Genomic DNA, 72,089 nt, shown 5'->3' on the forward strand with positions numbered 1-72,089 from the left:
ATATGCTGTGGTTTTTTAGCTTGAGGTTTTGTTGGACCCCTAACAGTAGGAGTAAAGGGTGTCTTTGCCTCTTTTGCCTGCAGGTGGGATCATTTTCATCCCACTGGGTTGTCTCATCCAGCCTGAATTTGAAGGTTTGTGCCTAGTCTAATTGCATCTTGCTAAGCCAGTTTTAGATGATATCCCTGGGATGCCTACTTTTTTTTTGGCTGAAGGGGAAACAGAAGAGGAATGGATCTGGGGATTAGGGTAAGTGAGAGGGTGTGGGAGAAGGGGAGGAAGAAGCGTTTGCAGTTAGAATGTATTCTATTGTATGAAAGGGAAAGAAAAGAGAATAAACAAAAAGAAAATTATAGTGAAAACACACTACTATTTTATTTGGAAAAGGTCAATTTTTCTGTTTCAGATATAATATCTGAAAATATAAATTTAAGACACAAATGAAAACAAGTAAAAAGGAATCATTAAGTTGGTAAGCGGTGCAAAAATGCCAAGGAAACTGCCAGAATGAAATGCATTTAGATGCTAATAAGCACACTAGAAAAATTTATGAAAAGAATACAGAAAACAAACAAATGAATAATAAAAAAAACAACTATGTGCTAAAATATTTTTCCTAAGGTAGAATGACTGGATTGTTTCTAAATTTAGAAGGAGAAAACAGAGAGCAAAATTCTGGAAGTAGGCAGTCAAAATAGAGTGTGACAGATGAATTCAGTGAGGAAAGGTCTCTGTGGGATTCTGATATCTAGAAGACAGTTGATCATAGGAGCTGTCCTTTTACGTTATATCACCTTTACTTCTTCCATGACAAGGTCTCGTTCTGTAGCTCAGACTGGCTTTGACCTTCTGACAATCCTTTTGGCCTCAGATTGTAACCCTGTGTTACGAATACAAGTATGAGCCTCCATGTCCAGTTTTAAAGATGCTTTTGAAAACTGATTATTGATATGCAGTAAACAAACAAAAATCCAGTATCTAATTTTCTTGTTATAAGCTCATCTCATTTCAAGATTGACCCCTTAGTAAAAATCTGTAAGAAGTTTTATTTTTAGGCCTGAAACATCACTGTTTAAATTTTCAACCATTTACTGAATTGCAGCTTTGCTTATTTAACTATGTCTATTCCACTGGTTACTTCTGTTCTCTATTTTTCAATCAGCATCCATATATTCCTCTGATTTTTTTAATCTACTTTGTTATCTCAGGCTAAAAATCTCCATTTGCTGACTTTTGTTTATATATTTCAATTGTTCTGTGTACCAGAACACTTCACACCCGAGATCTTGATTTCCAAGATCCTTGCTTTCTGAAAGGTATTTAGTTTCTATGTGTTCTTGTGAAAGATAGTGTGCCCTCAACTTTGGCTATACATTCTTCAGCTTTTAATTACATTCAGGCAAACTCAGTGGAAGTAACCTGGGCACCAGCCCCAAGCACCATTTTCCCCATCCCGAAGAGCCCTGTGTGACACCAGACCAGCGTTTAGCTTGGAGATCTTTCAGCTTGCTCCTGATCTGCCTGGCCCACCTGTGTCACAGAAAGCAAGCCCAGCAGACCAATCACCAGGCCTGAAAACACCAGGGTCAACTAGATAGCTAGAGGCCAGCATAAAACCTCAAGCAACAGTGGGATCCAAGATGTCGACACTGAGAGGATACTGTGTTTGATGTGCTGAACTGCACAACAACCAACAGACTGAACTCTGGACCCTAAAACAACAATAATTTTGTCTCTCAGGTGAGAGGAAACCCCACAGAGTGGAAAGCAATCAGGTCCATTCTCAGGTCACCTAGATAAACCCTGGAAGAGTTCCTGGATTACTTGATTTGTAGCTCTTTAACTTCTTGAGTTCTTTATATAAACTGGATATTAGGCCTCTGTCAGATATAGGGAGGGTAAAGATCCTTTCCCAATCTGTAGGCTATCGTTTTGTTCTGAAGATAGTTTCCTTTGCTTTACAGAAGCTTTTCAGTTTCATGAGGTTCCATTTATTGATTGTTGCTCTTAGAGCCTGTGCTGTTGTTGTTCTGTTCAGGAAGTTGTCTCCTGTGCCAATGAGTTCCAGGCTCTTACCCACTTTTTTTTCTAACAGGTTTAGTGTGTCTAGTTTTATATTGAGGTCTTTGATCCACTTGGACTTTAGTTTTGTGCAGGGTGATAAGTATGGATCTATTTGCATTTTTCTACATGTAGACATCCAGTCAGACCAGCACCATTAATGAAGATGCTGCCTTTTTTCCATTGTATGATTTTGCTTTCTTTGTAAAAAATCAGGTGTCCATAAGTGTCTGGGTTTCAATTTGGCAGTTTCTCAGGAATAGTGCTTCCTCAAGATCCAGCTATACCACTTGTAGGCATACATCCAAAATATGCTGAAGTATATAACATAGACATTTGCTTAACCATGTTCATAACAGCTTTATTCATAATAGCCAGAGTCTAGAAACAACCCAGATGTTCCTCAATGGAGGAATGGATACAGAAATTGTGGTACATTTACACAATGGAATAATATTTGGCAATTAAAACAAGAAGTCATTAATTTTGCAGGCAAATTATAAGATCTAGAAAAGATCATCCTGAGTGAGGTAACCCAGAAGCCACACATGTGTTTCTCAGAAAGACACACAGGGTATGTACTCACTTTTAAGTGGATATTAGACATAGAATGTAAGATTTACATGCTAAAATATGTACACCTAAAGAAGCTAATCAAGAAGGAGGACCTTGGATAAGATTCCTCACTCAGGCAAATGGGGCAGACATTGGAAGAGGGAGAAAACAGGAAACAGGACAGGAGCTTACCACAAAGGGCCTCTGAAAGACTCTATTCAACAGAATGTGAAAGCAGATGCTGAGGCTCATAGCCAAACTTTAGGCAGAGTGCAGGGAATCTTATGAAAGAAGAGAGAGATAGAAAGACCTAGAGGGGACATGACTTTAAGAAAGAGAGCAACAGAACTAAAAACCTGGACCCAGGGGACTTTTCTGAGACTGATACTCTAGCCAAAGACCATGCATGGAGATAACCTAGAACCCCTGAACAGATATAGCCCATGGAAGCACAGTCTCCAAGTGGGGGTTCTAGTAAGGGGAACAGGGACTGTCTCTGACATGAATTCAGTGGCTGGCACTTTGATCATCAACCCTTGAAAGGAAAGCAGCCTTACCAGGCAACAGAAAGAGACAGTGCAGCCAGTCCTGAAGAGACCTTATAGGCCCTCTGAAGAGTAAGAGGAGGACCTTCCCCATCAGTGGACTTGGAGATGGGCACGGGAGGAGATGAGAGATGGAGGGTGGAATTAGGAGGGAATGAGAGAGGAGACTACTACTGGGATACCATGTAAATAAACTATAATTAATATTAAAATTAAAAACTAAAAAATTAAATGTTAAATCTCTAAAATTCCTGATACAAACCATCCAGGAAATCCAAGAGAACATGAAAAAACAAAACCCAAGAATAATAATAATAGAGGAAAAAGAAGGTTTCTTTCTCCAAGGCCCAGAAAATATTTTCAACAAACTCATAGAAGAAAATTTCCCTAATTTAAAGAAGATGCATATAAGCATATAAGAGGCCTACAGAACACTTAATAAATTAAACCAGAAAAGAAGACAAGAAACAAAATTCAGGGCCAAGGCAATGCAGCTAGTCCTGATGGAACCTGATAGGCTAGTGCTAGACAGAAAGGGAGGAGGGCCACCAGTGGACCAGGGGAGGGGCATAGGAGGAGAAGAGGGAGGGAGGGAGAGATGGGGAGGAGAAAAGGGAGAGGGCTACAGCTGGGGTACAAAGTAAATAAATTGTAATGAATTATGAATAAAAAATTTAAAACAAAGCAAAAATCAACTCAGGGCCATATGACACCACTAGAAACCAACAGTCCTAACACAGCAAGCCCTGGAGATAACTATCACACCAGAAGTACAAGAAAAAGATCTTAAATCTGAGGTTATGGAAATGAGGCTTAAAGAAGGAAAATAAAACTCTCAAAGTGCCACAGGAAAATACCATCAGACCAATGAATGAAATGACCAAATCCCTTAAAAGCATTAAAGAAATACTGGAAACTACAATCAAACAAGGAAATGAATAAAATTGTTGAAGACATAAAAATTCAACTAGAAAAAATAAAGAATACACAGTCTGATTTCTGACATGAACTCAATGGCAGGCTCTTTGACTTCCCCATCCCCCAAGGGAGGAGCAGTCCTGCTAGGCCACAGAGGAGGACTTTGAAGCCTGTCCTGAAGATACCTGATAAAAAAAGGGAGGAGGTCCCCTGGAAAGTGCCGGGGAGGAGATGAGGTGTGGATGGTGGGATTGGGAGGGAATGAGGGAGTGGGATACAGCTGAGATACAGAGTTAATAAAATGTAACTAATAATAAAAAAAATTAAATTAAATTAAAAAAAGAATACACAGTCTGACACAATTCTGGAGATGGAAAACTTAGGGAAGAGTACAGAAACTACAGATACAAGCATCACCAACACAATACAACAGATGGAAGAAAGAATCTCGTGGGTAGAAGATTCATACTCCTGAAGCAATGAAGACATCAGTTATAGAAAAACTGTTAAATCTAAAAAGCCTCTGATAGATACCATCCAAGAAATCTGAGATACCATGAAAAGACCAAACCTAAAAATAATATGTACAGAAGAAGACTCCTAGCTCCAAGACCTAGGAAACATTTTCAACATTTCAACAAAATCATACATGATAACCTCCACAATCTAAAGAAAGAAAGGCCTATAAATCTACAAGAAGCTTACAGAACACCAAATAGATTGGACCAGAAAAGAAAATTATTATCAAAGCACTAAATGTACAGAACCAAGAGAGAATATTAAAAGCTGCAAATGAAAAATGCAAAGTCACATATAAAGGCAAACCTATAAAAATTACACCTGAGTTTTCATCAGAAACTCTAAAAGACAGTAGGGCCTGGACATATATCTAAAAAACACTAAGGGACCACAGATGTCAGCTCCAACTACTATACTCAGCAAAACCATTGAGGGAGAAAACAAGATATTCCATGACAAAAACTAATTGAAATAGTGCCTACTACAAATCCAGCCCTACAGAAGATACCAGAAGGAAAACTCCAACCCAAGAACACCAACTACACCCAGGAAAACTTAGGTAATAAATAACTGCATATCAGCAAAACCAAAAGAAAGGAATCACACACTCATACTCTAATACCATCAACATCAAAATAACAGGAAGTAACAACCACAGGTCATTAATATTTCCCAACATCAATTTCAGCAACTTCGTAATAAAAAAGATACACCTTAAGATAATGGATACAAAAACTGGATCCATCTTTTTGCTGCATACAAGAAACACACATCAGCAATAAAGATAGGCATTACCTCCACTTTTGAAAGTCATTTAAGGTTCTTAAATTATTTTTTCCCTTTTTTTTTTAAACATGGAGTTAGTCACTTGGCATGGAGCACGTCTCGCCCCTGGGGGCAATGGTCTCCTGAACCTACTCAGACCTCGGACACCACCACTGCTAGTTCTAGAACTGACGCAGGATGTTTCAACGAGAGGGTTAAGGCTTCTCATAATATTTCCTATAAGCCCATACCTGTTTGTCTATATCCCCAATTTTTATTCATTATTAGCCAGATAGAGCCAAGTAATTGTGGTAATGATACTTGCTTTTTTGCCCAATGCTGGAATGCTAGTAAATTTAGGTATGCCCTGGTTACTTGCATGCCTCACTGGGTGCCTGTGCCCGTTGATGCCCCTCACGCTATGACTCTCTTCAGACAGAAAAGGTATCTTGGAACTACAGCCACCATTGTCACTATCATCTCATTGGTGGATGTTGGAGCTACCACCGGGCATTAGCCATGAGTCATACTGGGCAGACTGCTCAGACCCTGAATAATCATTTAGCCAATGTAGCTCATGCCTTAGTTGTACATAAAGGAATTAATTCTCAACTAAAAGGAAGCTTGATGGTGTTCAATCAGAGGATTGACCTCGTGCAGGAGCAAATTGATACCCTATGGCAAATCGCTCAACTTGGCTGTCAATGAAAATATGCTGGACTTTGAGTCACTGGCATATAACATGAGAATTTTTCCTGTGCTGCAAATCTGTCTAAACAATTGTCTAGCTATATTTTAGGTAATTGGACTGGAGAATTCGATACTACGATGGAGCAGCTGAGAGTGGCCATTGTCACAGTAAATTCTACCGGAGTGGACGCAGGACTAGCCACAGGATTATCAACATGGATTGCTGCAGCCATGAATCATCTGAAGGAATGGGCGGGCATGGGAGCATTAGCAGGCCTTCTGGTGTTGGTCTCCTTGGTTTGCCTGTGGTATATATGCAAGATTAGAGTCTCACAACAGTGTGATGCAGCCATGATCATTCAGGCCTTTACAGCCATTGAAGCAGGACATTCACCCCAAGCATGGTTGGCTACCATAAAAAGCTAAAATGTTATGCTCAGGATGCGAGGCTAAGCACTGCACTCAGGGTCAGCCGCTTTGGACCCAGAGAAGAGCATGTCTGATTGCATGCGGGTTGATACCCCAGGTCCCGCCTCTGAGAAAAAGGTATCGGACGGGTCTGATGCTCTTTGGGTGGATGACACCTAAATGAACATCGGTACAAAGTCCCAATTTATTTCTAATATCAGAGATCAGACCTCTACTCTTGCCTGATGCGTCTAAAACAAAAAGGGGGAACTGTAGAGAGCTGCGGAATGCTGTGCCTTAAAGATGGAGCTGGTTTCCGCCTTCCACCTTCCTGATGGTGAGTGCTCTCTGTCACGAACAATTCCACATTTGGCTAAGGCTGAGGATCTGGCTTGCTTCCATGTATGTGGACCTATCTGCATTGCCCACGTGGCATGCCTGGGTTGGCTACCCAGAGGCTATTTAAGCTGTGGGCTGGCTTTCCCCAGGGTCCGAGGATTGTTCAAGGTTCCTGAATAAACTGCATTGAAAAAAAAAAGATAGGCATTACCTCAGAGTAAAGGACTGGAAAAAGATTTTCCAAGCAAATGGACCCAAGAAGCAAGCTGTAGTAGCCATTCTAGTATCTACTAAAATAGACTTTCAACAAAAATTAACCAAAAGAGATGGGAAAGGACATTTCATACTCACCAAGAAAAAAATTCACCCAGATAAGGTGTCAATACTGAACATATGCCCCAACTGCGTGGGCACCCACATTCATTAACAATCATTACTAAAGCTTAAATCATACATCAAACCCCACATGTTAATAATGGGAGATGTTAACACCACACTCTCTCCAAGGGGCAGATTATCAAGACAGAAACTAAATGGGAAAATATTGAAACTAACAGAATTAATGAATCAAATAGACCTAACAGATATCTGCAGAACATTTCACACAAACACAAAAGAATTTACTTTCTTCTCAGCACCTCATGAAACTGTCTCCAAAACTGATCATATGCTTGATCACAAAGCAAGCCTCAGTGGATGTAAGAAAATTGAAATAATCCCTTGCATCTTATCAGACCACTATGGATTAGAGTTGGAACTCAGCAACAGCACAATATACCCAAACTTATGGGACTCAATGAAAGCAGTACTAAGAGGAAATTCATAGCACTAAGCACTTACATAAAGCAATTGAAAAGATCTCATACTAGTAACTTAGCAGCACACCTGAAAAGCTCTAGAACAGAAAGAAGCAAAAGCATCAAAGAGGAGTAGGTGGCAGGAAATGATCAAGCTCAGGACTGAAATCAATAAATTGGAAAAAAAAGAACAATTCAAAAAATGAATGAAACCAAGACATGGTTCTTTGAGAAAATCAACAAGATGGACAGACCCTTAGACATACTAACTAAAGGGAAAAGGGAAAGAGAGTGAGACTAGGAGTAAAGAAGGGGTGGGGCTACATCAATGATGTAAACTGAATAAAAATTAAAGAAAAAGAAATACATTGTTTTCTCTCCACCCACTTTGTAGTTCAGGTAGTTTCTCTTCTTCACTTCTGGTTTTATTCCATGATGGTATGATAGGATGAATTATCTATCTTGTGGATTTTCCTTTCTCTTTGGTATTCATTGACACTAGGTTTGTGAGCTTTGATATGGTCAATTCTTGGAGTAGGTTTTATATGCCTCTGACAAGATTGTGTTTTCCAAATCTGTTGGTGGAATGTTCTATAAATGTGTGTGTGTGTTAATTACACTTGTTCCAGAGTGGTTTTTTTTTTTTTAGCTCTAAAATTCCTTCATCTATTTTCAGTTTTTAAGATATATCTTAATATGGGAGTGGAGAATTAAAGTTTTTTTACTATTTTTGTGTCAGGACCATTGTGGTCTTTTATGCCTCATAGTTGTGTAAAATTAGGGGCTCAAATATTCTATGGGCTAATAGGATGTTCATAATTGTTATATGTTACAGATGAATCATTCTCTTTTTAAATATGTGGTGTGTCTCCTTTATCTTCTAATTAGTTTAATTAGTTTTGATATGACTATTTTATTAGCATAGTGGTTTATTTTCTTTCTTTTGACACTGAATTTTGTCAGATACATGTGTTTCTTGGAGGCAATATAATGTTGGTTCTTCTTTTTCAGTCAAGCTGATTAGTCTACAACTTTTTAGTTTTAGTTTTAGGTTTTGTCTTTATTTTTGGTTTTGTGTGTGTTGTATAAAAGTATAAAATATGATTGATAGTGAAATACGAAACCCTAAGGGAAATTCCATTGCTTCAGATTTTCCTGTCTTACTTTACAAAATATAACTCTGACATACAGAGTTTAAGATTGCTCAAGTGTTTGAGGGGCTTCCTTAAACCAGTTGTACAATGTTTTTGTTTGTTAATTAATTATAATAAATTGGTTTATGAATATAAATAAAAATAAACATAAAATATTATTTACACAAATAAGCTTATCTGCAAACCATGGATGCTAGTTTAGAATGGGTTGGCCTGCTTGGCCATTTCAGTCTGAGTGCACTGACATACTTTATTCAAGTCAAGCTTTTGAAAACCATCATAAACTCCAGATCCAATTATTCTAGGACACTAAATGTAATAAGACAAGGTGTGATTGCACAACATGGAAACCTAAGCACTAACACTGATATCAAGGGATCCCCTCCGGACACCAGTGTATTCTAGCCCATTGGGTGCTGCAGCATATGTATCTATTTAGATCTACTTCTGTCTTCTTTCAGAATGAATGCTCTCCCAGCCCACATGTAACCATTCTGCCGAGCTATCTGTAGCAAGTTGAAGAATGTTTGTTACTATGTGTGTTACATGATACTATGTCTTTTCACGTTTATTTTCTTTATTCTACATATCCTCTTAAAAATCCATTCTAAAAATTGTATCTTTACTTAAAAACAAATTATTTATTCTTTTCTTTCCTTTTTTTGTTTGTTTGTATGATGAAGTAACACTTCATATCTCATGCCTGCTATTAATGTATTGTACCACTAACCTACTGCTCCAATCTCTCAACATTTTTGTTACAATCAAATGGTTTCATTACCATGAAATTTTAAGTTCTATTTATAAACAGTTTTTATGTGCTTTAAGTGAGGAATTTTCACAAGTATTTCTCTTTCCAGTCATTAGTACCTGAGCTGAGAAATTAGAACTTCATAGTACAAGAATAAAAAATTAAATAAATATAAAGATTAACGATTCTAAGTGTCGTCCTTCTTACTTCAAAGTCTGAAATCATGCAACTATTTCATCATTTCTTTGAATTGAAAAAAGGGGGAAACTTCTTAAAATTATATGCTATACTTTAAAGTTTTAGAAAAGTTAGACTGAGCACTAGAGAAGGGTGTGGAAGAAGATTGGAAGTCACTGATGTGTAGCACAGGATGATGCTGATATATTACTAACAGTGAAGCCTTTGACATTTCAAAATGTTTTTATAATCAAATGCACACCTACCATGAAAACCATCTACAAAATAGTCTAGTCAAGAACTTCTAAGATCTACTTGAAAGGAACAAACTTTAATATTCAAATTCTCTCTTGGAAGATTTCTGTTATCAAGAATTATATATAGGAAACAGATTTTATTAATTAACTACATGCTATTTGAAGATATCATTATTTGACACCTATTCTATGATTCATGTAGTTATGGGTACCTACTGAAAACAGACACTATGACTGAGTTTGCAAATGTAAAGAATAGCCTGTAGAGTTAGCTGAACTGAATTTAAATGAAAAAGGTATACTCAAAAAAGCTATACAGAATAAATTTAGTAAGAAAAGAAGTAATATATTTTACTAAACTTCATATACTGTATATATATACAGTATATATGTATACATATATAGGTACACAACATACATATATGTACATATGTATATGTATATAAATACACATTTCTTCAGAGAAGGGAAGTCAATCTATGGAAGGTAATTTGATTGAAATTGGTCAAGTCACTACAGTAAAAAGTTGTAGCAAATATCCAGCTTGGAAATTGTTTGCAGTTTAAAGTAAATATTGAATGTCTCCTTGAGCTATTCCAAACTAAACTAGGAAAAATGTTATGTAAATTTTAAAGTGCACGGCTTGTTAGAACTTCAACTTTATAACTAGCCAAAAGTTAGTAATAAAAGTGATGAGTATCTTTATATTTCATAGCTGCACCCCTAATGTTACACATTTTGAGGTTTGTCGTATTACTAATTGTGAAATGACTTTAATCTAAATATAAGAAAAAGAAATACCATTTGGTATAAACTATTTGAAAGGTAAAACCATGTCCAATTATAGTCAAATAGCATTAAGTTAAGAAAAATAAGAGTCTGGAGATTCCAATATTGTCTGGACATTTTTCCTTATCTTTAGTTGGAGTGAAGAAACAGACATAATTTTTTGCATTAATTCCAAATTAAAACAGTTCAGGTATTGTACACATCAACTCCAATTAATTGTACACTTGCCTGTTTTTATAGAATAATATTTAAGATTCTTTAAGTAATTTAATGAATGAGACTTTAATTTCAACAGTAGGCATTTATGTAAACCTTTTTGTTCTATCTCTGAACTTAATATTGAGTATAAAGTTTAATCACTTAGCAAAATTAAGTTTAGTAAGTGGATAGTACACTCTTATTAACCTTGCAAAAATTTACAGTCATGATAGTGTACATAATTTTTCTATTTTATGTAGTGCACACATATATAAAAATGATAGATCCTATGTTTTCCTGAGGAAATATACATACAAGAAATTTTTCTTGAATGGAGTTTACAATTCTAAACTATACTATTCACTCTAAAGGTGTAAATAATTGAACTTCATAGTATAATTGTAGTTTGTTTGAATTCATTTAAATATCCAGGAGTAGAGCCAAGATTTTAAAGCTGATTTAATGCCTACAAAATCAATTTACTTTCTAATGCACTCTGGAGGCTTTGTATACAATATAGTGGCTAAATAACCATGTCTATTAATAACATGATAGATAAATTTAAAAGATGGACAGATGGCTCACAGCAAAATTCTCTCATAACTTTTTTTAGGGAGTAAGATTTATAATGTTTAAATGATTGTGGAATAATGGAAACATTTTATTGATGTATATAGAAGGTTAAAATATTGTATAGTAGTGAGCAGACTCATGATAGACTTTCTGTTTTATGAAATGTAGGTAGATTTATGTCAATAATGACATTTTTCCTCCTAGTCTTTACAATACAGGCCTTTGTAACTTTCTCATATAAATACTAGCACTCACAAAAATAAATTTAAATGTTAATTTTAGTTGAGAAGATTAAAGTGATAAATCCACAATTCTGCTTTTGTGGTTACTGTGCATGATTTTCTATCAAAAACAGTCTGTGTTGAAGTGGAGAAAAACTTAATCAAACGTTACTTGAGGATCTATGAAGGCTTCAGGAATAGATTAACAGTGAAATTGGAGGACTGAATAAATTATAAAGCAGCCGCTACATTAGTGATTGTCTTGCTTTGGGCCTTCTGTGTACCATGAAGGCCTAAATAAAACAAAAGTGAATAAAATGAAGGAAATTTTTCCTTCTGTCTGTCTACTGAGTTTAGAAAAAAATCCCATTTGGACTTATATTCACAAGGACCCAGAGCTTCTCTATGATGTAGGTGAAGTGGTCATATAAGGTTGAGTTTGCTCTTGGCCTCTCACTCTCCTCATTCACTCTTCCTGATTGATTGTGAATCTCTTGAATATGCCTGCCTCCATAATCACGTGGAATTATTGGTTTTATTTTTATGGAAATCTTTGTTAATTAAATAGGAAAATTTAACTATGCCCGAATCTTTCTTTTTTTATATTTGCATTACTAAAACAAATTTTATTTTATTTTTTTAATTTAATTTTTTTATTTTATTTTTTTCATTAGTTACATTTTGTTAATTCCGTATCCCAGCTGTATCCCTCATTCCCTCCCCAATCCCACCCTCCCTCCCTCATCTCCTCCCTGCCCCTTTCCAAGTCCACTGATAGGGGAGGACCTCCTCCCCTTTCATATGACTTTCTTTTGTCAGGTATTTTCAGGACTGGCTGCAAAGTCCTCCTCTGTGGGCCTAACAGTACTGCTCCTCCCTTGGAAGGTGGGGAGGTCAAAGAGCCAGTCATTGAGTTCCTGTTAGAAATAGTCCTTGTTTCCTTTACTATGGGAAACCAATTGATTACTGAGCTATCACGGGTCACATCCGAGCAGAGGTTCTAGGTTTTATCCTCTCATGGTCTTTAGTTGAGTGTCCATCTCAGAAAAGACCCTGTGCCCAGATACGTTTGGTCCTTGTGGAGCTCCTATCCTTTCCACATCAAACTCCCCTTCTTTCATATGATTCCCTGCACTCTGCCGAGGGTTTGGTTATGAGTCTTAGTATCTACTTTGGAACACTGCTAGGTAGAGTCTTTCAGATGCTTTCTGCTGTAGACTCCTGTCATACGTTCAATGCATATCCCATTTGTCTTTCCAAATGAGGATTGATCATCATTCCGTGTGTCTGCTTTCTTGATTATCTTCTTTAGGTGTATAGATTTTATTATGTTTATCATATCCCTAAAACAAATTTTTAATCAGGATTCCTGCTTAGATGATCAACCCTCATTCAGAAAGACAAATGGGATGGACATTGGAAGGAGAAAACAGGAAATAGCACAGAAGCCTACCACAGAGGGCCTCTGAAAGAGTCTATCCAGAAGGGTATCAAAGCAGATGCTGAGGATCATAACCAAACTTTGTGAAGAGTACAGGGAATCCTATGAAAGAAGGGGGAGATAGCTGGAGGGGACAGCAGCTCCACAAGGAGAGCAAGAGAACCAAATAATCTGGGCCTTGAGGTCTTTTATGAGACTGATATTCCAACCCAAGACCATGCATGGAGAAAACTTAGAACCCCTGCATAAATGTAGTCCATGGCAGCTCAGTGTCAAAGTGGGTACCCTAGTAAGGAAAACAGGGACTGTCTGTGAAATAAACTCTGTGGTTGGCTCTTTGATTACTGCCCCCTGAGTGGGAAGCATCTTTGTCAGGCCACAGAGGAGGACAATGCAGCCAGCTGTGATGAGACCAGATAGGCTGGGGTCAGATGGAAGGAAAAGAGGACACGAAAAGGGTCATGGGAGGAAATGAGGGAGGGAGAGTGAAATTGGGAGGGAGTGAGGGAGGAGGCTACAGCTGGGATACAAAGTAAATAAACTGTAATTAATATAAAAAAGAAAAGTTAAAATTTAAAAAAAAGTTTGACAGTCTATAGTGAGAATTGTGTAAGTTTGGTTTCTTTAATCTTTTGTACTCACAAAACAAAGGCTACACAAGAGAAACCCTGTCTCAAAAAAAAAAAATAAATAAAACACACTGATCTTTCTCATCATGTTCAGGAGCTTTATGAGTTTTATGGGTAACTTGAATAAGATGTCTTTTATATCCCTTTTTTGATAAAATGAAGCTTGTTTTTGTTTTGGGTGTGCCATGTGACATTCTCTGAAGACTGTAGTTGGAGTTTGGGGCTATATGCATGATAAATATCATAGCCTATATGATATACATATATATGGCATCTATAGATATGCATGTGTGTTGAAGATGGTGGTAACGAGTGTATTCATTTGTAATGAGTGATGAGTGATGAGATTGTGTCATGTGTTAGTAACATGAGCTGATGGTGGGTGACAGGGATAAATTAGTGAGGATAACAAACATGTAAGGTCACAGTGAAAGAGTGGGAAGCAAAGAATGGATAAGGAAACCCTACCAGAGACAGATATGTACAGGAATTTTAATCCAGTAACATGGATGCTCTGGCAAAGGATCACATTGAAAGACCTTCTAGATTTATGTGATATGACTGCAATGAAGACACTCTCAGGATTGCAGTATGATCTGGCTGAAATACAGACATAACTTTGTATACATCTTTAATCCTAAACAATGAAGCTAAGGTTAGTTTATAGAAGGAAGCAGCCATGTGTGAAAGTGACATATGATTCATAGGCAGACAAAGTGATGAATCAGAGAAAGATTTGAGAGAGTAAGTCAGAGATAGGATATGCCCAACTTTTATGAAAACAGAACAGGAAGGAGAGGCTGCTAAGGGCATTTCAGGAAGATAGAAAAAAGTTTTTACCAAGACTTTTTTACTGGGACAGATTTACAATGACGGTTTACAGAGATAACCAGCTAGACAGAGGTGAAGACAGAAAAAAACAGAGAATGAAAAGGAGCCAGAAGGTTAAAACATATTGCCAGAATTAGTTTGAGGCCAGGCAAAACAATTCAGGTCAGAATCCAAGAGAAGCCAGTTTGAATCAACCAGCTTAGAGAGGACTTTAGGTCAGAACAGTTGAGTTGAACCATCCAGTGAGAGGTCAGAAAGAGCTATAAAGGCTTGGGAATGGCTCTCATCTCATCCCCCACATCTGAGGAAATAAAAACTGCATTTTACAGATATACCACAACTACTAGTCAGATCTCTGTAGGGGGTAAGTAACATCCTGAACAAAAGACTTTCAGAGAGAATGTGTATTGTTTGACATGAGTCTATCCTGTTAAGGGACAATCATGTGTCAGACCCATGAGAGATTGGAAAAACCTTCCATGGTAGTCAAAGTCCTTCTCTGCTCTGAGAATGAATATTGGCAGTGCATGTGAGAATGAGTGTTTGTGAACAATTGATCAATATATGAAAAACTGGCATCTACCACATTCTTTTTTTTTTTTTTTCGGTATTTACAGCCTGAGACTTCACTCAGGCTCCTCCCCCAACCAAACACAGCTATTCTGTACATTTGTCGTGTGTCTGTCCTTTCTTCATTCTCTTCTTTTAGCTAGGCCAAGGCACCATGCACCAAAAGGGGGTTCCCTTTTGGATTTTTTGATATTTAGGTTCAATATTTCCAATCATTGCAAGCTATCTTGATTTCTTTTGGTTACCCTCCAGAACTTGACAGTAAGACTGTATTGTTGAAGATACCACCTACTTTGGCGATAGAAAATGGGTAAATCTATCCGGTATGAACCTGAAGTCTCATACCTTCTGTATTCCACTTACAGTATTGAAAGGTGCTGTGAACAGTACCACAAGAGAAAAATATTAATCAATTATATCATGTACGAGTTGTATGACCTTGTCTGACAATACATGACCACTGTTGTGAAATTTGCCTGAAGATCTTGGGGGTAGCTGACCAATTTATGATTGTATTTAAGTCCAAGTCCATAAGATGAAGCCCATATCCTATACCATGTGAGGGATAAAAACTCATGTCTAGACAGGTCATACATAGGCGTAGGTTAGAAACTACCATTATTAATCTAAAATAGAATAATACCAATTTGTTGTTTTGACCATAAGGTAGTGTACCACTTATGTCTCATCAGACAAGCTTCTATTTGCCGTAGATGGTGATTAATGCAGAAATCCACAATTGGACATGATGTAAAGAATAAGAGCTTTAACCATAAATGGAACTTCATATCCATGAAGTATGCATATACTTCATTCTTGCTTCCTAAGACTTGGGTGCCTGTGTGGAAATGGGTGGAATCCTTTAAAAAACAGAGTTGGTGAATGGATACAAGAAAACAGTGTCCTCCAGAAACAACAGGAAAGCTGCATATGTGGACTTATAATGACAGGACACACAAACAGAGAAGATTTTCAAGCCAGACTAAATCCCAGCATGGAAAGGAGTTGTGTACATGAAGAGTACATCTTAGCTGTATAGCTATTGGCAGTTGATAGCTCTTGGTAGAAAGGTAGTCAGTTTTTCTTCTAAAGTGTTGCCACTTGTAGGTCACTGTGCTCCAGTGGAAAGTCAAAAAATCCATAAATATACGGGCAGCACAAATTGAACTTGATCATGAGTAAAATGAAAAGAAGACATAAAGTTCAGAATGTAGGGAAGAGGTGGGAGTGGATCTTGGAGACCCTGAAGGAGAGGGTGATTCTCATTGTAGAAAATTCCCAAATTATACTATTTTTAAAGTAAGAGATTTACCATATAACAACACTACAAAGAGCCTACTTACATGCTAAATTAGCTTAAATGGACTACAGAATGATGAATGTAAATGAAAAAATAGTAATAAAACTAAACTCTCTAGGTCCTACAATTTGATTTTAATACATACAACCTAACATTTTATAAAACTGTATTTTGTCCATGAGCTATTACTTTGAAGAATAAGTACATAATTAAAATGGCACAAGCAGAGAGGAACTACATTGCCATTACTCTTACACAGTGAAGTAATCTTTCACGAGTGGTTTTGATGATTGATGTGAGACATCTCAATTTGAGAGGTAACACCAGGAGATTCCAGTGAGTCAGTAGGGAAAGTGAAACATAAACTCAAGCATGTCACTGAGAATTTTGTCATTGCATAACAAGTTGAATAACATTGAAATATTACATGGGGAACAGTATGGTCTGAACAACAGGAGGTGCAACCAGAAAACAGCGGATGGGCAATGGTCATCCAAGACAAGCTGATGTAAGTGAAAGATTTCTTCTAGGAAGTACGTATTAATTTTTAACTTATCACTTTGAGCCTACTGAAGGAAATGATGTAGGCTCCAGTGGTGGTGGTGTTTTGAGTAAGAATGGCCTTCATAGGCTCATTTATTTGAATGCTTAGTCATCAAGGGCTGCTACTACTTGGATGGAATTAGGCCTCGTGGCCTTGCTGGTGAAATATGTCAGGAGGGGATGGAATTTCAAGTTTCAAAAGCTCAAACCAGGCCCAGTGGCTCTCTCTTCCTGTTGCTTGCTGATCTAGATGTAGATCACTCAACTACTTCCCCAGTACTCTTCCTGCCAGCATGCCACCATACTCCCTGATGTGCTTATAATTGACTAAACCTCCGAAACTGTAATCAAGGACGAATTAAGTCCTTTTTCTTCATAATAGTTGCTTTGATCATCATGTCTCTTCATAACAATAGAACACTGACTAAGCCGGCTCCCGAGGCTTAAAAGACTTCACATGAACTGTGGTAAGATGAACCAATAGAATAAAAAGGCCATGGTGAAATCAATCTGTCACATTGCAACAAGATTATTTTTTATTATCATTTATTACAATTTATTCAATTTATATCCCCTGTGGTCCCCTCCTTTGTCTCCTCCCAATACCCCCCTCCTTCCCTCTTCTTCCCCTATGTTCCTCCCCTAGTCCACTGATAAGGATAAGACCTCACAGCCTAGGGCCACAAGATTCTTCACTGTAGTTTTCAAGGCTCTAGAGCTTGCTTTCAAAGATTTTCTAAGAACCCTACATGTTTCATCTTATTTATTTATTCATTTATTTATCTATTTCTTTTTGCTGTCTACTATACCACCAGACTGAATCTCCCATTGGTTGTCATAACCAAATTGCTCATTTTTATATGGTGTTCTTGTGAAATGCTCAAATATGTCATTACTTACCTGCTTAAATTCCTAAAATGATATACCAGCTTGTAGAATTTTACCTTAATAGCTGCCATTTATGAACTGTATACACTGAAGAAATTTGCTTAAATCATATTTGATCTTATTAATATTATAAGAAATCATATAAAATTAGGACATTAGATCCTCTTTGGAAGAAAGAATTATAAGAAATAGCGGTCTGAAGTTTTTTTCTGTTAAAAGCCACACTTCCATTTACTAAAATCCAATTTTCATTGGCATATGTAACTAACACTTTTTTTCTATTTATAGTCTACATCTATTTTGTTGAAATAGATTGGCAGTATTTTCTGTGTCTCTTTAGTAGGCCTTTGTCTTATTTTGTAGTCCTGGGTGACCTCAGACTCATAAGAGTTCTACCTGCCACTGCCTCGCAAATCCTACCATTAAAGGAGTGTGCCACCATACTGGATCATTTAGTATCTTAATTGTGTGTCATTCTGCAAAACTTTCTTCTATATTCTGAGAATTATTTAAGAGTAATCCCTGTCAGTCAAAGAAATTGAATGGTCAGCTTTTATAGGATTCAACAGCTCTAGCAGCTGTTGTTGATGGATTGACTCCCTAAAGCTTTCACAATATATGACAATATGTAAAAAAAACAACATATTTCCTGCATATACCTTATGTTATTGAAAGGGTATTACTATATGACTGATTGTATTTTAGCATACTAATCAGAAAATATAGATTTTCAAGTTTTAGTCATACACTTGTCTATATATGAAACATCTTACTTAGTTCTTAGGAGGTGTAACTTGAAGCAGATATGAGAGGCTGAGCTCTGCCCTCTCAGTAACAATGTGCCATGGATGCTATGACTCAGCTTCAATGCCCTTGACTCTACCTGTCAAGCATCCTTAGAAATATGTGGTACAATGGCACACAGACATAAATATCTCAAGTACTTGGGGACTGAGAGGGGAAGGTCATAGTTTTATAGCTTGGGCCATATAATATTTTTTCAAAAATAAATAAATTAAACAAAAACATAAATATAAGTCTAGAGTCTGAATCAAAGCTGTATTTTCATTCCAGAATACAATATAACTGAATTTCAGTTTTATTCTCCATGGCAAATAAAATTCTTTTTTTTTTATAGTTTTCACTATTAAAGAGAATAAAATGTTAAAATTACAGTATTTCTTTTATTATGAAATTATAATACTTATATAATATATATGAGTGCATTAAAATATTTTATTAAATTCTTAAAGTTGAAAAAGAGTGGGTTGCAGATGAGAATAAGCTTATTTAGTTACTGTATCCATCCAAGTCTGTCCTGAATGTATACTCCTCTTAATACATAACCCAATATATGAAAAGATGTATTATTCTGTGTTGGCAGTCACTGTGGTAAGTGGCAGCCACTATGGGACAGTTACACACTGTTTGAAAGGTAAAAAAGTCCAGGATTTCCTGACGACTGAGTGAAGGTCACTGAGATGTAAGTGCTCACTTTCTTTTTTTTAAATTAAATTTTCATTTTTTTTATTATTAGTTACAGTTTATTAACTTTGTATCCCAGCTGTATCACGCTCCCTCATTCCCTCCCAGTCCCACCTTCCCTCCTTCATCTCCTCCCTGACCCTTTCCAAGTCCACTACATGATCTCAATGGCTGGCTCTTTGACCTACCCCCACCCAAGGGAGGAGCAGCCTTGCTAGGCCACAGAAGAGGACAGTGCAGCCAGACCTGAAGTGCTCAGTTTCAAAGGGTATTGAGTCAGGTTGAACAATGGCTAAATCTCAATAGACTCTACCCTCATATTAAAAAAAAAAAAAACAAACAAACAGATTTTCCACATTTTCCACATTTCTTCAGCCAGGGCATGAAATTTAGAAATCTTGGATTGATCTCTCAGATGTCAGGCTCTCCAGGACAGTTAATAGATTGTTACTTTAAAGAAATTGCTGCATCCTACTGTGTAATAAAAGATATATAATTTAAAGAGAAAACTAGTAATGTTTCCTCTTCAAGGAGGTCATGTAGAGGACTTTTGTTTCAAAGTAAGTAGGCTTCCATTTCCCTTTCTTGCTAAGGGTCTATGGATTAATGTTATTTTAGTTTTTGTACATAACTTGTGTCTTGGGCATGATTTATTTTCAATTTATGACCATGTTTGCTACAGAACTTGCTTTGGGTCACATTCAATAAAAGAAAGGTCAGTAGATAAATAATGAGCTTAATGTTACAGTGAGATCTTTAGCACTGAACATGAAAGTCACCAGAAGAAAAACTGTTATTGAAGTCAGCCAGAGATGTAATCTTGGGACAAAAAATACGTGAAGAAGGCATTCCAGAAGCAGCTAATGAATGTATTACCCAATGGGTTTTGTAATTTTTAGTTGAAAGATGATAGAATTTAGCTTACAAGGATGTTTTTACTTAATTTTTATTATTTAAGCCAGCAATATGTATACAGGCATCATAAAGCTGATAACATCAACAAGCTGTGTTAAGGAGACATAGCAAAGGAATTGTAGGATGCATCTGTGTTCAGCTCTAGTTCTATGACATCAGATCTCTATGTAAATTAGCAGGGATGTTTTCAATAGCAGTTAAAATGTCTTCACAGCTGGGGATTGTAAGAAAATATTGGATTTTGAGCAATCAGTCTTGGTTCAGTCACTTTTTAAAATGAATTACTTTAGACAAATTATGTTGCTTCTTTCTTATCTGCAAAGTGAGGTTATTAATGCGGTCTTGCTGGGGCATTATGAGGATTTCACTAATTAAAAGTGAAAATGTCTGGTCCATGTTAGAAAACTAGTATAAGTTAATTACCTTAAAACTGTTAGGTAAAATAAAAAATGGAAGATCCAGTAGTGCTTCACCAGGAGGAATTGTATGTCAACACTGCCGTGTTTATTTCCAGGAAAGAGGAATCTTGGTATTTTGACTTCTAAATGTAGTTGCTACATTCCTTTATATGGCGTTTTATCAGAGATGCCTTTATTGCAATCTGTCATCAGCATGAGAAACATCATATCTCGTTCATCTTTATTGTAATACATTCTGACTCCTTGCATCCAACCTGACTCTGTTTCATTGTTTTATTAATGTAAAAACCTATGTTTGACTGCTTCTTAACTCATTCATTAACTTAGACATAATTTGTCTTCATTAATCATATATGTGGAAGTTCAAAGACACATGGAGAAGCGGACTTGATACAGGAAAAGACAGAATAAAACTTTGAATGTTTTGAAAGAGAATTTTAGTGGGTAATATAAAGAGACCAAAATAGGTAATGAAAATGTATTATTTGATTTGACAGTATACGAAGCAAAATGACAAAATAAACATCATATTTCATCAGGATTATCATTCTTATCAAAGTATTTGATACCGTAATAAATATAGCCTTTAGAACCTGTGACTAAAGCTAGCTATAGATAGTTTTAAAAACACAAAGTTTACTGCCACTAGTTTTTTTAAATTTAATTTTATTCATACATTTATTTATTACAATTTATTCACCTTGTATCCCCTCTGTAGCCCCCTACCTCATCTCCCAGTCCCACTCATCCTCCCTCTTCTCCCCCTATGCCCTTGCCCTAGTCTCCTGATAGGGGAGGACCTCCTCTCCTTCTATCTGACCCTAGCTTATTAGGTTTCCTCAAGGCTGGCTGCATCATCTTTCTCTGTGGCCTGTCAAGTCTGTACCCCCAAGAAGAGTTAATCAAAGAGCTGCCCACTGAGTTCATGTCAGAGACAACCCCTATACTCTGTACTAGGGTACCCACTTGGAAACTGAGCAGCTAATGGGCTTCCTTTGAACAGGGGTTCAGGGTCCTCTCCATACATAGTCCTTAATTGGAGTATCAGCCTCTGCAGGCCCCCCCTGGGCCCATGTATTTGGCTCTGTTGGTTTCCTTGTGGAGTTCTTGTCCCCTCAATGTCTTTGTATCTCTTTCTTCTTCATAAGAATTCCGGCACTCTGCCCAAAGTTTGGCTATAAGTCTCAGCATCTCCTTCCATACTGGGTAGAGTCTTTCAGAGATCCTGTGTGGAAGGCTCCTGTCCTGTTCTCTGTCTTCTCCTTCTTCAGATGTCTATCCTGTTTCCCCTTCTGAATGAGGATTAAGCCTCTTCCCTAGGATCCTCCTTGTTAGTTAGCTTATTTAGGGCTATAGATTTTAAGGTGGTGATATTACTAATCTTTAAAAAAAATGGGGTTAAAATGAGTCCAAATGATATTCTGTTGTACTCGTAGATCAGTACCCTATTCAGCCACTTAGAAGCTTTCTCTTTCAGCAGGTGGTAAGAAATAAAGAAACTCACAGCCAAGCATTATTCTGAGAGAAATAGACCTTCAAATACTCAGCTTTAAATGGGATGTCTCCACCAAGTTCCTCATCTCAGCATTCAGGGAACCCCCAAGGATGAGGAGGCAGAACGCATGCAAGAGTCCGAGGGAATGGAGGACATCAGGAAAACAAGACCCTTTAAATCAATTGCTCCAATCTCATATGAACCACAGAAACTGAAGCAGGAAGCAGAGGGCCCACGTGGGTCTGTACTAGGTCTTCTGTGTATATATTATGGCTTTAATTGTAGTGTTTTTATAGGACTCCTAAGTGGGCGAAGGAGGGGGTCTCTGGTTCTTGTGCCTTCTCTAAAGCTTTTCTCCTTTTGTTGGATTGCCTTGCCCAACTTCATATTAATAGTTTTTATTTTGTCCTACTATATTTTATTTTATTATGTTTTGTTGTTATGTGGAAGAAGCTTGTTCTTTTCTAAGGAGAGACAGAAAAGGAGTGTATCTGAATGCGAGGGGAGGAGGAAAGAAGGAGGGGAGGAACTATATGCTGAATATATTGTATGAGAAAAGAATCTGTTTTCAAAAAAGGAAAATGAAAGAAAATACCAATTACCTCAAGGCTATTGCATTCCTTGAATATAACTTTTTCCAAATATTTAAATACATAAAAGTACATGTTCAGGCAAGTACTACAATTCCTTTAAATGATAGTTCATGTTAATGTGAGAATATCTTACAAAATTGTGATAAATCTTCAGCTAGTTAGAGATCATGCAAATGGACTCTCATAAATATGCACGATAGGTGATCCATGAATAAATTTCAAAATTGTGTGTCTGATGTTTTTATTTTTTCAAATTAGTACATATAACTGATTTTGATGTCAAACACATCATGTAGGAGAGAATAATCTTTGAACTTCTGATATTCCTGGTTCTGTCTTTGGTTTGTTGATAATGTAGGTATATGCTTCTATTACCAGTTTATACCGAGTCAGTGATCACACCACCCTCTGGTTTGTGCATCCAGGGCAAACATTCTACCAGACGAGTCACTGCCTAGCCTCTCAAAATCTTTATTTCCATCTGTCAGCTTACGTATGACATGTTTCTTCCATGATGATGAATGAGTAAGTAAAATGGAATGGAGGTCTCAAGACTTTTCATTTCAATGTTGAAGAAATAAAACTTCAAACTTAGGCTTTGGATCTTACTGGTTGCGCACCTGGGGTATAAACTACTTACTCTCTGAATTTCAGGTCACTTTAGAAGATAGTAGCAGTCCTGTTAGGCCACAGAGGAGGGCTTTGCAGCCAGTACTGAAGATACCTGATAAAACAGGATCAGATGAATGGGGAGGAGGTCCCCCCATCAGTGGACTTGGAAAGGGGCACGGTGGAGATGAGGGAGGGAGGGAGGGACTGGGAGGGAATGAGGGATCGGGACACGGCTGGGATACAGAGTTAATAAAATGTAACTGATAAAAAATAAATAAATTTAAAAAAAAAAGAAGATAGTAACAGAGCAAATCAGCTTCATGTCCAGCCTCACAGAATGACATTTGAAAATGTCGTTACTAATTTAAGCCCCTTTTGACTTGAGACATGTCAGGTCCAGGCAATATTGCCACCCTACCTCAACACAGATGATTAGCATCATAAAATCTCCTTTTGGAGATAGCTTAATTAATGGCAAGCTAGCGAGTGGGCAAAAATATCCCAGCTTCCTCTATAGACAATATGCTCTCCAAAATGGACAAGACTTAGATGCAGGCAGAGCTCTGTCATGACAGGGTGAACAAGTCCTTCATATTTTCTGCTTCACAATTATGTCTGCCAGATATACTCAGGAAGAAGGTTTAAGGTAATGCTCCAATATTATAGAGAGAGAATGGTGACTGACCAGGCAATAAACTGTCTCTGTCATCTCTTACTTTTAGAAACTGCTTGCCTGCACTTCCTACTTAAGTAATAATTTTTTTCCTTCTCAAGTCTCTGGTGTGGTTGAAGACTAGATAACTATAGTTTCACAGTTAGCTTTAAGTTGTTTAGGATGTTAAGAAAATGTTTTAAGGTCTAGAAATATGTTTTTAAGTTGATAAATGCAAGATATGATACAGAATGATTTAGATACAAAACTCTAGACTCACCTAGATAGATAGGATAGATAATACTTTCTTCAAGGTTGCCAAATACCAATGGGCTAAACATTTTCAATTTAACTTTTACATAAGGCTTTACTAATTGTTTCATAGCTGTTCTTACCGTATGTAGATTGTTATAAGTAAATAAAGTCTATATGCCAAAAAATACACAAAATATAAATATAATAACTGTTCTAGTTAGGGTTACTCTTCCTATGATGAAACACCTTGCCCAAAAGCAAATTTAGGAAGAAAAGGTTTGTCTTACACTTCCACATTAGCCCTATCACTGAAGGAAGTCTAAACAGTATCTCAAGCAGCACTGGAAACTGGAGGGAGGAGCTAACACAGAGGCCAGAGTGGTGCTCCTTACTGACTTTTTCAGCTTGGTTTCTGAGAATCCAAGACCATTAGCTCAGAAACCGACCACTGACAGTGGGCTGGACCTTCCTCATCAATCATTATTTAAGAAATTGCCCTAGAGCTGGATCTTATGGGGGCATTTTCTCATTTGAGATTCCTCTTTTCGGATTGCTCTAGCTTGTCTAAAGTTGATTATAAAATTAGCCAGCACAATAATATATATGAGGCACTATTTCATAGGTAGACACAGGAGTAGTTAAAAGTTTATCTGTCTACATGTAATGCATAAATACATATGAAAACATTAGATGGTGATATAGCAATAAACATTTTTTATTGAAATTAGATTCTTCTTTCATCAAATGTATCCTGACCACATTTTCACCTCCTTCCACTCCTCCCAGCTCTGCCACACATCTTCTTTTTCCCAGATCAATTCCTCCTTTGTTTTTCTTCAGAAAAGAGCAGGCCTCCAAAACACAACAACCAAATATTACAAAACAAGATAAAATAAGACAAGGCAAAAACCCTCATATCAGGCTGGACAAGGAAACCAAATGGTGGACAAAAGTTCCACGATTAGACAAAGAAGTCAGGGGTCGGTCTCAGTTTTTGTACCTCCTCTTGGAGCTTTTATTGTTTTTGTTTTTCTGTTGTCTTGCCCAACTTTGATATGGTGTCTTTTTTTTTCTTATTTATTTTAATATGTTTTGTTATCTCCTAGAAGCCTGTTCTTTCATAATGAATGCATAAATGGAGTAGATCATGATAGGAACAGGAGGTGGGGAGCAAGTTGGAGGAATCAAGGGAGGGGAAACTATTCAGATAAATATGAAAAGCACAAAATATAAAAAAGAAAGATAAGGAGTATTAATTTTATTTCATTTGCTTGTACATAAAGTGAAAATGGGGTTAAAGAAAGTAAAAGACTTCTTTTTTTTAAATTCTTTATTAATTACACTTTATTCATTTTGTATCCCCACTTTGGTTCCCTCCCTCCTCTCATCCCAATCCCCCCTTCCTCCCAGCTCTGCACGAATGCCCCTCCCCAAGTCCACTGATAGGGGAGGTCCTCCTCTCCTTCCTTCTGATCTTAGTCTAGCAGGAGTGGCTACATTGTCATCTTTGGTGGCCTGGTAAGGCTGCTCCCCCCTCAGGGAAAGGTGATCAAAGAACAGGCCAATCAGATTATGTCAGAGGCAGTTCCTCTTCCCATTACTATGTAACCCACTTGGACACTAAACTGCCATGGGCTATATCTGTGCAGGGGTTCTAGATTATCTCCATGCCTGGTTCTTGGTTGGAGTATGAGTATCTGGGAAGACCCCTGAGTTCAAATTTTCTGATTCAGTTGCTTTCCTTGTGGGGTTCCTGTCCTCTCCAGATCTTACTCTTTCCCACTTCTTATATAAGGTCCCACGCACTCTGCCCAACAGTTGGCCATAAGTCTCAGCGTCTGATTTGACAGTCTGCAGGGCAGAGCCTTTCAGAGGCCCTCTGTGGCAGGTTTCTAAGAAAAACCTACTAAAATCTGTACATCTAAAGAAACGAATTAAGAGAGAAGACCCTGACTAAAATGCTCAATCTCCATCCCGAAAGGCAAAGAGGATGGACATCAGAAGAAGAAGAAAACAGGAAAGAATCTGTTTTTTAATAGTAAAAAAGAAATAATGTGTTTTACTGTCAAAAAGAAATTGAACATTAAGAAGCAATAGAAGGATGGATGTACTTTAAACAACCCGATAGATACAGACAGATTACCCACACAAGTTGAAGTTGTATAATTAAGAAACATGACCATGTAGACAAATCAAGGCCATTGCTTATGAACATTAAGGTTTAAAAACATGTGGACTTGGAAAGGGGGAGGGAGATGAGGGAAGGAAGGTGAGATTGGGAGGGTTTGAGGGAGGGGGCTACAGCTGGGATACAAAGTAAATAACCTGTGATTAATATAAAATAATAATAAAAAGAAATAAATCTCAAAAAATATGTGATCTACTAGAAAATAACAACCTCTTTTCCCAAAGCATAACCATAATAGTAAGAAATTTTGTATAACATGTCAATAAACCTCTGCTTTACTGACTCCTGTTATTAATAATACCTTTTAGAAAATATTTCTATAATTTTCTTATCAAATATTTTCTGGAGCTAAAGTCAAAAACAAAAAAAATTTGAGAATGCATTGATGGATTTATATTACATGATTTTATTTTTCTTTTGATACTGTAAAATTACCTATTAAAAGCATTATTCATACACATCACATTTCCTAGTGATTAATATTTTTTCTCTCCCAAATAAATATTGTATTATATTGTGAAAAAATTTTTATCTCAGATGACAATAAAAATGTGATGCCTTAACACAGTTTCAAAATTATTTTGAATGTGAAAAATCACACTTAAACTATTGCATAATTTTCTTAAATATCATCCATTTGAGGAACCAACATGATAATGTAGTTTTAACATTGGAATAACATTCTTATTTCCATTCATGTCATATATTGATATTTTTGCAGTTGTGTTATAATATTGAAAACCCAAGATATTTTCAAGACAACTGGAATGTTTTTGTCTAATCTATGGAGTCTATGGCCCTTCTGTCATAATCTCCATATTTTATTCAGAAGCAATCCCAAAATAAACACAATTCACAGCAGTATTTAAATCCTCTGAGATGTAGGATGCATGCTTTTATGATTATATTTATAAATCTGATAACTTAATCCATAAATAAGCATGCCTGCCCTCATTTTCTTCTCTTGTTTTGCTGCCATTTTTGTTAATCTTCTTTCTCCAAAATAATTACCCTTTAATTTTCATGGTTTTCTTTCTTTTTAGTGTGTATTGTGTGTAAGTGTGCAAGATCTTTTTCAGTTTATTATTGTTTATATTACTGAAATTGGTTCTGAATCTCTAGAATTGATTGGCCTGAAATTCCACTTGAAGACCAGGGTGGCCTCAAATTCACAAATTGCTAGCCATATCAGCCTCATAAGTTCTCGTATTACAAGTGTGTTCCACGTCTCCTGGCCCATGATGGAAGTTTCTTATATATGTAAATTCACTCGGGAATACATAATAAATTACATAACTGACACATCCAAACAATGATGCCTAATATTTAGAGACACAAGAATGAGGAGTATGAGCTCCCTTTGGAACTAGTATAGACATAACTGATATATAAATATAATATTGGTTTAAATATATTATAGGGAATATATATATTGCATAATAAATATATATGATACAAGTTCCTTGTTCTCTTAGCTGAATAACCCACAGAAAAGAACATCCCTTTGACTATAAGAGAAGCTACCACAGTTTTACTCATTTCTAAGACCATTAAGCCAGTAAAATAAATCAAGAATCCTTACAGAATTAATTTTACAAATGGACTAGATAATGCTTAAACAAGATTAGAATATCCCTTGTTGCCACAAAACAATGAATAAGGATGACACAGAAGAAGGGAAGTTTTAGGGGAAGGAAGAGGAAGAGAAGGACATGGAACAAAAATAAGAACACACAAACATTCTCAAATACACCTGCCTCTAATTAATACCTAGACTAATTTAAGAAAAAATGAATAACACAATTTAGGGTTTTGGATTATAAATTGAAATTTATAGTAAATGTTCATTACTTCTGATGTTAATCAATTGTTGATAATTAATGGGTGTAATGAAGAAACAAATGTTGCATGAATAATTATTCCATCTATTTATGTAAATATTTTCCCACACATGGAGATTGAATATTCCTTGGAATTGTTTAATTTTTTTGTTATCATTAAGTTGATATCTTGGACATGTGATACAATGATTGCCCTCAAACAGAAATATTTAGAAACCCTTTCAAATTTTAGTTTTTAGTTTTTTTTATTTGTATTACTTCAGTATTTATATACACATATATGTTACTTATATATGTTTTACATATATATGATATAATATTTTGTGTAATAGTATTTGTATATTAACTACTGTATAGATATTATATATATATGTATATGAAACTAATGTAGCCTAAAACCAGATTAAGATCTTTCAAATATTAATATACCAAAGAATGTATATATAATATTTAAAGTGATCAACAGAGTGTGGAACAGTTAGGTTAATCCATGCCTTACTTAATATATGTTGCTGTAACAAAATATCTGCAACTTGTCAATTTAATTTAAAAATGAATTTATTCATCATGCTATTTACTTCAAGGTTGGAAGTCCAAGATTTAGGCCTCATCAAATCTGGCATCTGTTTTGGTCCCAATATCTTTTCCACAGGACATTAACTCTAGTTTTACATGGTTTAATGGACAAAATTACAAAATATTCCCAATTACTTGTTTCCAAGCCAAGCAATAAGTCACCAATGGCTCCACCTTCATGATGTAATTACCTTCTAAAGGCCTTATCTCTTAATATTACTCTATTTGATTTTAATTTTCAAAGAATCAAATTTGGGTCACCTTCAAGCCAAAGGGGGTATAAATTCAAATTACAGATAAGTAATAAAGTACAGACATACTTTTTTCAAGAATTGAAATGTGAACTTTCTATGATATGAATTTAGGGGCAGAAGCTTCAAGATAATATTAAAAAATATACAAGATGTGACAATCCAAGTTTTCCTTTCATTTCTTTCAGGGTTGTCATCTGGACTCCTGCCAAAATTGTGATGTCAGAATTTTTTTAATTTCTGCTCTTCTTAGAATTGAGTCTTGAGTCTAGTGTACTCTCTGGATGAATGCATACGATAGTATGGGTCCTGGCTGGGTTTGTCCACATGACAGACACTTAGACATATCTGGGAAGAGGGACTCTTAATTGAGAAATGTTTCCATTTGATTGGTCTATAGACAAGTGTACTAGAGACTTTCTTGATTGATATGGGGGCTTCCTGCCCACTGTGGGTGGATTTACCTCTGGCAGATGGTTCTGGTTTTGTAAGAAAGAAGGCTGGGCAAGCAAGGAGGAACAAACAACATTCCTCTGTGGTTTGGCTTCAGTACCTAAGTCCAGGTTTCTTCTGGGAGTACCTGTCCTGAGTTTCTTCAGTGACAGAGTGTGACTAGAGAGACGTGTAGGATTAAATAAACTGTCTCATCCCGAGGTCCTTTTGGTCTTGGTGTTTTGTTTTGTTTTTTGTTTTTGTTTTGTTTTATTTTGCATTGTTTTTTACAGCAATAGTAGCCTAATCTAAAATAGTATGTTATGATTGTTTTCAATGTTTGCACTGTTGCTCCTTGTTTTCCGTTACTGGGATATGATGCCACCTGCAATCCTTGCAGTGATTTGCCTTTCCTCTCCAAAGTCATAGGAAAGCTAGTCTATCTTCCTTTACTCTACTAGCTCACCACTTATAAACTTAACAATTGCTTTTTCCAGTACAAAACTCACCAATGCCCCATTATACAGAGATGGTATATCAATTGCTTAAGAACAATGAGAAATGAATGCATTGTTACAATCTGCTTCTTAGATTCATTATTGACATCAATTCCCTGAGGCTGGTTTCTTAGCATCTAAGTAGAACAAGTTATCTGGTTTACAATTGTGGAGTGTAATATCTTGGTAGATTAAAAAATATATATCTTGAAGTTTTTTGGGAGGAGAAATGGTCAAAATCTTCAACATTAGAAAGTGTATTCTTTATATGAAGATAATGTTAAAGTTTCTAAAGTTAGGTGAAGCAGTTTACAGAAAAAAAAAAGCAGGAAAAAAGAAGTGTTGCAACCATATAAGGAAAGTGTCTAGACTTAGCTGGAGCATGAACTGCATTAGTTGGCCCTAATATAAAGGTAAGATTCAGAAATTTATCATGCAAATTAATAGGTGCTTTTGACCTATCTCTAGCTGTGCAGAACTTCTCATGAGAGTCAATGTGTCTTTTGTCAAAGCTAATCATCTCGAGAAAGAGCAGTGTATGAGCCAAGATCGGGCAAAACTGCAACTGGAGAGCCCATGGACTGGCCCAAGGACAGGGGCTTATAGTTTAACAATAAGTGTGAGAGCAGGATCCAATAATGAAAATGGACATTTGTGTATATGCAGCTTATTCGTTACTGGTATTTCATTTCATTAAGTCACGATACAGCCAGGAATGATTCCTGATTACTCTAATCCTAGTATTTGGGAGCCTGAAGCAGGGTTTATTCTAAGAGGAATGCATGGTTTTTCTGGGTCAAATAGTGAGTTCTAGGTGAGACAGGGCTGTGAAATGAGATGATGATATGCAAAACCCCAAGTAATTAAAAAGATAACAGTATGGTGGATTAATTTTATTGTTGCTCAATTCAAAACCAAGTAATGACACCAACAGCTTAAACTCTAAGATCAACAATCAATAAATGAGACATCATGAAACTGAAAAGCTTCTGTAAAGCAAAAGACACTGTCATCAGAACAAATCGACAACCTACAGACTGGGAAAAGATCTTCACCAACCCTACATCTGAGAGAGGACTAATATCCAGAATATATAAAGAACTCAAGAAATTAAACACCAACAAACCAAATTATCCAATTAAAATATGGGGTACAGAGCTAAATAAAGAATTCTCTTTTTTTTTAATTTTATTTTTTTTATCAGTTACATTTTATTAACTCTGTATCCCAGCCGTGTCCCGATCCCTCATTCCCTCCCAGTCCCTCCCTCCCTCCCTCCCTCATCTCCACCGTGCCCCTTTCCAAGTCCACTGATGGGGGGGACCTCCTCCCCATTCATCTGATCCTGTTTTATCAGGTATCTTCAGGACTGGCTGCAAAGCCCTCCTCTGTGGCCTAACAGGACTGCTCCTCCCTTCGGGGGTGGGGAGACCAAAGGGCCAGTCATCGAGTTCCTGTTAGAAATAGTCCCTGTTCCCCTCACTTTGGGAAACCAATTGGTTACTGAGCTACCACAGGCTACATCTGAGTGGAGGTTCTAGGTTATATCCATACATGGTCCTTGGTTGAATGTCAGTCTCAGAAAAGACCCTGTGCCCAGATATATTTGGTCCTTGTGGAGCTCCTATCCTTTCCCCATCAGACTAACTCCCCTTCTTTCTTATGATTCCCTGTACTCTGCCAAAGGTTTGGTCATGAGTCTTTGCTTTGAAAACACTGCTAGTTAGAGTCTTTCAGATGCGCTCAGTAGACTCCTGTCATACGTTCAATGCACATCCCATCTGTCTTTCTAAATGAGGATTGATCATCTTACCCATTGTCCGCTCAATTGATTATCTTTTTTAGGTGTATAGATTTCATTATGTTTATCATATCTTATAGGTCTATATAAGTGAGTATATCCCATGTTTGTCTTTCTCCTTCTGGGATATTTCACTCAGAATGATCTTTTCTAGATCCCACCATTTGCCTGCAAATTTCATGATTTCCTCCTTTTTGATTGCTGAGTAGTATTCCATTGTATAAAAATACCACAATTTCTGTACTCATTCCACCGTTGATGGACATCTGGGTTGTTTCCAGGTTCTGGCTATTACAAATAAAGCTGCTATAAACATGGTTGAGCAAGTGTCCTTTTTGTGTACTTGAACAAACTTTGGGTATATACCTAGCAGTGGTATAGCTGGGTCTGGAGGAAGCACTATTCCTATTTGTCTTAGAAAGCGCCAGATAGCTTTCCAGAGTGGTTGTACCAGTTTACATTCCCACCAGCAGTGGAGCAGGGTTCCCCTTTCTCCACAACCTCTCCAGCATGTGTTATCGCTTGAGTTTTTCATCTTGGCCATTCTGATGGGTGTAAGGTGATATCTCAGGGTCCTTTTGATTTGCATTTCCCTGATGGCTAATGAGGATGAGCATTTCTTTAAGTGTTTTTCTGCCATTCGATATTTCTCTGTCGAGAATTCTCTGTTTAGCTCTGTTCCCCATTTTTTAATTGGATTACTTGGATTGCTGCTTTTCAGCTTCTTTAGTTCTTTGTATATACTGGATATTAGTCCTCTCTCAGATAAAGGGTTAGTGAAGATTCTTTCCCAATCTGTAGGCAGTCGTTTTGTTTTGATTAAGGTATCCTTTGCTTTACAGAAACTTTTCAGTTTCATGAGGTCCCATTTATTGATTGTTGCTCTTAGAGCCTGTGCTGTTGGTGTTCTGTTCAGGAAGTTGTCTCCTGTGCCAATGAGTTCTAGGCTGTTCCCCACTTTTTTTTCCAATTGATTTAGGGTATCTGGTTTTATGTTGAGGTCCTTGATCCACTTTGACTTTAGTTTTGTGCAGGGTGATAAATATGGATCTATTTTCATTTTTTTGCATGTAGACATCCAGTTGGTCCAGCACCATTTGTTGAAGATGCTGTCTTTTTTCCATTGAATGGAATTGGCTTCTTTGTCGAATATCGAGTATTCATAGGTGTGTGGATTTATTTCTGGGTCTTCTATGCAGTTCCATTGATCCTCCTTTCTGTTTCTATGCCAGTACCATGCAGTTTTTATTACTGTTGCCCTGTAGTACAGCTTGAGATCAGGAATGGAGATACCTCCAGATGATCTGTTGTTGTACAGGATCGTTTTGGAAATTCTGGGTTTTTTGTTTCTCCATATGAAGCTGAGAATCTTCTTTTCAAGGTCTGTAAAGAATTGAGTTGGTATTTTGATGGGAATTGCATTGAATCTGTAGATTGCTTTTGGCAGTATGGCCATTTTCACAATGTTAATCCTACCAATCCATGAGCACAGGAGATCTTTCCACCTTCTGATATCTTCTTCAATTTCTTTCTTCAGAGACTTGAAGTTTTTCTCAAACAGGTCTTTCACTTGCTTGGTTAGGGTCACACCAAGGTACTTTATGTTATTAGTGGCTATTGTGAAGGGTGTTGTTTCCCTAATTTCTTTCTCAGCCTTTTTGTCTTTGGTATATAGGAGGGCTTCTGATTTTTTTGAGTTGATTTTGTATCCTGCCACTTTGCTGAAGGTGTTTATCAGCTGAAGGAGTTCTCTGGTTGAATTTTTGGGGTCGCTCATGTATACTATCATATCATCTGCAAATAGTGACACTTTGACCTCTTCCTTTCCGATTTGTATCCCCTTGATCTCCTTTAGTTGTCTTATTGCTCTGGCTAGGACTTCAAGTACTATGTTGAAGAGATATGGGGACAATGGACAGCCTTGTCTTGTCCCTGATTTCAGTGGGATTGATTTAAGTTTCTCTCCATTGAGTTTGATGTTAGCTATAGGCTTGCTATAAATTGCCTTTACTATGTTTAGGTATGTGCCTTGTATCCCTGATCTCTCCAAGACTTTAAACATGAATGGGTGTTGGACTTTGTCAAATGCTTTTTCGGCGTCTAAGGAGATGATCATGTGGTTTTTCTCTTTCAGTTTGTTTGTGTAGTGGATTACATTGATGGATTTCCGTATGTTGAACCACCCTTGCATGCCTGGGATGAAGCCTACTTGGTCATGGTGGATGATATCTTTGATGTGTTCTTGGATTCGGTTTGCAAGTATTTTATTGAGTATTTTTGCGTCAATGTTCATAAGAGAGATAGGCCTAAAGTTCTCTTTTTTTGTTGGGTCTTTGTGTGGTTTAGGTATTAAGGTGACTGTGGCTTCATAGAATGAGTTTGGTAGTGTTCCTTCTGTTTCTATTTTGTGGAATAGCTTGAGGAGAATTGGAATTAGCACTTCTTTGAAGGTCTTGTAGAATTCTGCGCTGAAGCCATCTGGTCCAGGGCTTTTTTTGGAGGGGAGACTGTTAATGACTGCTTCGATTTCCTTGGGAGATATAGGGCTATTCAGTCTTTCTACCTGATCTTGACTTAGTTTTGGTAGATGGAATCTTTCAAGAAAATTATCCATTTCATTTAGATTCTCAAATTTTGTGGCATATAGGCTTTTGTAGTATGACCTAATAATTGTTTGGATTTCCTCAATGTCTGTGGTTATGTCCCCATTTTCATTTCTGATTTTGCTGATCTGGATAGTTTCTCTCTGCTTTTTAGTTAGTTTGGCTAAGGGTTTGTCTATCTTGTTGATTTTCTCAAAGAACCAGCTTTTTGTTTCATTGATTCTTTGGATAGTTTTATTTGTTTCTAGTTGATTGATTTCAGCCCTTAGTTTGATTATTTCCAGCCGTCTGCTCCTTTTGGGTGTATCTGCTTCTTTTTGTTCTAGGGTTTTCAGTTGGGCCATTAAGTTGTTTGTATGTGATGTTACGAATTTCTTCTTGCAGGCACTTAGTGCTATGAATTTTCCTCTGAGCACTGCTTTCAGTGTGTCCCATAAATTTGGGTATGTTGTGCCTTCCTTTTCATTGAATTCTAGGAAGTCTTTAATTTCTTTCTTTATTTCTTCCTTACCCCAGCTGTCATTGAGTAGTAAGTTGTTTAGTTTCCATGTGCGTGTCGGCTTTTTGTTGTTTCTGTTGTTGTTGAGGTCGAGCTTTAGTCCATGGTGGTCAGATAGTATACAAGGGATTATTTCAATCCTTTTGTATCTGTTGAGACTTGCTTTGTGGCCCACTATATGGTCTATTTTGGAAAAGGTTCCATGGGGTGCTGAAAAGAAGGTGTACTCTTTTGAGTTTGGGTGAAATGATCTGTAGACGTCTATTAGGTCCATTTGATTTAGGGATTCTGTGAGTGCTTTTATTTCCCTATTTGGTGTCTGTCTAGTTGATCTGTCCCTTGGTGAGAGTGGAGTGTTGAAGTCTCCCACTATTAAGGTATTAGGATCAATGTATGATTTAAGCTTTAATAATGTTTCATTTACGAATGTCGGTGCTCTTGTATTTGGGGCATAGATATTCAAGATTGTGATGTCCTCTTGGTGGATTTTTCCTTTGATGAGAATATAGTGGCCCTCCTTATCTTTTTTGATTAACTTGGGTTGAAAGTCTATTTTATTAGATATTAGGATGGCTACTCCAGCTTGTTTTCTGGAACCGTTTGCTTGAAAAACAGTTTTCCAGCCCTTTACTCTGAGGTAGTGTTTGTCTTTGTTGCATAGGTGTGTTTCTTGGATGCAACAGAATGTTGGATCCTGTTTCCTTAACCATTCTGTTAGCCTGTGTCTTTTTATTGGTGAGTTGAGTCCATTGATATTGATAGATAATAGTGACCAATGCATGTTAGTTCCTTTTGTAATGGAGTCGATGATCTAACCCTGATTCATTGCTTGTTTTCTTTTCATTTTTGTTGGGACATTATCTGTATGCCCTGTTTTCTTGGGTGAATTTGTTTTCATTGGATTGGAGTTTTCCTTCTAGTATCTTCTGTAGGGATGGTTTGCTGTGTAGCTATTGTATAAATTTAGTTTTGTCATGGAATATTTTGTTTTCTCCATCTATGTTGATTGAAAGCTTTGCAGGGTATAGTAGTCTGGGTTGACATTTGTGATCTCTTAGAGTCTCCATGATACTTGCCCAGGCCCTTCTGGCTTTCATAGTTTCTGATGAGAAGTCCGGCGTGATTCTGATAGGTCTACCTTCATATGTTACTTGGCCTTTTTCCCTTGCTGCTTTTAATATCTTTTCTTTGTTCTGTAGATTTAGTGTTTTGACGATGATGTGACGTGATGTGTTTCTTTTCTGGTCTAGTCTATTTGGAGTTCTGTAGGCCTCTTGTATATTTATGGACATCTCTTTCTTTAAGTTGGGAAAATTTTCTTCTATGATTTTCTTGAAAATATTTTCTGGACCTTGGAGTCTGGAGTCTTCTTTTTCGTGAATTCCTATTATTCTTAGATTTTGTCTTTTCATAGCATCCTTGATTTCTTGGATATTATGTGATTGGAACTTTTCTGATTTTACTTTTTCTTTGAGAGAAGTATCCATTTCTGCAAGTGTGTCTTCAGCTCCAGAGATTCTCTCTTCCATCTCTTGTATTCTGTTGGTGATGCTTACTTTTGTGGTTCCTGATCTTTTCTCCAAGTTCTCCAGCTCAAGGGTTTTCTCATTTTGTGTTTTCTTTATTGATTCTAATTCTGTTTTCATGCCTTGCACCATTTCTTTCATGTCTTTGAATTTGGATTCCTGTCTCTCTACGATGGCCTCTATTTCTTTTTTCATTTCCTTCTTATATGCCACTAATTTTTCCTCTACTTGTGTATCTATTTGTTTGGCTATGTTTGCCTGTGTTTCTTTAAGGATATTGTCTATTTCTTCTTTCTTTGCCTCCAATTGACTGGCCATCTCTTTGAAAGACTTGTTCATTTCCTCCTTATGAGCCTCAAATAATTGGGCAAGCATGGCTTTAAAATCATTTTCCTGTGCTTCTGCTGAATTGGTGTATCCATCGATTTTGGGGTTTGCTGGTGAAGTCATGATGTCCTGATTTATGTTGGAAGTGTTCTTTCGCCTACCTCTGGCCATTGGCTTATCTGAAACCTTCCCTGTTTGTTTTTGGATTCTGCAGATCAGACTGGTGCTGTCTCTCTCTGGTGTCTGGAGAGTTCTTCAGGAAGCTGAGCACTCTCAGCGTGTGCTGAGGACTAGCTGTACCTGTGGGAGGAAAGTACGCAGGCGCAAACGGGGCAAATGCAAGCGTGTGTGTGCGCGCGCGTACGTGTGTGTCTGTGTGTGTAAGTGTGCGTGGATGAGTTTCTCGAGGGACAGAGTGATGGCTAATGTTGAACCCTTGAGTGTGTGGGAGGGGCTCTGTACTGTATATGTCGCAGGCGCTAATGATGATCGCAGCGCAATTTCTGGTATTAACTGTCTTAGCTCCTCAATCAGGCCCACAGGGCAGGAACTTCAATGCCCCTAGTGCCCCTCTGTTTCCCAAAGTGGGTATGTGGGTGGGAGGGGGTTCGATGCCTGGCTTCTGATTTAGAAGGACCCAGGATCTGGGGAACTGCAGATTCTCAAGGGTGCACTCACTTACAGGCAGGTCTTTTGGCGGAGATCGTGGTATCCGGGGCTCTCTGCTCTCTGGTTTGGCCCTGCTTCTTTGATGTGTTCCGCCAGTTCTGTGCTGCTGTCACTGCCAGGTTCTGAGGTCTTGCTGCAGCTGGAGATTTCAGGGTGGTCACTTCAGCAGGGATGGGGTAATCAGGCTCTCTGTTCTCTGGTTTGGCCCTGGTTAGTCTTAAACTGGAGGGCTGTGGTGCCCCGCCAGTTCAGTACTGCTCCGCTGCCACGTCCTGCTGTAACTGGAGACTGGCTTGCTGGTCCCAATGCTTTCTGGGAAGTCCTGGGATCTCTTTGTTGTGCTCTCCAAGCTTGGGAGGCCCAGTGCCTGGTGTGTCCAGGTTGTATGACGTTTCTGCCTGGTTTCGGTGAGTATATAGCGTATTCTCTGTCACTGTGGGATTGGGCGGGTCGTACCGTCAGTGATGGTGATCCTGCGGAGCTAGTATGGTGTCTAGCAGATTCGCGCCCTGGGAGGATGGTGCAGCCGCTGCGCGAATCTGGGACTCCGGGGTACGTACTGCTGGTTTTTGTCTGCCGCTAAAGTGGTTGGGGCTCCGTCTCAGCGGTTGTATACCCCAGGCAGTTAGGTCTGCGCTGAGAAAGATGAGTCCGCTGTGCCGCTGTGCCGAGGAGGAAGGAGGTCTGGGGGAAGGGAGTGCAGCAAGAACAAAGGATCTTTTCTCTCCCTCCCCAAGCAAGTCTCCGGGTGACCGGAGGCCAAAGTTTTCACCTCCTGCGATGTTCTCTGGTGTTCAGAAAGCCTCGCTGTGGTTTTCCTGGGTTGGGGGTCCTTCCATTCTCCAACTCAGAAGATCAGGTATCCCACTGCTCAGAAACTGTGTGTGCTAGTCGCCATCTTGGCTCCGCCCCAATAAAGAATTCTCAACAGAGGAATAGAGAATGGTGGAGAAACACTTAAAGAAATTCTCATCATCCTTAGTCATCAGAGAAATGCAAATCAAAATAACCCTGATATTTCACCTGATACAAATCACAATGGCTAAGATCAAAAACTCAGAGGACAATACATGCTAGAAAGGGAACATTCCTTCATTGCTGGTGGGAATGCAAACTTGTACAACCACTTTGGAAATTAATCTATCCCTTTCTCAGAAAACTGGGAATAATGCTATCTCATGATAAAAATATATCTGAAAGGTGCTTAACTATACAACAAAAACATTGCTCAACTATGTTCATAGAAGCTTTATTCACAATAGCCAGGATGCCCCTCTACTAAAGAATGGATACAGGAATTGTGGTGCATTTAGACAATGGAATAAAACAGTGATTAAAAACAAGGAAATCATGAAAATTGCAGACAAATGGATGGAATTAGAAAAGATCCTCTTGGGTGAGGAAATATAGAAGCAGAAAGACACGTGTGGTATATATTCACTTATAAGTGGATATTAGTCATATAATATAGGATAAGCATACTAAAATCTATAGACCTAAAGAAACTAAACAACAAGGAGGACTCTAGGGAAGAGGCTGAAACCTCATTCAGAAGGGAAAACAGGATAGACACATGAAGTAGCAGGGAGAGAGAACAGGATGGGAGCCTACCACAGGTATCATCTAAAACACTCCACCCAGCAGGGGATCAAAGCAGATGCAGAGACTCATAGGCAATCTTTGGAGAGACTGTAGGGAGTCTTGGGGAAGAAGGGGGAGATAGAAGGATTCAGGAGGGTAGAGGAGCCCCACAAGAGGACCAACAAAGCCAAAAAAGCGTGTCCCAGGTAGAACTACAGAGACTGATGCATCAATCAAAGATCCCCTGCCTACTTGTAATCCATAGACAGCTCAGTCGTCAGTTGGTTTACCTAGTAAAGGGAGAAGAGACAGTCTCTGACATGAACTCAGTTGCCTGTTCCTTGATCATTCCTCTCTAGAAGGGAGACCTAACCAGCCCACATAGGAAGAGGATCCAGGCAGTCCTGATTGTACCTGATAGGCTAGGGTCAAACAGTAGGAGGACTTCCCATATCATTGGACTAGAGGAGATAGAGGTAGGGGAGGAAGAGGGAGGGAGAGTGGGACTGGGAAGAGATGAAGGAAGAGGCTACAACTGGGAAACAAAGTGAACAAATTGTAATATATATATATATATATATATATATATATATATATTAGTTTTATTTGGTTGGTATGCTCTGTAGAGACTCAGACACCTAAGGCAGGAATATCATAAGACCCTAGGAGTTTGAGACTAATATGTGTATCATAGAAATAACCTGTCTCCAATTAAAAAAAAAAGTAGCTTTACAATCTTATTGCTCAGATTTTTGTTATTTTTTTAAGATAAGATCATTTCCCACATGTTTTCTAATTATCAATGAGAATTATTATGTAACTAAATTATTAGAAACATTAATACCTGAAAAAGCTTTTAGGAACAAAACTGAATGTTCTTTATAAGTTAAAAAAAAACATTGAAATTGAAGTAGAAAGAAATATTTTTATTATAATTCTATATGTGGGTGGTTTTATTAATTTTTTTCTTGAAAACTGTCTTTCCATATGCTTGAGGATATATAGCAAGTATAATATACATCATGTAAGATTAATGGCAAATTCTTTGTAAAACCTTCTGGAATAGCTAATAAAGAAGATGTGTGAAGGCTGGACTCTTATAAACTCATCAGTCAGGTTCAGCTGTCCGAGGCAGGAGGCCCCGCTAACAATTTGTCAGTGTGGTGATGGATTTCACAGGATCTTGGTGGTTAAGACAGAGATTGACATGACATTCCATTGTGAGTGAAGGTCATCCTTAAGAAGGCTTTCAAATTCACACCAAACATTATTTCTTCTGTACAGTATTTGCTGATTTTGTGGTTTCAGAATTTTTAAGTATCTACCAAGGGAAGTCCTTGCTAAAAACTGTATTTTCGTAGCACTGTACACGTGTCTCTTAGCCACTGCCATGGTTTCTATTTCATCCCATTTTACAATTGCATTGTGTACAGGGGAAAGGACATCTGGAGAGGTCTTTTTGTTTGTCATGCTTTATGTTTCTTTTTTAATCATCAGACATTTCCAATGTCTCATAGGAGGAAAAAATCTGACTCGAGCTCATTTTATATATCTCTAAGACTACTTTCCTTTTATAATATTTACTCACCATTTAAGAGTGCATTTTGCAAGTATATGTTTATTAAATATAACTCTGTTTTCAGTTTGAAAATTAAATGCCCCAGTCACACAATGCTACAGGCTTAATGATTTTAAATCCAAATAGTACCTCTTTAATACTTCCTGGCATTTTAAAAAATCATGGTTATACTAATTATTGCCCTTTTACTTGTCAGCAGTGGAAATAAGCTTGGCTGTAGATTTTAGCAATGGAACAATTCTCAGAACAGTGGCACTGATTTAGGAAACAACTGAAAGAATATGGCAGCACGATGCAAAGTACGTTCCTGGCAGGAAACACTTTAACAAGTTCGCTCTGTTCATTCGGCTGCACAGCACTGTTCTATCAGCTGCTTAACAAAAAGATCACTCAGCTTCCCCACACCCCAAGGGAGAGGCAGCAGGTGCACAGACACGTTCCTCTCCTGATGTGGAAACATGGCATTTGACAGAGCAAGCAGGGAGCCAGATCAAACAATGGTTGTCAAGAGCATTAGCTCTACAGAAAAGCAGCAGCCCCCTACTCTCCTGAGATGACCATTTCTTCACCTACAGTGACATGCTCCCTTGTTCACTGTGATCTTTGTGTGTGGTTGCAATGGTTGGGAATAAACAGCAAGTCTTTAGGAAAAAAGGAGTAGTGAGAGAGGGGTATTTTTGCTGCGCGTCTAGAATTCACTCTGCCCCTAGCAATGATATATGTGGGAAATGCACCCTAAGGCAACAGGGAAATTTGAAGAGGTTAATCTCCAGCCTCACTGTGTGGCAGCTGGCTTGAGTCAGAGGCATTGTGCTTGTGCCAGACTTGGTCCTAGATAATTTATAATAGCCTAAAGTTCCCATAGAAAAAGTACATAGCTGCAGGGAGATTTGTCAGATTCCCTTACACAGCCTGTCATTCCCTTGGAAACATAATAATTAAGATGTCTGCTATAACTGCTTCTGCCAGATTTTATTTTTAGATTCCAGCCCATTTCAAGAAACTCCAAATTCAAGGGAAGAATTATTAAATACTGCAAGACAAACTGAGGAAAATATGCTTATAGTTTTGTTTTGTCAAAAAGAACAGATCTAAATCTCTCGAGAATAAGTAGAGAAATACCTAGGCTTGAATTAAAAAAAAAATCAGTATCAGTTTGATCAAAGCAAAAGCAGATGTGATGGGAGAGAAATATTCACTCTAATCAACATGCCACTTTTTGGTCTAAAAGACTGACACAACTGTAAAGGTAAAATGGCACTTCTTCCATCTTCAAATTAAGGTAATTGCCTTTGCTGATTATCTATATGATTCATAAGCAAACTACTTATCCCATCGCAGGGTCTCTACTGAGCCTCCTATTCAGATTCTATTTGTTTGCAGCTATCAAGTAAGGTGACATATAAAACTTCTATGCTGAATTAGATCCCTTGAGCTATGTAAAGACCATAGCTACTGGATTAAAATAATTTAGGGAACAGGTTCAACTAAAAAGACAAATATCATTAGAGACTTAGATGCATTTGAGCTCAGTTGCTTTAAGTGATTGCAAAAAAGCCATGATAGGTACTTGATATTTGAGAGTAAATTTTTTAGAATTCGTTTTTGAAAATAAATTCATTTTTAATAAAATAAATATATAAGTATATAAAATGTATATGTATTATATACATGTGTGTGTGAATAATTTTAAAAAATATCAAAGTTGCAACATATAAAATCCATAGACAAGCCAAACACAATTAATACCCAAGAGCTGAAAGAAGAAGAGTAGAAAGGAGGCCTACTCCTTTTACAGAAGAAAAGTGTGTCTGATCACCGGAAAGCATAGCTTTCCAGCTGAAGGAAAGAAAGAAAATAAACAGGAGAAATAATACCAAAATAGCCTACTCCTAAGGCACAGTGGAGCCAGAAGATTCCAGATAGAAAGAAAATAGGAGAGACTAATCAGGAGATAGATGGATAAGAATAGTTAATTATCAACATTCCCCCAAAAAATGAATAAAAGCTATGTATCTCTTCAGATGAATTCTGATCCTCTCAAATGAATCACTTGATATGGAAATCCACAAGAGTCCGACTAGTCAGTGCCTGAGCTTCTAGCAGTTGTACACAGGGAGCATGTGGAGAAATGGTATATACATGTGCACGCATTGCTTGTGGATTTAAATCTTTTTCTTAATTTTTTATTCTTTGTTTTATTTTTTTTAAATTGTTATTATTAGTTACATTTTATTAACTCTGTATCCCAGCTGTATCCTGCTCCCTCATTCCCTCCCATTCCCGCCCCCCCCCCATCTCCTCCCTGCCCCTTTCCAAGTCCACTGATTGGGGAGGACCTCCTTCCCTTTCATCTGACCCTGTTTTATCAGGTATCTTCAGGACTGGCTGCAAAGTCCTCCTCTGTGGCCTATCAGGACTGCTCCTCCCTTGGGGGGTAGGGAGGTCAAAGAGCCTGCCATTGAGTTCCTGTCAGAAATAGTCCCTGTTTCTCTTACTATGGGAAACCAATTGGTTACTGAGCTACCTAGGGTTACATCCAAGCAGAGGTTCTAGGTTATATCCATACATCTTCCTTGATGGAGTATCAGTCTCAGAAAAGATCCCTGTGTCCAGATATATTTGGTCCTTGTGGAGCTCTATCCTTCCCACATCATACTAACTCCCCCTTCTTTCATATGATTCCCTGCACTCTGCCGAAGGTTTGGTTATGAGTCTTAGTATCTGCTTTGATACACTGCTAGGTAGAGTCTTTCAGAGGCCCTGTGCGGTAGGCTCCTGTCCTGTTACTTGTTTTCTCCTATGTCCAATGCACATCCCATTTGTCTTTCTAAGTGAGGATTGATCATTTTACCCCAGGTCCTCTTTCTTGTTTATCTTCTTTAGGTGTATAGATTTCATTATGTTTATCTTACCTTATAGGTCTATATAAGTGAGTATATACCAAGTATATCTTTCTCCTTCTGGGATACCTCACTCAGAATGATCTTTTCTAGATCCCACCATTTGCCTGCAAATTTCATCATTCCTCCTTTTTTATTGCTGAGTAGTATTCCATTGTGTAAAAATACCACAATTTCTGTAGTGGGTTTAAATCTTATACTTCGAAGTTATTTGAAGCAAATAGATTTGTAATATATAGCCAGGATCTCTGTTCCTAACCCCAATATTTTTCTACCCTATTTTCATAGGGAATAGATGGGTTTGAGGTAAAGGATGGACGCAGGAGTTTAAGTAAAAATGCTTGGTCAGCAACTCACCACTTCTATGACCTGTAATAGCTCAACCTTTCAGCATCATGTGTCTTTCCCTGTAAAACAGGGATCCCCAAGTTTTCCTCAGAGAGTCCTGATGAGAGAATGAGTTCAGATGATACCTCCTCTACATCCTCATGACCTCCCTCCCTTTGACACCCTGTGTTTGGCTGAGTACAATAAACTATGAAAGGAAAAAAAGAGAATGTATTTCCAGTGAGGAGTCTTAGGTCTTCAATACAAATATAGCATTTTTCAATTAAAAGAAAGACACACTTCTTATACAGTACATTAGATCAACAATATAATAAATACTTAGTAGCATATCATTATTTTCAAATTGGTATATGTTAATTGATATTTTAATTATCTCCCTCGGGTACTAGTACTCACTATGTACTTTCTACTGAACATGGCTACAGCATACTGAAATATGTTGTGATATTATTTCTTTCTATTTCTATTTTGAAACTGGTGACATTAGTATAGTATACTTAAAACTCTTTATAGAAGTTGTGTCATTAAGCCCCTGAAATGTAATGTTGAGTTTGTGTTTCTGTGTCTTTTTACATATAAATTTAGATTACAACTACAACATATGTACTGTACTAATGACAACTTATTAATCATATGAGGATTATCTTATTCTTTGCTTTCCACTGGCTCAGAAAATATCCATTCACCAGCCTCACACGACAGTTTACATTTAAAGTACATTACCTTTCTTTCTGCAATTATTGCAGAAGTAACTCATGCACCTTAAAAGATATATTTCATAGATGAATAATCTAGCTTTCTACATGTTAGGCAAGCGCTCTATCATGGAGGTCTAACTTTAAGATTCTACTATGTAATTTTTAAAGTAGAGATATTTTACAAAACCAAGATGTAATAGTTTAATACATAAGGGTAGAATTTGAGTAATGCAGATGTGAAATAGTTTAATTATTAACTATTTATTCAATGAGACTTGCTAAATATTTACTAGATACTATTTTTATAATGTAATTCACAAAAGTTGATATTCATTTCTAGAATGTACTTGAATGATACAATGACAAATTATTTCAAAATTTTATCTCATGGATTTCACTACACATAGTTTTTTGTGAATATTTAGAGGTAAAAATTTTATCAACTGATATCATAAAAAACATGTTTTTAACTACAGGGCAACAGTAATAAAAACTGCATGGTATTGGCATAGAAACAGAAAGGAGGATCAATGGAACTGCATAGAAAACCCAGAAATAAATCCACACACCTATGAATACTCGATATTTGACAAAGAAGCCAAATCCATTCAATGGAAAAAAGACAGCATCTTCAACAAATGGTGCTGGACCAACTGGATGTCTACATGCAGAAAAATGAAAATAGATCCATATTTATCACCGTGCACAAAACTAAAGTCAAAGTGGATCAAGGACCTCAACATAAAACCAGATACCCTAAATCAATTGGAAAAAAAAGTGGGGAACAGCCTAGAACTCATTGGCACAGGAGACAACTTCCTGAACAGAACACCAACAGCACAGGCTCTAAGAGCAACAATCAATAAATGGGACCTCATGAAACTGAAAAGTTTCTGTAAAGCAAAGGATACCTTAATCAAAACAAAACGACTGCCTACAGATTGGGAAAGAATCTTCACTAACCCTTTATCTGAGAGAGGACTAATATCCAGTATATACAAAGAACTAAAGAAGCTGAAAAGCAGCAATCCAAGTAATCCAATTAAAAAATGGGGAACAGAGCTAAACAGAGAATTCTCGACAGAGAAATATCGAATGGCAGAAAAACACTTAAAGAAATGCTCATCCTCATTAGCCATCAGGGAAATGCAAATCAAAAGGACCCTGAGATATCACCTTACACCCATCAGAATGGCCAAGATGAAAAACTCAAGCGATAACACATGCTGGAGAGGTTGTGGAGAAAGGGGAACCCTCTTCCACTGCTGGTGGGAATGTAAACTGGTACAACCACTCTGGAAATCTATCTGGCGCTTTCTAACACAATTAGGAATAGTGCTTCCTCAAGACCCAGCTATACCACTGCTAGGTATATACCCAAAGTTCCTTCAAGTACACAAAAGGGATACTTGTTCAACCATGTTTGTAGCAGCTTTATTTGTAATAGCCAGAACCTGGAAACAACCCAGATGTCCATCAACGGAGGAATGGGTACAGAAATTGTGGTATTTTTACACAGTGGAATACTACTCAGCAATCAAAAAGGAGGAAATCATGATATTTGCAGGCAAATGGTGGGATCTAGGAAAGATCATTCTGAGTGAAATATCCCAGAAGGAGAAAGACAAACATGGGATATACTCGCTTATATAGACCTATAAGATATGATAAACATAATGAAATATATACACCTAAAAAAGATAATCAAGAGAGCAGGCATGGGGTAAGATGATCAATCCTCGTTTAGAAAGACAGATGGGATGTGCATTGAACGTATGACAGGAGTCTACTGAGCGCATCTGAAAGACTCTAACTAGCAGTGTTTTCAAAGCAAAGACTCATGACCAAACCTTTGGCAGAGTACAGGGAATCATAAGAAAGAAGGGGAGTTAGTCTGATGGGGAAAGGATAGGAGCTCCACAAGGACAAAATATATCTGGGCACAGGGTCTTTTCTGAGACTGACATGTATGGACCATGTATGGATATAACCTAGAAACTCCACTCAGATGTAGCCTGTGGTAGCTCAGTAACCAATTGATTTCCCAAAGTGAGGGGAACAAGGACTATTTCTAACAGGAACTCAATGACTGGCTCTTTGGTCTCCCCACCCCCGAAGGGAGGAGCAGTCCTGTTAGGCCACAGAGGAGGGCTTTGCAGCCAGTCCTGAAGATACCTGATAAAACAGGATCAGATGAATGGGGAGGAGGTCCCCCCTATCAGTGGACTTGGAAAGGGGCACGGTGGAGATGAGGGAGGGAGGGAGGGGCTGGGAGGGAATGAGGGATCGGGACATGGCTGGGATACAGAGTTAATAAAATGTAACTGATAAAAAAATAATAATAATAAAATAAAAAAAAAGAGTCGGGGGAGACAAGATGGCAGCGCCGGGAGAGCAACGCGTTTGAGAAGCAGGACAGCACTCACCGTGCACTGGGCCCTGAAACTACATCAATCGTGTTTCCCAGGTGAGGGGAGGCTCCCACGGCGTGGGAATCAGTCGGGTCCACTCACGGCTACCCAGCCGGAACCCGGAAGAAATCCCAGGTAACAGGGGCTTTGTGTCTCCAGGCTGGAGCCGCAAGCGTCTGTGTCCCAATCACTTTCCCAGGCTGATCCGTGAGCACAAGGGTGCCTGAGGCTGGGAGTCCCAGCCGCGGGGGGACCCCACTGGGAAGCAAAGTTGCCAGACTGATCACCGGTCACCCAGTCTATCCCCGGAAGGTCGCTAGAAAGCACAGGAAATAAATAACCCCACTATAGTAAAACAAAAAGCAACGAAGCACACAACCTTATGACCACAGCGAACATCAAATTCAAAGGATCTAACAGCCACTGGTCATTAATCTCTCTCAATATCAATGGACTTAATTCTCCAATAAAAAGACACAGACTAACAGAATGGATGCATAAACAAAACCCAGCAATCTGTTGTATACAAGAAACACACCAAAGTTACAAAGATAGACATTACCTGAGGGTAAAGGGATGGAAGACGGCTTTTCAGGCAAATGGACGCAAGAAGCAAGCAGAGGTAGCCATTCTAATATCTGATAAAATAGTCTTTCAACCAAAATTAATCAAAAGAGATGGGGAAGAACATTTCATACTCATCAAAGGAAAATTCCACCAAGAAGACATCACAATCCTGAACATCTATGCCCCAAATACAAGGGCACCCACATTTGTGAAAGAAACATTGATAAAACTTAAAGCACACACTAATAGTGGGAGACATCAACACCCCACTCTCAACAAAGGACAGGTCAACTAAACAGAAATTAAACAAAGAAACAATATCTCTAACAGAGGTCATGAATCAAATGGACCTAACAGACATTTACAGAACCTTACACCCAAACACAAAAGAATTTACCTTCTTCTCAGCACCCCATGGAACCTTCTCCAAAATGGACCACATAGTTGGTCACAAAGCAAGCCTCAACAGATACAAGAAGATTGAAATAATCCCTTGTATTCTGTATGATCACCATGGAATAAAGCTGGACCTCAGTAACAACAAAAATAGCAAAAAGCCTACACATACATGGAAACTGAACAACTTGCTACTAAAAGACAGCTGGGTCAGGAAATAAATAAAGAAAGAAATTAAAATCTTCCTAGAACTCAATGAAAATGAAGACACAACATACCCAAACTTGTGGGACACAATGAAAGCAGTGCTAAAAGGAAAGTTCATAGCACTAAGTGCCTTCAAGAAGAAATTTGAGACAGCACATTCAAGCAACTTAATGGCTCACTTAAAAACCCTAGAAAAAGAAGAATCAGACACACCAAGAAGGAGTAGACGGCTGGAAATAATCAAACTCAGGGCTGAAATCAATCAATTAGAAACAAATAAAACAATTCAAAGAATCAATGAAACCTGGTTCTTTGAGAAAATCAACAAGATCGACAAACCCTTAGCCAAGCTAACTAAAAGGCAGCGAGACACCATCCAAATCAACAAAATCAGAAATGAGAAGGGGGACATAACTACAGACACTGAGGAAATCCAAGCAATCATTAGGACTTACTTCAAAAGTCTATATGCAACAAAATTTGAAAATTTAAATGAAATGGACAATTTTCTTGATCGATTACACTTACCAAAGCTAAATCAGGATCAGGTAAATCAATTAAATAGTCCTATATCTCCCAAGGAAATGGAAGCAGTCATCGAAAGTCTCCCATCCAAAAAAAGCCCAGGACCTGATGGTTTCAGCGCAGAATTCTACCAAACATTCAAAAAAGAGCTAACTCCAATTCTCTTCAAACTATTCCACAAAATAGAAACAGAAGCAACATTACCAAACTCATTCTATGAAGCCACAGTCACCTTGGTACCTAAACCTCACAAAGACCCAACAAAAAAAGAGAACTTCAGGCCAATCTCCCTTATGAACATTGATGCAAAAATATTCAACAAAATACTTGCAAACCCAATACAAGAACACATCAAAGATATCATCCACCATGACCAAGTAAGCTTCATCCCAGGTATGCAGGGGTGGTTCAATATACGGAAATCCATCAATGTGATCCACCATATTAACAAACTGAAAGCAAAAAAACACATGATAATCTCCCTAGATGCTGAAAAAGCATTTGACAAAATCCAACATCCATTCATGTTTAAAGTATTGGAGAGATCAGGGATACAAGGCACATATCTAAACATAGTAAAGGCGATATACAGCAAACCTATAGCCAACATCAAACTGAATGGAGAGAAACTTAAAGCAATCCCACTGAAATCAGGGACAAGACAAGGCTGCCCACTCTCTCCATATCTCTTCAACATAGTGCTGGAAGTCCTTGCTAGAGCAATAAGACAGTTGAAGGAGATCAAGGGGATACAAATTGGAAAGGAAGAAGTCAAATTATCACTATTTGCAGATGATATGATAGTATACGTGAGTGACCCCAAAAACTCTACCAGGGAACTCCTACAGCTGATAAACACCTTCAGCAAAGTGGCCGGATACAAAATTAACTCAAAAAAATCAGTAGCCCTCCTGTATGCAAAAGACAAAAGGGCTGAGAAAGAAATTAGGGAAACAACACCCTTCACAATAGCCACAAATGACATAAGGTACCTCGGAGTAACCCTAACCAAGCAAGTCAAAGACTTGTATGAAAAAAATTTCAAATCCCTGAAGAAAGAATTAGAAGAAGATATGAGAAGATGGAAAGATCTCCCATGTTCATGGCTTGGCAGGATTAACATAGTAAAAATGGCCATCTTACCAAAAGCAATCTACAGATTCAATGCAATGCCCATCAAATTACCAACACAATTCTTTACAGACCTGGAAAGAAAAATTCTCAACTTCATATGGAATAACAAGAAACCCAGAATTGCTAAAACAATCCTTTACAATAAAAGATCTTCTGGAGGTATCTCCATCACTGATCTTAAGTTGTACTATAGAGCAACAGTTTTAAAGACTGCATGGTACTGGCATAGAAACAGAATGGTGGATCAAGGGAACTGAACAGAGGACCCAGAAATAAACCCACACACTTATGGATACCTGATCTTTGACAAAGGCGCCAAAACCATACAATGGAAAAAAGATAGCATCTTCAACAAATGGTGCTGGTCCAACTGGATGTCTACATGTAGAAAAATGAAAATAGATCCATACTTGTCACCCTGCACAAAACTGAAGTCCAAGTGGATCAAAGACCTCAAAATAAAACCTGATACATTAAATCGGCTAGAAAAAAAAGTGGTGAATACCCTAGAACTCATTGGTACAGGAGAAAACTTCCTGAACAGAACACCAACAGCACAGGCTCTAAGAGCAACAATCAATAAATGGGACCTCATGAAACTGAAAAGCTTCTGCAAAGCAAAGGAGACCATCACCAAAACAAGGCGTCTGCCTATAGATTGGGAAAGAATCTTCACCAACCCTTTATCTGACAGAGGACTCATATCCAGTATATATAAAGAACTAAAGAAGCTGAAAAGTAGCAAACCAAGTAATCCACTTAAAAAATGGTGAACAGAGCTAAACAGAGAATTCTCTGTGGAGGAATACCGAATGGCAGAGAAGCACTTAAAGAAATGCTCAACCTCACTAGCTATAAGGGAAATGCAAATCAAAACAACCCTGAGATTTCACCTTACACCCATGAGAATGGCCAAGATCAAAAACTCAAGTGATAACACATGCTGGAGAGGTTGTGGAGAAAGGGGAACCCTTCTGCACTGCTGGTGGGAATGTAAACTTGTACAACCACTCTGGAAATCAATCTGGTGCTTTCTCAGACAACTAAGAATAGTGCTTACCCATGATCCAGCCATACCACTACTAGGCATATATCCAAAAGAGGCTCAAGTACACAAAAAGGACATTTGCTCAACCATGTTTGTAGCAGCTTTATTTGTAATAGCCAGAAGCTGGAAACAACCCAGATGCCCCTCAACTGAAGAATGGATGCAGAAATTGTGGTACATCTACACAATGGAATATTACTCAGCAATGAAAACTAAGGAAATCATGAAATTTGCAGGTAAATGGTGGGATCTGGAAAGTATCATCCTGAGTGAGTTGTCCCAGAAGCAAAAAGACACACATGGTATATACTCAGTCATATAGACATACAACATAGGACAAACCCACTATAACCTGTGCAACTAAAGAAACTAAGCAAGAGAGAGGACCCTAACTAAAATGTCCAATCCCCATCTGGAAAGGCAAAGAGGATGGACATCAGAAGAAGAAGAAAACAGGAAACAACCTAGGAACCTACCACAGAGGGCCTCTGAAAGCCTCTGCCCTACAGACTATTAAAGCAGATGCTGAGCCTGATGGGCAACTGTTGGGCAGAGTGAATGGAATTTTATGTAAGAACTGGGAAATAGTAAGAGCTGGAGAGGACAGGGTCTCCACAAGGAGAGCAACAGAACAAGAAAATTTGAACACAGGGAACTTCCCAGAGACTCATACTCCAACCAAGGACTATTCATGGAGATAACCCAGAACCCCTGCACAGATGTAGCCCAGGGCAGTTCAGAGTCCAATTGGGTTACATAGTAATGTGAAGAGGGACTTCCTCTGACATAATCTGATTGGCCTGCTCTTTGATCACCTCCCCCTGGGGGGGGAGCAGCCTTACCAGGCCATAGTAGAAGACAATGCAGCCACTTTTGATGTGAACTGATGGACTAAGATCAGAAAGGAGAGGAGAACCTCCCCTATCAGTGGACTTGGGGAGTGGCATGCATGCAGAGGGAGGAGGGAGGGTGGGATTGGGAGGGGAGGAGGGAGGAGGTTATAGGGGGATGCAGAATGAATAAAGTGTAATTGAGGAAAAATTAAAAAAGGGGGGGGGGGAAATAATTTAAGAACCTTAAATGACTTTCAAAAGTGTAGCAAAACATGGAGTTAGTCAATTTACATGGAGCATGTCTCACCCCTGGGGGCAATGGTCTCCTGAACCTACTCAGACCTCAGACACCACCACTGCTAGTTCTAGAACTGAAGCAGGATGTTCCAACGAGGGGGTTAAGGCTTCTCATAATATTTCCTATAAGCCCACACCTGTTTGCTTATATCCCCCATTTTTATTCATTATTAGCCAGATAGAGCCAAGTAATTGTGGTGATGATACTTGCTTTTTTGTCCAATGCTGGAATGCTAGTGAATTTAGGTATGCCCTGGTTACTCGCATGCCTCGCTGGGTGCCTGTGCCCGTTGATGCCCCTCACGCTATGACTCTCTTCAGACAGAAAAGGGATCTTGGAACTACAGCCGCCACTTTTACTGCCATCTCATTGGTGGCTGTTGGAACTACCACTGTGGCATTAGCTATGAGTCATACTGTGCAGACTGCTCAGACCCTGAATAATCTTTTAGCCAATGTAGCTCATGCCTTAGATGTACAAAAAGGAATTAATGCTCAACTAAAAGGAAGCTTGATGGTGTTGAAACAGAGGATTGACCTCGTGCAGGAGCAAATTGATACCCTATGGCAAATGGCTCAACCGGGCTGTCAATGAAAGTATGCTGGACTTTGTGTCACTAGCATACAACATGAGAATTTTTTCCTGTGCTGCAAATCTGTCTAAACAATTGTCTAGCTATATTTTAGGTAATTGGACTGGAGAATTCGATACTACGATGGAGCAGCTGAGAGTGGCCATTCTCATAGTAAATTCTACCAGAGTGGACGCAGGACTAGCCACAGGATTATCACCATGGATTGCTGCAGCCATGAATCATCTGAAGGAATGGGTGGGCATGGGAGCATTAGCAAGCCTTCTGGTGTTGGTCTCCTTGGTTTGCCTGTGGTGTATATGCAAGATTAGAGTCTCACAACAGCGTAATGCAGCCATGATCATTCAGGCCTTTACAGCCATTGAAGCAGGACAGTCTCCCCAAGCATGGTTGGCTACCATAAAAAGCTAAAATGTTATGCTCAGGATGCGAGGCTAAGCACTGCACTCAGAGTCAGCCGCTTTGGACCCAGAGAAGAGCATGTCTGATTGCATGTGGGTTGATGCCCCAGGTCCTGCCTCTGAGAAAAAGGTATCAGACGGGTCTGATGCTCTTTGGGTGGATGATACCTAAATGGACATTGGTACAAAGTCCCAATTTATGTCTAATATCAGAGATCAGACCTCTACTCTTGCCTGATGCGTCTAAAACAAAAAGGGGGAACTGTAGAGAGCTGCGGAATGCTATGCCTTAAAGATGGAGCTGGTTTCCGCCTTCCACCTTCCCAATGGTGAGTGCTCTCTGTCACGAACAATTCCACATTTGGCTAAGGCTGAGGATCTGGCTTGCTTCCATGTATGTGAACCTATCTGCATTGCCCACGTGGCACGCTTAGGTTGGCTACCCAGAGGCTATTTAAGCTGTGGGCTGGCTTTCCCAAGGGTCCGATGATTGTTCAAGGTTCCTGAATAAACTGCATTGAAAAAAAAAAATCTGAAAGTCAGAAAAAAAAATTAAAAAAATAAAAGAAAGCAATTGGCAACAAATGCTGACTAAGATGTGGGGAAAATGGAATTCCCCCTCCACTGTTGCTGGATTTCAACCTGGTGGCATCCACTCTGGAAATCAGTGTGGGGCATTTAAAAACAAAAACAAAAAACAAAAACAAACAAACAAACAAAAAACATGTTTTTAAGCTCCGCATTATACATTCTTATAAAAACTGTTGAAATAAATATTCTTTCCTCTATTCACTCTTTCTTCTTGTTGAAAATATTTTTAATGCACGCCCTACACTGGTTAAATAGTTTTTTGTCTTATACCTCTGCTATTTGCCATCCTTGAACAACATAGGAACATAATCAAATTCATTTGTTGTTGAGTCCTTAGCAACTGAAATAGCTCAGAGTTCAAATAGGCAGCCCTTGCATTTTATAAATTAAGATGGCTTTGGTTTGGAGGTTAAATGATTTGCCTTGGGAATTAAGATGGTCCTTGAGAACAGATTTTTCTTTTCTCAACTAAGCATAGATGTTAAAAGGAAGAAGAGAAACTATGAATGATATATTTTTCACTTAGTAAAATTGAATCTTTAGCTAAATATAGTCTGCATCACACTACACACATACTCACACACACATGACACTTCTGCTAGGCTGATGCAGTTCTCCATCTTTCTTCTGTTCCTTCAGAATTCAAGAAGAGCATTTGGAAATTAAAGCCTTGAACCAATTTTTTTTTCTTTGCTAGCAAAGGACATATTCTTCAATATATTTCCCATGCTAGTCTTAATCAGTGCTACCAAATTCTGTTTCCATGTCAAAAATAATTTGTTATATATCTTTACTATATCTTCTGTACAAATTACTTTCTTGATGCATGTTCTCTTCTAAGCAATTGAGTCAAATGTTAATTATATTTTTATGCCTCTTTAAGAAAATCTTGCTTTATACTATCAAAAACTCAAGTGGCAACATATTGTGGAGTGAACATGGAAAAAGGGGACCCTCGTCCTTTGCTGGTGGGAATGTAAACTCGCGCGGACAGCTAGGAACAGCGCTTCCTCAAGACCCAGCTATACCACTCCTACGCATATATCCAAAAGAGGCTCAAGTACACAAGGACGTTTGCTCAACCATGTTTGTAGCAGCTTTATTTGTAACAGCCAGAAGCTAGAAACAACCCAGATGTCCCTCAACTGAGGAATGGATACAGAAATTGGGGTATAATGGAATACTGCTCAGCGATTAAAAACAAGGAAATCAAGAAATCTGCAAGCAAATGTTGGGATGTAAAAAAGATCGTTCTGAGTGAGGTATCCAAGAAAAAAACAAACAAACAAAAACCAAAAAACAACAACAAAAAGCAAAAAAAAAAAACATGTTATATACTCACTTATAAGTGGATATTAGACATATAATATAGGATAAATATACTAAAATCTGTATACCTAAAGAAGCTAAACAAGAAGCAGGGCCCAAGGAAAGATGATGAATCCTCATTCAGAAAGGCAAATGGGATGGACATCTGAAGAGGGAGAAAACAGGGAGCCTACCACAGAGTTTCCTCTGAAAGACTCTACCCAGCAGAGTATTAAAGCAGATGCTGAGACCCATAGGCAAACTTTGGGCAGAGCACAGGGAATCTTATGAAAGAAGCGGGAGTTAGTAAGACCTAGAGAGGACAGGAGTTCCACAAGGAGAACAACAGAACCAAAAATCTGGGCCCAGGGTTCTTTTCTGAGATTGTTACGTGGTGACAACCTAGAATGCCTGCAACAGATGTAGCCCATGGCAGCTAGATCTCTAAGTAGGTAGCCTGGTAAGGGGAATAGGGACTGTCTCTGACATGAACTTAGTGGCTGGCTCTTTGACCACCTCCCCCTGATAGGGGAGAAGTTTTACTAGGCTACAGATGGCCAGTCCGGATGAGACCTGATAGGCTAGGTCAGATGGAAGGGGAGGAGGACCTCCCCTATCTGTGGACTGTGGGAGGGGCATGGGAGGAAAAGAGGGAAGGAGGGTGGAGTTGGGAGGGGATGAGGAAGGGGGCTACAGCTGGGATACAAAATGTATAAATTGTAATTGTGGAATGAACTCAGTGGATTGCTTTTTGATCACATTTCCCTGAGGGGTAAACAGCCTTGCCAGGCCACAGAAGAAGATAATGCATCTAGTCCTGATGAGATCTGACAGGCTAGGGTCAGATGGAAAGGGAGGAGGACCTCTCATATCAGCGGACTTGGAGAGGGTCATGGTAGGAGTTGAGGGAGGGAGGGTGGGATTGAGAGGGAATGAGAGAGGGGGCTACAGCTGGAACACAAAGTGAATAAACTGTAATTAATATTAAAAAATTCAAATAAAAAATCTTCCTTTAATTCCTACTGCTAAAGTTAATTCTGAATCTCAATTTCTTCTTTCTGATATTTGTGTTTCTCACAAGATACCATCATCTGAGCTAAGATATATGCTAATTCAGTTTAGGAAGAAAAAATTCAGTTATAAGAATAGAGTTGGGAGTGAAGTAGTCAATATTTTATTCAGTCTGTGTGTCTGTGTGTGTGTGGCTTTCTGTTTTCTTTTCTTTTGTTTTTGTTTTTACATCAAGAAATTGACTAATCAATCATTCACCAAGTTTGAGAAATATTTATATCTTAGAAGAAAATTCAGTGTTCACTTTGATACATTTCTACAATTGTCTTTATTTTTGTTACATTGAAAGATTAGCCTGTTGTATACTTCTGAATGTTTCAGGATTATATTTATAGACTTTATAATATTGATATAAACAAAATACACTCAAAACTATAGAGGTACACTGTGGTGTGAGCTGAAACGGGAACTATGATATAAAGGTTTTCTTTTCAAAGTAGCAAATTAAACCATGTAGCTTGGGTATGTAGTGGACTCTAACATCTAGGTTTGTGTTTAGATAAAATAGCAATGAGAAAACCTCATTGTGCATTTCCAGAATACAGTCCCATTTTTAAATGATTCATATCAGTGTTTCCTCGAAGAACAAAGAATTACACAAATCTTGTAAACTCATGTTAATCAATTTCCAATACAGTCAGATTCTCAGTCATGGCACACAGGTCAAAATAGTTAAAAAATGATATAAAGAAAGATGGAGGGCAATTGTTGGATGTTGGCCCGGTGCTATGTATTCTAATGCTGATTCTTGGCCCCCAAAATTTGTTTGCCACCTTGATGAGCACATTCTCTCCTATACTGTCTTTGTCCTGTAAGCTTTGCTCTACCTGATTCAAAATTAATTGTCTAATAAAGATGCTGAAGCCTATGACTGGGCAGAGCACAGGAGCCAGAGCCTAAGTTTCTGGGCTTGGAATCTGAGAAGGATTACAAGCCTTGGAGAAAGAGGAAGAGGAGGAGGAAGAGGAGGAGGAGGGGAAAGTGGAGGAGGGGAAGAAAGAAGAGGGGGGAGAAAGAGAGAGAGAGAGGAGAAGATGCAGCTGGATACAAGAAAGTCACTATGAGGATAAACTGATGGAACAGAAGCAAACCAGGCAGAAACTATTATGACAAGAAACTTGGGGTTGTATAGCTGGCAAATAGCAAAATAGCTTAGAGGATTGATATTTGCTCATTTCTGTGCCTTAATGTCTTTAAATTAAAAAAAAAAAGGAGTCTCTGTTGATCACTTGGAAAGTAGCTAGGTTAGGGAAATCTTTGAGGGTCTAACTTTTTTTTCAACAACAAGCAGTGTTCACATTACATGCAATACAATCTTAGGAGAGTAAAAGATAACTTTTTTTCTTATGAGTGACAACATTTGATGGAAAGCAAGTAGACAACAGACAGCCATATTTGAGAAAAGAAATGAACAACCCAGAAACTTTTAAAGGCAGAACAGTGAGAAAGAGAGTCCAGTACATTTCTTGAAGAATGCAGCTTTCTCGCACTCTCCAATTGAGAACATGGGCATCATTTAAAAGTGGACTGTGAGGGAAAAGAAAGAACTCCCAGAGCCCCAGTAAACACTCGTCACTCATTTGCAAACAGAGAGAACCTTTAAAATATATATTAAAAAATTAAAATTGAATTGGGACAAAGAGAAATTTTAACATTCATGTAGAATAGTTTGGGTAGAGGAAGCAGAGCAGAGCATGGGCAGAGATGGGAAAAAGTACCACAAGGCTCAGAAATTTCAATCAACACTACTGTCTATGGTGATAAAAAAAATCAAACATAAAAATGTATACCAAGGAATTTTGCTTTGACTCTGACACTTGGCCACAGCACTGTGACAGAAGCCATTTAAAACCATCATTGTTCTTCATGTTCAGAAGGACAAAATTTCCAGTGTTATGTTCAAGAAGCAACCAGAACTAAGCATCAAGGTTTGATTTACTGAATACTGATCTGCTGAAGTTATCAAAATAACATGGAAAATGTTTCAGTTGGCAGTCCCAGAGTCCCACATCATGGGAAATTTGTCAAGAACAAACATATGTGAACAGGCCATGTGGATTGCAAGTATTAGAGTCTAGCTGAAGGGCTTTGAAGAGGCACAGGTATGGAGACAAAATATTACATTTGGAAGCAAAGTTTTGAGTCTTGGCAGTGGTTTTCTATGCCAAAAGAATTTCTTTCCAACAATAGACCAAATAATTGAAGGTCCCAGAGACCAAGACTTATAAATGAAAGTGGTCCATTGCATCCAAAAAATACAAATATAATTACTGCTGGATCTGCTGACTATGAGTTTTGGTTCCTAAGTGAGTGCCACCAGGGAAAACAGAAAAAAAAAAAAACTAAATAATAAATGGACTCTAATTTTATACTAGTTACAACAAAAGCCCCAAAGAGCCAAAGGAAAAAAATCAAGTTCACAGATTTCACAATCTGAATTAACACAAATGACATCTGTAAAAATGTCTTCTTGTTTTCCTGGTTTGTTTTACATACTTAAATATTCCCACCCTCTTTCTCTCTCTAAACCCCTTAACCAAAATACAAAGTCTGGACTTGCTTTGCTTTGGCTCGGCTCTTACACCTGATCTGGCACATGTGTCTGTCTATTTATCTCATCTATCTATCTACCTATCTATCTATCTATCTATCTATCTATCTATCTATCATCCATCCATCTATCTATCATATTTCTATCTATGCTGTAGTTTTTGTCAAAAATCAGATCAGTTTCTGCTCTTCTCTATTTTTTCCCATTTTTATCTACAAATATCTTTTTTTAATTCTTTATTTTGTATTTTTGCAACTATTTTGTTTTTTTTCTCAATTTTACAACAATCTAGACCAGTCTAGAAATTTCTGACTACTTTTAAAAATAATTTCTGACAATGAGCTTATTTCTTTACAATCAGTGTTATGTTTCATAAATGATTAATACAGCATAAATTTTGTGTTGGACACCCTAGGGATTGAAATGAGTGAATATGTATTATTTACTTATTTATCTGTGTGTGTGTGTGTGTGTGTGTGTGTGTGTGTGTGCAGGTCAGAGGACACTTTTTGTGAAGCTGGTTCCTTTCTTGTCATCTTCTATGACCCAGAGATTGATCTCATGTTTGCCCACAAATAATTTTAATTCAATATGTTTTAAATATTTTTTGGATGGGTAGTGATGTGGGAGAGTCTAAAGGAATTTTAATACAGGAACATGACAACTCTGGAAAGAGAGTGCATTTAAACAAGTAGGTCTGTGCAATCCAGCTGAAATATACACACGCTCTTAGGACACACCTTTAATCTTCCCCATACATCTAATTGAGGGGTAGGCCAATGATGAATCAGAGAAAGGTTTGAAAGAATAAGTCAGAGATAGGCTGTGTCCAATTCTCACAAAAACAAGACAGGAAAGAGAGGCTACTTAATAGCAGTGCAGAGAGAGAGATGATTTGAGTTCCGTACAGTTCAGTAGTTCAGTTTATTAGTTATTCAGTTCATGCAATCAGTGCTGCTCAGTTTGTGGAGGTCGGAGGTGTTTTTTTCTAAGCACAGCAACTCAGTGAGAAGCTGAGAGAAGCCAGTTTCAATCAGTCAACTTGGAGAGGAGATTTAAGTCATAACAGCGGATTGAGCTAGCCAGCTAGAGATCAGAAAGAACTTAGGAAAGGTAAGTTATTCAACAGTAAGTGTTGGAGGCTGAAAACATTCTAGGCCTCGGTTAGCAGACAGAGGCAGAAGCGAAGCCTTCAAGTTCAGGTTTGCAGATGCTTAGATTGTGTGGAAACTAGGACCTCCAGGCTTATGCCTAGAAATAGTTAGATAGAAACGCTCTGGGCTCAGCCTGAGGGTTTCCTCAGACTGGGTGCGCCTCTCCTCTCATTCCCTCATTTGAGAAAATAAAACAACATGCACTGAAAAAATCTGGGAGGTGCTGGAAAAGAGAACATGTGGTTAGAATTTTTCATGAAAATTTATTTTTTATAAGAAAACTGAAATTAAAAAATTCATTATCTTTTAAGCTCTTCATACAATTTCCTTATATTCCTAACATATTATATATGTTTTATGAAGTGCCAGTAAATGTATTTGGTAATCTAGCCTTTCTATTTCTATGATTATTAAGTGTTTAAACACAAAATTTTATTTTTCAATCAGTAAATTTTATAAAACCTACTGCGGATTTGAAAGTTTAAGAGAAAAAAATTTATGATGCACAAAATTTGCATATTTTCAGGTAAAGCTTTTACCTAAAGTTTTAAATTGACATTACTATGTGTCAGATGAATCCAAAGAAAAATACTCTAAATGACAAAACAGGCATTTGTAAAATAAAGTAGCTTTAGTGGTCAAGTAAGTTATTATGTATTTGCACAATCAAGCTTCATAATAGCATTCTGACACTCTGAAATACAACAACTCAGTTAATGTCACAAAATGAGTTATTGGCATATTTTGAATAATGGCACACTTAAACTTTTTTTTACATGTCATGAAATTTGCCAGTCCTCTCTAGGTTCTAGAAAATTTCTTCTACCCCTCCTTTTTGAAAATAGACTATTTTTCCAAACAGTATATTCTGATCACAGTTTCTCCTTTCCCAACTCATTTAAGATTCTCCCCGTTTCCTTTCCCACCCAAATCCATAGCATTTCTATCTCTTTGTAATTAGAAACAAATAGAAATACAAATAATAATAATAATAATAATAATATAATAAAGATTAAAAACTTACAAATCAAAATAGGACAAAATAAATAAGCAGAAAATAAAGAACCAAAGAAGGATCACATTGAAAAAATCAGACTAACTTTGTAACCTATGTTTCTTTTAATTGCCTTATAACTTATATTTGCAAGTTTTAGGCCCATGTTAATTAAAGCCTCTTAGTGCTTCTCCAGAGAGCCGAGGAATGTAAAAGTTCCTGACATTAGCCATCTGTGAGGGCAGAGATAAGGAAGAGAACAAGCAGAGATCTCTACTAAATGGAGAGAAAATCACCAGCTGGCACTGGTGAGATGGGCTTTGTTTGAAAACTGGGCCAAATGGCCCCTATCCTTTTCCTGACCTTTGATCCAAAGCCTGTAACCCCCACTCCTCAGAACAGACATGGGATGAGTTAATCACCCTTCCACATTTAATTGTGGATGGCAGGAAATTCCAAACTGACTTGAAGATCAGATATTTACGACAGGGCTGACTGGACCTAAGGGTCACCAGAACTAACCAATTATTTTAAAAGTTAAACACTTCTCATCCAATCCTAAATCGCCAAGATAGCAACCCCAGGAGATTCCTGCCTTGTGTCTTTTTTTTTTTTTTTTTTTATCAGTTACATTTTATTAACTCTGTATCCCAGCCATGTCCAGATCCCTCATTCCCTCCCAGCCCCTCCCTCCCTCCCTCATCTCCACCGTGCCCCTTTCCAAGTCCACTGATAGGGGGGACCTCCTCCCCATTCATCTGATCCTGTTTTATCAGGTATCTTCAGGATTGGCTGCAAAGCCCTCCTCTGTGGCCTAACAGGACTTCTCCTCCCTTCGGGGGTGGGGAGACCAAAGAGCCAGTCATTGAGTTCCTGTTAGAAATAGTCCTTGTTCCCCTCACTTTGGGAAACCAATTGGTTACTGAGCTACCACAGGCTACATCTGAGTGGAGGTTCTAGGTTATATCCATACATGGTCCTTGGTTGAATGTCAGTCTCAGAAAAGACCCTGTGCCCAGATATATTTGGCCCTTGTGGAGCTCCTATCCTTTCCCCATCAGACTAACTCCCCTTCTTTCTTATGATTCCCTGTACTCTGCCAAAGGTTTGGTCATGAGTTTTTGCTTTGAAAACACTGCTAGTTAGAGTCTTTCAGATGCGCTCAGTAGACTCCTGTCATACGTTCAATGCACATCCCATCTGTCTTTCTAAACGAGGATTGATCATCTTACCCCATGTCAGCTCTCTTGATTATCTTTTTTAGGTGTATAGATTTCATTATGTTTATCATATCTTATAGGTCTATATAAGCGAGTATATCCCATGTTTGTCTTTCTCCTTCTGGGATATTTCACTCAGAATGATCTTTTCTAGATCCCACCATTTGCCTGCAAATTTCATGATTTCCTCCTTTTTGATTGCTGAGTAGTATTTTACTGTGTAAAAATACCACAATTTCTGTACCCATTCCTCCGTTGATGGACATCACAGGAGACAACTTCCTGAATAGAACACCAACAGCACAGGCTCTAAGAGCAACAATCAATAAATGGGACCTCATGAAACTGAAAAGTTTCTGTAAAGCAAAGGACACCATCATCAAAACAAAACGACTACCTACAGATTGGGAAAGAATCTTCATTAACCCTTTATCTGACAGAAGACTAATATCCAGTATATACAAAGAACTAAAGAAGCTGAAAAGCAGCAATCCAAGTAATCCAATTAAAAAATGGGGAACAGAGCTAAACAGAGAATTCTCGACAGAGGAATATCGAATGGCAGAAAAACACTTAAAGAAATGCTCATCCTCATTAGCCATCAGGGAAATGCAAATCAAAAGGACCCTGAGATATCACCTTACACCCATCAGAATGGCCAAGATGAAAAACTCAAGTGATAACACATGCTGGAGAGGTTGTGGAGAAAGGGGAACCCTCCTCCACTGCTGGTGGGAATGTAAACTTGTACAACCACTCTGGAAAGCTATCTGGCGCTTTCTAAGAAAATTAGGAATAGTGCTTCCTCAAGACCCAGCTATACCACTCCTAGGTATATACCCAAAGTTCATTCAAGTACACAAAAGGGATACTTGCTCAACCATGTTTATAGCAGCTTTATTTGTAATAACCTTGTGTCTTTTAAAAACCTAAGGTCTTTGTCTCCCGGTGCCACTCCTAGCTAACCAGCAGGGGTGACCACATTGCGCAATGGTCAAGAGAAACCTCTTGAGTTTTTGCATCAATGGATGATTAGTTTCCTGAGTTCTCTTCATACCTTCTTATATTTAGACTCTTGCTGGGCCTAACAACATAAATACAGAATCAAAGACAGACGTGCACACACCCAGCAACCATAATATGTAGGGAGATGGCCTGTAAGCTATGAAAAACAGACAAACAAACAAAAGTACAACAAAACAAAAGGATACTGTAACAAAGCATTATGAGACAAAATCCTCATAAAGGGGCCATTGAGCTTATTCTGTCTTGGCCATCCTCTAGGAGATGAGGCCTACCCTTAAATGTGGTTTGTTTACCCAGTTTGACTTCCTTGGAGAAAACTAATTAATTCTTTGTAGGTAGTTAACAATTGGATATAGCTTCCTGATAGAGAAGAGAGCTAATGTCTACTTCCCCATTTAGTGCTGAGGCCTCATCTGGTTTAGGACTGTGCCATTCCTATACATGCTGCCAGAGTCTCTTTGACTTAAGGGTGCCATATCCATCCTGCTTTGTTTAGAAGGCCCCATTTTCTTGGTGTCCTCCATTTTCTCTGGTTCTTACAGTCTTTCTCCTCCTCTCTGCAAGGCTCCCTGAATCCTGAGGGGAGGAGTTTGATGAAAATGTCCCATTTAGGACTGGTAGTTCCAAGGTATCTCACTTTCTGCAAATTGTGTAGTTGTAAACCTTTATATTTGTTTTTATCTAATTTAAAACTAAGCTTCTCTGATGACAACTGAGTAAGACCCTGATCTATAAATATAATACTCTTTTGTTGACTGTGAAAGTCATTCTTTTTTCCCCCTACAATATTCTGCTTATCACAACCTCACTATTTTAAGAAACCCTTTTAAATAAGTCTTTTTCTATACAATATTCTCTTGTATCATGTATTCCTTACTTGAAGAAAACCCAATGTTCATTGTCATTTTCAAGGGCTTTTAATTTTTATAATATTTTTTTATTCACTCATACTACTATATTTTATTTTATTCTTCAGAATATATCTTTCTCAAATGACATATTTTTCTTTTAGTGGGGCAAAACACTTTTCCTCTATTCCCATTTCCCTCAAATTATGCTCTTTTGCTATTCAAATTGTTGCCATCTAATTAACTGAACTCTAATTTTGATCTGTCTGCTCACCATGACTTCTTAAGTGAGACATGCCCTCAGGATATGCAAGCCTGCCTAATAGCTTCTGAATGGCAAACATGATAGTGCTCACAGTCCCTGAGCATTTTGTTGTCATCTACACTTCTTACCTCCTGATAAGAGACAATGGCTGAAGAAAATTTTAAAATGTAAGACCAAATTGTCTTAAGATTTCTGATCTAAGACTACTTACAATTTCAGAAATTATACGATTGACTGTACGTAGTGTTTATGATGATGGCTAAAACAAAGAGTCGAATTTTGGGTTTACAGGTTAAGGCATGCACAGCTATATGGGTGCAGGCACTCATATATATACTGGGTTTGTGTGTCTTTGTGTGTGTGTGTGTGTGTGTGTGTGTGTGTGGTATAGAGCCTCTCTCATAGTTTCCCAAAACTTTGTTTACCTTGATTCATTCTTTTTACCCACTCAAAACCCTTTATTCTTGTTCTCCCCACGGTAAGAAAGAAAAGTATGGACATGGTGAAAACATTGTCTAAGAGACAATTATTCTACTGTAAGAATACACACAACTGTAAAAACAGTGTCTTAAGAGTGATGTCCTAATATGGGAATGATATTTGTTTGCTATTTAAATTTCCAAACGGAAAATGACATAAACTTTCGATAATGTTATAAAGTAGAATTAAAATTTCTTTAGGAAAGAAATATTTTGAACTTTGATCCCATGTTCTCTTAGCTGGGAACAAAACACTTATGCACCATTCTATCTTGGTAAAGTCCTCAGAACCTCATCTTACTGTCCCATTCCCACACCCACAGACTTCCCTGCAGTTACAGGACTTGTGTTTCAGCTCAGCCAGTAACTGTCCCAGATACCTCCCCACTTGTCCCAGGCCTATCTCAGATACTGCAGTTTGCACAGTAGTCCAGTTAGATACTACTAGGAGTCACATTTACATACTTTGTTGGTCACTACTGGGTGAAAATCACCCCTGTCCCTTTAATAAAGAATTAGCACAGAATACCTGAAGTATGAACCTATCATTCATGCTTATTTGATAGTAAATTAACCAAATATGGGCAACAACAAAAACAGCACCAAACTTTCACTCAATAGAGACAAGCTGGAATGTTAAACAAACCACCAAAGACAACCACAGGGTCAAGTCCATTACAAAATCCACAAACAATATATAAGACTAAGACAATATGCCACCCTACCAAATTAAAAAAAAAATATATTCTATTGGAATTTTTATTACTTTTACCTATGTGAACCTTAGGACACAGAATTTAAAAGAACAGTTATAGACATGAGCAAATGATTAATTGGTTTTAAAAGGTAATATAGACAAACTCTTTTACTGAACTTAGGATAAGAATAAATTCTTGACTAAAGGTTAAGAAAATATACATATATTTGAATGAAATGAAAGCTATTTTGGGACTTAAACACTGAATCAATTAAGGAGAGAGACATATAAAATATAATTCAACAGAAGCAAAAAATCTGAGCACAGGGGTCTTTCCTGAGACTGATACTCCAACCAAGGACAATGCATGGAGATAACCTAAGACCCCTGCACAGATGTCGCCCATGGCAGTTCAGTATCCAAGTGGGTTCCATTGTAATAGGAACAGGGACGGTCTCTGACATGAAATGATTGGCCTGCTCTTTAATTACCTCCCCCTGAGGGGGGAACAGCATTACCAGGCCACAGAAGAATACAATGCGACAATGCAGCCACTCCTGATGAGACCTAATTGACTGGATTCAGAAGGAAGGAAAAGGAGACCTCCCCTATCAGTGGACTTGGGGAGGGGCATGCATGCAGAGGGTGGAGGAAGGGAGGGATTGGGATGAGAGGAGGGAGGGAACTACAAGGGGGATACAAAGTAAATAAAGTGTAATTAATAAAGAATTAAGGAAAAAAATAAAAAAAGAAAATATACATATATTTGAATGAAATGAGAGCTATTTGGGGACTTAAACACTGAATCAATTAATGAGATAGACATACAAAATAAAATTTTAAATACTACTTCCCCTGTGGGTTTTCAAATAAGTCACCTTTCATACCTAAAATGAGAGAAATAATTTCATTGATTCAATGAATGAACAAAATATATGAAAAATAAATAACCTTTAGAAGAAAAATGACACAAAACTAGAAAGGATGCATTCAATTTTTTTATGTTCTTTTTTCTTTTTTTTAATTTTATTTTATTTACTTTGTATCCCCCCATAAGCCCCACCCTCCTCCCCTCCTAATCCCACCGTCCTTCCCCCTTCTTCATGCATGCCCCTCTCCAAGTCCACTGATAAGGGAGGTCCTCCTCTCCTTCCTCTGATCTTAGTCTAGCAGATCTCATCAGGAGTGGCTGCATTGTCATCTTCGGTGGCCTGGTAAGGCTGCTCCCCTCTCAGGGAGAGGCGATCAAAGAGCAGGCCAATCAGATTATGTCAGAGGCAGTCCCTCTTCCCATTACTATGTAACCCACTTGGACACTAAACTACCATGGGCTACATCTGTTGGGGGGTTCTAGGTTATATCTGTGCCTGGTACTATGTTGGAGTATGAGTCTCTGGGAAGACCCCTGTGTTCAAATTTTCTGGTTCTGTTGCTCTCCTTGTGGGGTTCCTGTCCTCTCCAGATCTTACTATTTCCCACTTCTTATATAAGATTCCATGCACTCTGCCTAACAGTTGGCCATAAGTCTCAGCATCTGCTTTGATAGTCTGCAGGGCAGATCCTTTCAGAGGCCCTCTGTGGCAGGTTCCTAGGTTGCTTCCTATTTTCTTCTTCTGGTGTCCATCCTCTTTGCCTTTCAGGATGTGGAATGAGCATTTTAATCAGGGTCCTCTCTCTTGATTGGTTTCCTTAGATGTTTAGATTTTAGTAGGCTTATCCTATGTTATATGTCTATATGAGTGAGCATATACCCTGATATTTCACCTTACACCCATCAGAATGGCCAAGATGAAAAACTCAAGTGACAACACATACTGGAGAGGTTGTGGAGAAAGGGGAACACTCCTCCACTGATGGTGGGAATGTAAACTTGTACAACCACTCTGGAAATCAATCTGGCACTTTCTCAGACATTTAGGAATAGCTCTTCCTCAAGATCCAGCCATACCACTACTAGGCATATATCCAAAAGAGGCTCAAGTACACAAAAGGACATTTGCTCAACCATGTTTGTAGCAGCTTTATTTGTAATAGCCAGAAGCTGGAAACAGCCCAGATGCCCCTCAACTGAAGAATGGATGCAGAAATTGTGGTACATCTACACAATGGAGTATTATTCTGCAATGAAAAATAAGGAAATCATGAAATTTGCAGGTAAATGGTGGGACCTGGAAAGGATCATCCTGAGTGGGCTGTCCCAGAATCAGTCAAATTCTTTATATGAACACAGCATTATTTGATAACAAAATGAGATACAGATAAAACAGAAAAAATGTAAAACTACAAATTAACCTCCTTGATGAACATAAATGCAAAAATTATCAACAAAATACTTGTCAGCAAAATTTTTAAACAATAAAATTACTTATTAATCCAAGAAAACATGAATGATACATTTACAAATCAAAAATATAATATTTCATATAAATAAATTCAAGAAATTGCATACTCATAACAATTACTGCAGAAAAGATTTTCACTGAGAGTGGAATATCCATGATGAATCCTAATGAGACAGTGGATAGAAGAAGGAACACACTTAAACTTAAAAAAGATTATATTTAATAGGAAAAACTCAAAATATTGCTACTCATCAGAAACAAAGGAGCCTACTTACTCCATTACTCAATACTGTTTTGTGTCTTTCCTAGAAAACTAAAGCAAAACAAGCAAATCAAAATGATACAAAAGAGGATGAAAAATATCAAATTACCCTTATTTTCAGATTATGTATTTCAATAAATTCCTTAAAGGCTTTAATATAATATTCCTAGATCTGATCAACACCTTCACAGAGTAGGAAGATATAAATTAACATGAAAATCTGTAGTCTGTATATATAACAATAAAAAGCATGCTGAGAAAAAAAAAGAAAAAAGCATGCTGAGGAAGAAATTGGGAAAAATAAGCTAAGATAAAGTTACATGGATTCAATCTAATCAAGAAAGCAAGTGATCACTGAAATGAAAACTTTAAAATACTCAAAGTAGAAATCAGAAATATTAAAATATGTAAAGACCTCCGATGTACTTGAACCAAAAGAATCAATTTTGTTAAAAAGGATAGTCTGCTAAGAAGCAATCTATAGATGAATATTCTGGCTATATATAGCAGCAATAAACATATCTGAGCAAGTGTCTCTGTAATAGGATGAAGAGTCCTTTTAATATATGCCTAAGAGTGCTACAGTTTCATGTTGAGGTAAATCAGTTCTATCATTTTCAACTTACAAAGCAAAGAAAAACAAACCCCTAAATTACAAGAAATTAAACCAAGCAAATAAAATAAGAAAAAAAAAGTGGACCGAGAGCCTAAATCAAGAATTATTTTATTATTTTCTAGTGAAAAAGGGTTGAAAATTTGGGTTGGTGGGGAGATAGCAAGTATCTGGGAGGTTTGGGGGGTTGGGAAAACCATAATCAGAATATAATATGTGGGAAAATCAATTTTCAATAATTAGAAAAATAGATTCTCAATGAAGTCAATACAAATGACTAACATAAAAATGTAACACAAACAACTCCATATTTGGCTAAGGCTGAGGATCTGGCTTGCTTCCGTGTATGTGGACCTATCTGCATTGCCCACGAGGCACGCTGGGGTTGGCTACCCAGAGGCTATTTAAGCTGTGGGCTGGCTTTCCACAGGGTCAGAAGATTGTTCAAGGTTCCTGAATAAACTGCATTGAGAAGAAAAAAAAAAAAAAAAAGATCAGAAAGAAGGAGAGGAGGACCTCCCCTATCATTGGACTTGGGGAGAGGCATGCATGCAGAAAGGGGGGGAGGGTGGACCGAGAGGGGAGGAGGGAGGGGCTTATGGGGGGATACAAAAAAGGAATAAAGTGTAATTAATAAAAGTTAAATAAAAAATTTAAAAAAAATGTAACAGGTTTCAGGAGTGCTATGAAACTGTGTTTTCTTAGCATGATGAAGCAGTTGCACACATGAACTTGCAGCATGTCTGACTGAATAAGAAGACTTGAATAACAAGATAGTCAATATTCCAGCATGGACAGGGGAAGAGGACCAGTATGCTCTAGGCTCTAATCCCAGTCGAGGAGCTCCTGGCAGACTGGCGATTAAGTGTTCTTTAGGCTTATGGCCCATGATAGACCCTTTGCGTTTCAATGGTTTCACGTCTACCTTACCATACATAAGCATCGTTAATTGAATTATTGTGTGACTTAAAAGAAAACCCTCTACTCTACTTTCCCTTCCCAGGAAGAGCCATCCCTTCCCTACTGTCACCTTACATTCTATCTAACCTCTGTGGCTCTAAAGGTTATAGCTTGCTCATCAAAGACTTAACCGCTAGCATCACATCAAAGTGAATATATAGTATTTTTGGAGGGGGAAATCCGGGCTACCTCACTCAAGATGACTTTTCCTGTTTCATCTATTTCCCTGCACATTTTGTCATTTCATTGTATTAACAGTTGAGAAATACGCCATTGTGTAAATGTATCACTGCTAAGAGACACTCTCTGATAAGCTAAGCTACCTTGATGAGGTAGATACCTGCAAATCTATCTTGATGGGGCTTAGACTACCCGAACTATTTGAAAGGTATACTCTCCAACCCCTACTACAGGAACCTCTCATTCATAGTCCTTTAAGTAATCCCAGTAAACTTTTTGGCTCAAGTTTGTCTTTAGTGCTTTTCCTACTTTGATCCATCAGTGGTTCCCAATCTTAAATGAGCAGACATTTGTTCACATCTCTCCAAAAAGTCTCACACAGCAGATACACACACAATGAGTTTTATTTAGCCATGAAGTAAAGCGGAAATGTATAATTTTCAGAAAAATGGGTGTAAATGAAAAATATAAAATTAAGTAATTCAGGCTCAGAAAGTTCAACATTTCATGTTTCTCTCATATGCTGGTTCTAATTTTTGTATTAAATGGTTATATTTTATTTATTTGTGTGTATGTGTGTGTTCAAATACATTGACAGATTGATGGATGGATGGATACATGGATGGATGGATGGATGGATGGATGGATGGATACATGGATGGATACATGGATGGATGGATAGATACTGGAAGATGATGTGTGAAAGTTGGTTCTCTCCATCCTTCATTTCAATCCTTGGGTTCCAACTCAGGTCATCTGATATGGCAACAGTGACCTTTATCTCCTGAGCTACCATGCTTGTCTATCTCTTTATATGAATATAAATGTAATAAATAATGTAAATATATGCAAATAAACATAAATATTTCCATATATGTGAAAGGAAAAGTGAGAGGGAGAGAATGAAGAAGAGAGAGTCAAGGAGATCAGGTGCCTCCATGAAAGGGGTAAAACATTTTCAGCAGAAAATAACTATAATTAAATCTTCAAAATTGATGTTCACATTTTGGTTAAGACTAAAAATGTATTAAACACAAATTGTCTGTATTCAGTTAAAATTCCTGCCTTAATTTACTTCTGATATAGTTCCTCTTCTAATTAGTAATATTGGTGATGATTTTGTAGTATAATGGTTTTGTACGTTTCCTTGAATTTCACTATTTCCATTTGTTTTCATATTTATTTTAATATTGGAGCCCTACATGTTTCATTAGTTCTTATGTCAATTTAAAGTAAATGAAAATTTAAACATAAGAGTATACGGTCCTTAAAATTAAAAAAATAAATGTTGCATCAGTAAATCATTTTAATATCTTTCTAAACTGTATATATGTGTTTTCTACATAAAACATTTATTATTATGATTACTTGGAGTGATTGGTTCATATTGACTTTCAAGTTTATCACATACAACATATTTTTCTCAAAATATTAAGCTTTGAGTTTTGTATTCAAGAACATTCAATGAATTCTTAACCAAAAAAATTGATTAGCCACACATGCTTATCTTATTTATTTAAACCTTTCTGACTTACTTTTTACATAAGATAAGCATGTCATTAAATATTAAGAGAGTTGCTAGTCATGAAACTTGTGTTGTCCTAAAACTGCCAAGTATGTGAGAGCCAAGAATTGTTTTTTATGGGCTTTCTAGTATTATGGAGTCCCTGCATGTTACTTGTTATAATTTATTTTGATGAAAGGCACTCTCAGTCTTTTGAGAGATTAACCTTTTCACAAGAGTACTATTTAATCCTTGTTTCCTCTTTGCCCCTCTCCTCTAAGCCCTCATATCCGATTCTCTGTAGCAGTCCTTACATCCTATTGTTTACACTGTCCTTTTGTGTGCCTCTCTGTTCCCTTGACACAGACAAGCAGAGCACAGCAGTTGCTCCTCTACCTACATACTTTAAGTCTCTCTCTACCTACTTTAAGTCAGAGTTCTAGTGGGGACCCAATCGAATACTGTAAACTTGATCATGATACACTTTCTAAATAAATCTTAGGCACTTTTTTTGCCTGTTTCCTGAATAAATATAATGTTTTTCAATTCCATCTATATTTTTGAAAATTGAAAAGTGGAAAGTATCAGATTAGGAATCTTTATATAGATATGTACATTGAATTAGAAGATTCATAGTTTTCATCATGGGCATTTTCCTAATTGTCCTAACTGTAGATTTTGAACAGGAAAAAGACAAACACATTTCAAGAAAGGGAGTTTTATTAGACTCTCTCAACTTGTACCTCTTATCAATCAAACAATTTTTCTTGCTTTGGCAAATCCTATCATTGTAACATTGTGGACCTATATGGTTTGTTTTGTTTTGTTTTTTTGCTTTTTAGTATAGTTAGAACATCACAGGAGTTTTCACCCAGGTTCTACTCTACCTATAGTTCACAGCCTAAAAGCTTGTGCCTCATTTCAGTACTAATATATTAGGTCCCATAT

This window comes from Meriones unguiculatus, chromosome 17 (assembly GCF_030254825.1).
Source record: "Meriones unguiculatus strain TT.TT164.6M chromosome 17, Bangor_MerUng_6.1, whole genome shotgun sequence".
Taxonomy (NCBI): Eukaryota; Metazoa; Chordata; class Mammalia; order Rodentia; family Muridae; genus Meriones; species Meriones unguiculatus.